Here is a 72,089-nt window from a genome sequence, read left to right as displayed (position 1 = left end):
CTCGCCGCCTTCTCTTCCATCTCTTCCATCGGGTTTGTAGTATCACGTGTACACCACGCAGTTATCAAGCCGCTATAACGCCGCTGAGTCGCCAACGCACGCCGCTGACGACGTAGTTTGAATGCGTTAAAGATATAAGGCGCGTCACTATCACTGATATCACCATCGCGTCCGTGGCTTGGTCGGTAGAGCGTCGCGCTGCGGCCGCAAAGTCCTCGGATCGAAACCTGGCGCCGAATGCTGTTTCTTTTTTAAATATAGAGGAGCACTGCGGACGCCGACGCCGGCGGTGGATGGTTTGGGGTCGCTTATAAAGTGCATTCGCACTTAAAAAACTGTTGCAACACAATTACCGCACTGTAGACAATCATTGGCGGATTATATCTACGTACAAAAACAATGCGCAACCATGTGCACGTCGTAGAACACAGAACACAAATCGAACGCACCCGTCTTTTCTTTTAATGGCACGTGAATTAACAGTCTGCTTACCGGGGGTGGGAGGGAAGGCAAGGGGGGGAGGGAGAAGACACCCAGAAAGAAAAAGCTTTCCTGTATTGTAAGCCGCAGATATCGGCCAGGTTGTAACAAGCTACCCTCTAGCTCGTGTCTGGGCAGCGCCTCTTATCTCATCCTGTCCGATACGGCATGACCATTCTAACTTCGGAAATATGGAACAGGAAACCCACTCGATAAGGTGACAAGACGCGCGCGCGCAGTTTAGATTGAACAGCAAAGCCGGCAATGCTACTTGGTTTTATTTATTTATTTTTAATGAGCGAAACGCTTGCAATGGCGGCTGCAGACAACGCATGTATTTCGGTTTTGCCTTCCACTGCTTCATGTGAAAATCGATTCGCATTAAACACCGCGGTGTTACGTCAGATTTTTCGGAGCACTGAAGCAACGCTTGGCAGTAGTTTCACCGCAAATATACGTTTTGGAGCAAGACGGCGGAGGAAAAAATGCTTAGGGCGCAGCACCTCCACGCCACCAATCGCTGTGGTAGTAGGAACGCCGTGAAAGGCAAGAAGCGCGTACAGTTGAGCTTGCCTTCTTTGTGAGCAGGTGCGTCGTGATGACATTGGATGGACTGAGGAGAGTCACCGGAGCAAACGTCCAATGAAGTGGCAAACCGTCCTCGACTTGGGTCCCAATCCGAGACTCATACCTACTGCACGAAACAACAAAAAATACCTTGATAAGTATACTGAATCGACGTTCCAGCAGTTAATAAGGCAATCAAAAAACGGCAATGCCACCACAAATTGATCTTGCGAGCAAGAGTGTGTGTGCCAAAGACGCGGTTACTTCTACTAAAACTTTGCGTACCTGCACAGCTGGGATATATTTGCACTTAGTTTCCACTCCAACTCCAAGACGAGTGGCATGTCTCATTAACTTCACATTACATGCACGAAATATTTTGAAAACAGAAGAGTGCAATCGGTCGGCTTTTAAGGAATTCACTATAACTTGTACAGAGCTAATTTGCTTACCTGTCGTCTTTGGAGAAGGCGAGAAACTTGGCCGAACTGTACCTCCCTGTGTTGCTGCACCACAGAGCTGCGAAGGACTCGTAACGCTCCTTCCTCCGCTGCCCCATATTTACAATACATTCGAATGTATTTTGTAATGCAGCGAAACATTCAGCCAGTGGAGGCGTTTAGTCAACCCGCGCAACCCTTCGCACGCCGGCTCGCTGACGAACGTACCGAACTGGCCCGCCGTGCGCGCCGAGAGAAAGAAAAACAAATATTGGCGCCGGTCAGCTGGTGCGCATGCGTGAGGAGGCGCAGAAGCGTTGACGGTGTGGAAAGAAAGAAACGCTGAGGGAAAGGGAAGGGCCACGCCGCAGCACCGTGCCGCTAGGATCGCCACAATTTCGGAAACCGAAACTAGCCAAAGTCGCCGACCAGTGACTCGGCGGCAGCCGTCCTCGTCTCGCTTCGGTGCCGGCGTTCGGTGGGCGCAGTCGTTCCTAGGACGGCGTGGGCGCCGCGCGTCCTGACGTTTCTTCGATGGCTGCCTCTTTGTAGCCTTCTGCAGCTGAAGGTCCCAGGTAGTCTGGGCATGAACGTAGCCTTTCGGGGCCGTCGGAATGAAGGTCGCTAGGATGCGGCAGACGAGGCGAAGTCAGCCCGCTCCCGCCCAGGTTTGGTAGGCATGGTCGAGTCCCTGTGGCTTGTTCCTTAAAGCTCACGTGCTCCTTCCGCCTCCTGGTTTCTTTCCTCCCCTTTTCTTCTTGTGCGCCCCGCTGTTAACCTTTCTCGGCTCTACGGCAGCGCACTCTCATTGGCTCCTTCCCTTTTCGTGCCCATATTTGGTTATCACGCGACTTGCCTCCTGCGCGGTGTTCTCTGATTGGGTGACCACTGCGCTACCATATTTTACCATGATACCTCGCCGTTTATGCGCGGCGTTCGTTCATTGGTGCGCTCCTGGAGCGCACTTTAGGTGGCCGTTCCTTTGTTACTTTTTCTTTCCTTTTTTGGGGATTTGGTTGCTTTCCCTCTCCCGGGGTGCCCTTGACGCATGACAGAAGTATCCACAAATCTATAAGGGTGAAGCTGTTTGGTGAGAAGATCACAAATTACGTTCACTCTGGTAAAATCAGAACCTCAATCCTCTTACACGCAACCTGGATACGTACAAGCATATGATCACGGGAGAACAACCCAAACATTACCTATTCCACTTCTATCAATACATGGGAGGCAGATTCGATCATCTCGTTACCTCAAAATCAGCGTGAGCTGATGACTGTGCAAAGGAAGGAACTGCTGCATCTGGTGCCCTCGACTTCATTTTTCACCCTTAAGCGGCCTGCCATCTCTTTAACCGCTGTTCCTGAAGCTCAACTGTATCTTCGGTAGCAAACATCTTCATTTATTTATTTAATATTACTAATTAGTAATACCCTCAGTGCCAATGGGATTATAGAGGGGAGTGGTTACATTCATAAGTATAACAAAAAAGCAGCGAAAGAAATACATATCAAACAAATATCTTATTCAAAACAACAATTAGGCAAAACAACATTTCAAGAAACGCAGCAAGCAAGCATAACTGCACACAACAAAGCGTGAAATACACAATGTTTACTACGGCATTTTTGAAAAGCGTGTGATTTAGAATGGCTGCTGTAAGAGATTTTAGGCGAATCCATTTTAATGACGTACGGGGAATAAACGACTGAGAAAAAGCGTTCGTTTGGCTTAATGCTATACCAACTTTGTGAGCATCATCAAGACGAGAAGAAAGGTACAATGGAGGCCAAATGAGTTGTTCATGCAGATGTTGGTGATGAAATATTTTGTGGAACAACGAAAGTCGGGAAATGTTACGTCGAACTGCTTGGGATTGAATGTTAATTTTTACGCGGGCGGTTCGGTTATAGTTAGACAGGATAAAACATGCAGAATTGTTCTGTTCTATTTTCAGTGAGTTTACGAGATTGTTAAAAGAAGGATCCAAAACAGAAGAGGCGTATTCTTATTTATACCGGATAAGTTTTTTGTACAACAGTAGTTTAAGGGAAAATTGTGCCTTAGCAAAATTACTCCTGAGGTAACCCAGCATCCCATTTGCATTGCTGATAATATGTTCCATGTGAACGTTCCAGGTTAGGTTGCTTGTGATGCTAACACCGAGATATTTACAAGAAGACAGAGAGTCTAGGGCGATGCTATCAAGTTAGTAAACAGGTAATGTGTTATTTTTTCTGGATACATACGTAAATTTACGCTTGCTAACATTGAGTTCCATGCGCCACTTTAATAACCAAGCCGTTAAAGAATTAAGGTCAGTTTGAAGGGTGTTAAGGTCATCGTCACTAATTATTTGTCGGAACAATACGCAATTGTCAGCCAATAAATGTACATTAGATGAGACGCACGACGTTAAATCTGTAATATATTTTGGGAAAAGCAGAGGGCCGAGAATACAACATTGTGGCACACCGGATTCAACAAAGGTATTATTATATTTTGGTTGTTAATCGAAACAAACTGCGAGTGGTGAGTAGTTAGAAAAATCTCAAGCCTTGCAAGATGTTTCGGTTCAATGTTAAGCTGACGTACCTTGTGTAGTAGTAGTTTATTGCACACTTTGTGAAATGCTTTCGAAAAGTCTAGATATATGCAATCAGCAGATGATGATCGATCAAGTATGGCATGAAGCTTATGTGTGAAAGTTACCAAATGTGTTTTACATGTGTAACTTTTGCGAAAACCATGCTGTGATCGCGTAAAAAATCAATTTCTTTCTAAGAAATTAACAAGGTGTGAAAAAAGAACATGGTCGAGTATTTCACGAGGAATCCTAGTAAGAGAAATGGGTCGATAATTAAGCGGCGAGTTTTTGTTTCCTGATTTATGAAGCGGAATCACCTTCCCCACCGTCCAGTCGACACGCACACAACCGTAGTCAAGTGATTGCTGAAAAATCTTTGTTAAAATAATGGATGAATAGGCGCAAGTGCTCTGCAAGAATTCAGGCCTGATGTCGCACAACCAGGAGCGGAAGAAACTTTGAGTCATATAATTCCTTTAGCAACGCCACTTGGTTCAGTAAATATTGGAAACATATCAATGTAGTCAGATGTTTCGAAAGGTGGCAAGCAAACGTTTCCCCAAAAAATTATGCACAAAGGTTTCATTAAAAGTCTTAGCGCCCTCCTCCGGAGGAATTGCAGCACCATCGGTGTCGGTTAGATGAACGATATTGCTATTACAAGGATTCATGGTGCGCCAAAACTTTTTAGTATCAGTAACTAGCATACTGGGAATTTGGTACGAAAAACGTTATTTTAGGGGCGAAGCTCCTAAAGCCATGGGTCTGTCCATCCCTTATGTCTCGAGGTACGTGACCGCCGCATGCTTTCGGAGATGTCGCAAAGTCGGCTGCGTTGCACGCGCAAGAACCGGCTGCAACCGGCAGCGCAAACTCGGCTCCAGGAGCGCGAGCTTGTCTGTGTTCGCCAACGGAGGCGCGAGCGCACGTGCACTGCGAGGGGGAGATCACGCAAGAGATCACGCCACGAACGCAGGCAGTCGTTCTCGGAGATCGAACGAGACGCAAGGACCTTTGCTCGTTTCCTCTCGTCTTGTTCGGGCACAAGTTCGCCCTAAATAAAAGATCTTTCTTTACCGTTGTGTCCCATCCTACGTGACAAATTGTGGTGGAGATGCGGGGTAGTCCTCGATGGCGCGGGGTCTTTCACCAGGTCTGGGCCTGGGAGCATTGACTCCGAAAATAAAAGTTGATTTGTACAATGTACGCAAACAGTCTTACGTATTTCTTAATGATGTAATGGGCGAACTTTCACGGCAGAGGTACGGTTACCGATGATCTCCCCCTCTCGAGCTTCGCCCCACTTATCATCATTCATTCCGTGGATATGGCGTGTTTTGTTTTGGCTGATCTTATTCGTACAACATAGCTATCATTAGCCAGTTTGTAAGCCGCCGAACGCGCATCATTCCATGAAAGTTTTGCTGATTGGTACAGGCGTTTTTTCTTGTTAGATAAGGTTTAGGTTACCTGTATGCTTTGGAGCATTACGGCTCGAAGAGATAGAGTGAACAAAAATGTATTTTTTCGTGAACTCACTAACGTTTTTAGTAAACGTGTTCCAGTTATTTCGCACAGTTCGATTATCAAAATTGTCTAAAAAAGTGTCAAGAAATTCGCCTACCTAATTATTATTTGCTTGGAAATTAGCACGTTTATAGTTGCGAACAGGTTGACTTAGTTGTATTGTTTTTGGACGCAATAAAGTTAGACTAAACGTGAGTAAAGAGTGATCGCTCAGACCTGGTACATGTACGAGGTTATAAACAAAATCAGGCATGGTTGTAAGTAGTAGATGAAGAGTGTTAGCTGTGCAGTTCGTTATTCTTGTCGGTTTCTTGACTAACTTAGTGAAAAAATAGAGCATAGGTCTAGGAATTCTTGGGCAAAAGTTGTAAAGAGAAAAATGGTAGGATGTTCATCAGCCCATTCTATATTCGGGAAAATAAAATCACCCAATAAAAACAGGGGGACGTGGGATAACGAGAAACAGGCATGTTTAACAAATCGTGTAGCTCACTTACAAAATTATACGAGTCAGTAGGGGGGCGATAACAGGCTCAAATTTCAACTTACGGGACCCTATTTCAACAAGGGCTCATATAACCTCGAGGTTACTGATAACATGCATGCGCTGGAATGACAAGTCTTTCGAGATACGGAACAAAACGCCAACGCCTCGCCGTATCGTGCGGTCACATCGGTAGAACAAAAAACGACTATGGTGTGGAATTTCTTGATCTTGCATGTTTGAGTGCAAGCACGTTTCAATTAGTACGATGATGTCAGAGTTACAACTGTCAATGACACATGTTAAAGCATCCCGTTTGTTAATAATTCTCCGAACATTCTTGAAAATCACGAATACATTAGACGATTTAGTTCCACTTCCCCTCGTGCGTCCCTATGTTAAAGCACGTGTTGGTGTTGTAGGGGATAGCACTTTGTTATCTTTTTGCTGCAGCTTTAGTTCGTTTATGCTATCAGTGAAAGGGCGTACGTGTAGTGCTTTTTGTCTATTATTAGCTTGGTATGGTGGAGCTTGAATTGCGGTGATCCGGGTTGGCTTTTGGCAAAGGTCACGAGCTCTTCCCGTGCCTGACGCGTACCTGGAGAAAAATCTTCGGTTACGGCGACGTTTAGTTCTTTTAATTTTGTACTAGCCGATATAATTTTGTCTTTTGTTTTTAGTTTGAAAACTTAACTATAAGTCGGGATTTGCTTTCTGTGTAAGCACCTAAGCGATGGGCGCGCTCGTTGTCGTGATCTGCTAGGTTAATAGCTGCATTAGACAGTACTTGTGTGATACGCTGTTCAGATTGTTCCAACCATTCTTTTGTGTCTGACCCGCCACGGTGGCTCAGCGGCTAAGGCGTTCCGCTGCAGAGCACGAGGTCACGCGTTCGCTTCCCGGCCGCGGCGGTCGCTTTTCTGATGGAGGCGAAAAGCAAAAACGCCCGTGCTAACGAGATTTAGGCGCACGTTAAATATCCGCAGGTGGTCAAAATTAATCCGGAGCCCTTCACTGCGCCGCGATTCATCGCCTGCGTTGCATCGGCGCGTTAAACCCCACAATCAATCAATCAATCAATCAATCAATCTTTTCTGTCTGATAGACCATGAAATATTAGGTTGTTGCGTCGGGACCGATCCTCAAGTTCATCGAGACGAGTTTGTAATAATTCGTAATAGGTGCCCAGTGTTTCCACTGAAGCTTGGATAGTCGTCATATCCTGCTAAACGTTATCAACTGTTTTTTTTCTTCTAGTGTGTCTAAGCGTTTGTCCATTGAGCCAATCTTCTGCTCAATTTTTTTTAGTCGTTTTGATTTACTTAAGGTCGGCGGCTAGATCAGCCTGGATTTTCAATGACTCAGCGAAGCGCACCTTGATATCTTCGAGGATGTAAAAGCTGCTTGCATTTGCTCGAAAGGATCTGCCAGCAAGGACTCAGGAACCAGCCAGCTGCTGAAACGAGTGTTAGGTCCTAAATTACTTTCAGTATCCCCGGCGCGCAAAAGCAAGGACAGCATTGAAACACAATAACTTGCGATGTCACAAAGAACTCCGGGGCATGGGAGCAGAAATAGGCAACGATTGTCACTTTTTCTTCTGAAGAGCGAAAACTCGTTACGAACCTGTAACGAGCAAATGCGCGACATGTCAGATGAGCTGTCGAAGCTGCTCCTATGCCTACTGAAGCCGGTAACCGCCCTGACGGGGTCTTAAGTCCAACTCAGCAACCGACGTGACCGATGACGTCGATGCGGCAACTGTGGCTGGCGCAACCCCAGGCAACAACGCAGGCTTGTTGTAGATGACTGGCTGGTTGATGTCCGGCTTCCTCGGTTATCAGTTCTGCTGGCTTGACAGTAGCTTGCGCTGGGGGCCGTAGAACGCACAGCGAAAGGAAAGCCTGTACAGGGCAAAGGCGCGACATGTCAAACGAGCTGTCGAAGCTGCTCCCATGCCCACTCTCTGTGGGCATGGGAGCAGCTTGGAGGGAGGGGGGAGGATTTCGATGCTACAGTGAATTTCTTGTGGGATAGAAGACTTGGATGCTGTGATGATGGGCGCTTTGAGTTGGAGGAATTGAACCAGATGCTGTCCCTGAAGTTGTTTAGTTAGTCGAATAAGTTGTTCAATACAGTGCGCTTCTATGAGCTCTTGTGCCACGTTGTAGGCACCGCTGGCCTCAAGCCCGGAAGTGGAAGTGCCCGGTGGGAGTTGTAAGGCAACCTTTTAGATTTTCCGTATAAGACAATTTATTTCGGTAACTCCGTCTAAGTTGGGAGGAGGTACGGAGGAAGTAATCAACATGCCGGATGATGAATGCTTTGAATAATCGTAGTTGATCAGCTTCTTAAACGCCGAATTAACCCGGATCGTTCGGGTGACATGAGAAGAAAGTTATTTTATAACATTTGTAGTATTTTTGGAGCGATTTATAGTGAGTCCGAAAATTTTGATTTTTGAGACATTCGGTATAGGGTTTGACTCAATGTAAACATGGATATTTGGATTCCAATGAAGTCTTTTTCTTGGGGGTAGAAGCAATAGCTCTGATTTTGTAGGGGAGCGTTGCAGACCATCGGGGGAGCGCGTTCTACTCCAGCTGCCGCACCAGCTTGAAGTATTTCTTCTATTTAGGCATCACTGCCCTCCTGGGTCCAAAGTGTAATATCATCCGCATAGAGACAATGCTGAAGATTTGGTATTGCGGACTGCTCCTTCTGGTGTTCCTAGTGATGATAGGCCAAATTCTTTTGTTTCTAGGGGGCCACGGAGCAGGGAGGACAGTTGCTGTTCATGAGGCGAGGAAGGCTTTATGTAGTTGTCTGTTTTATGCCGGGGGAGATGGTAGGAAGGTGTTGTAAAATTGCCTAATGCCTGCTTATATGAAAGGCCTTCGCAAGGCCTAAGGCGAGAATTGCAGCTGTGTCATTCCGTGGGGGTGTGGCTAGGATGTGATGATGAAGTTGAAGATGAATGTCATTAGTTGAGAGCCGAGCACGAAAGCCAAACCTTCTGGATTGGAGAGAGTTTGTTTGATTTATGAGCTTGAGGAGGCGACAATGTATATGCTTTAAACGTTTCCATGTGCAAGATGTGGGTGATATTGGTCTCAGCTGATCAATGCTCAATGGTTTCAGGCTTAGGAATTAAAGAGATGTTTCCGTGAGTCTACGCTTGAGGCAGGCTGCCTGCATCGCAATGTTCGTTTAAGAAGTAAGTTAACGTGGTAACAGAGTTTTCGTCTAGATTAAGCAACATTTTGATGGTTAGCCCATCTTTACCCGGGGCTCAGCTAGTTTTCAGAATAGCAAGTGCTGGCCTGACTTCCGCCTCCGTGATATCTGCATCTAGGTTCTCATTAGGAACTCCCTCATAATGTGGAAAGGGGCGCTGTTCACCACTGGGAATCTATTTCTCATTGAGAGTGATAACGAGCTCTTGTTGTGTACCAGTGTAACTATTTATTCACGGTGTCATGCGATTAGTTTGTGCTGTTTTGGACTGAGACGGGCGGAGTACCACGACACGCAGACCATTTCAAGCGAAACAAATCCACAGCAGGGTAAAGGCCTCCTTATACCCTTCCTGGACCCATTCAGCTAGTCCCCTGGACCTTCCCTGCAGGGCCATTGTTTCTGAACGACGGTCTTGCCAGCGGGTTCTGTCGGGGTCCTCACAGCGAACCTGTCTAGCCTAACCATGATTGACCCCTTTAAGGTGGCAATTCAGGCATAATTGTGGAATTCTTGAAGCTAGACAATCGAAGGGACCGCGGATCGCTCAGTTTTGGCGAAGACCTTTTTCATTCCCTGCCATATGTTGAGCTATTCAAAAGCGTCAAGATGTACATAGTCGAAACTAATAATGATCAGGTCTTGACCAGCCAGTCTGGAGTTTCTGCGGAGTCTCCTTTGGAACACCTCGGTTTTTACCAGCAGTCTTCCTTTGTACATTAGTGGGGTCACTGTTTGTGCAAAGATGTGGTGTTTGTATTGAGTCGTGTGTTGCGCCAGTTCTGAGCAACATTTTTCTTAGCAGGGTTGACTGCCATTGAGTGAAACCTGTGTGGTGTTGCCAGTAACATGTTTAAATATCTTGATGATTACCTTGCCTTTGTGAACTCTGTTTAATTATCACGATTGGCCATTGATCTCCTAAAAGTGTTCCACGAACGTGGTTTCGGTTTGAAGTTTACTGCCGAGCTTCAAACAAAAACAGGTGGTGAAGTTCCTGTAGCCGTTTTTAAAATTTGAGGGATATCATGTCTGTTGGTTGTACTTGCCCCACTCTAAAAAAACCCTACTAAGTTATGTATTAGGCCATTCAAAATTAGTGAAGAATTGAGTGGGTTTATCTTTCTTGCGCACAGCCTTAACCACTTTTGCTATCATACTGTGGATGAGAGCTTCAAAGGTCAGCTATTGAGGCTAGAGGCGGCAGGTTACCCTAGAAGAGGGCTGTGGAATTGTGGCAATAAGTGTTCAGGAATGTCAAGTATCGTGGGGACCACGATAAGAAACGGAGAAAAAACCGAAATGAAATAGGCTGGCCGTGAATCCCTGTGCACGCCGTACATCGCATGGTTTGGAGAATGTTGCCAGTCGGTATGGTGTCACGGTGTTTTTTTTCTGACCCGCGTTAACTGGAGGGTATGCACGCTGCCGTACAAAGACAGGCTTCGTTGAAAAGAAGGGTAGCTGAATCAGGGAGTGGTACAAAGCAAGAGCACAGATATGTAGACTGCCAAACCGGCGTCGTACACCAAATTCCTCTATTGTGTGGCGCGTCATGCATAGGGCAGACGGGCAGGTGTGCGAATGTTAGGTTGCTTGAGCCTGCCCTCTTCTTCAAAACACGTCGACGTTGGCATTTGCCCTCACAATGCAACATGTACGGCTGCCTCCCCATGTTTGAGCAAGTTGATGTTCTTAACAAACAGCCGAATAAGTTACACTTAGAGATAGTTGAAGCCTATCATATTAGTAAGAGAGTTGAAAAGTGCATGAGACACCCTTCAGTGGTGCTTACTGATAAAGAGGTTCAGTTCATGGAAAAAGACAAATAAGTAATGTTTTTTTTTCAGGTTTTTTCTTTTTCCCTTCTTGATTCTTTTTTTCTTTCTTTAATTTTTTATCTGTTTTTGTATGTAACTTTGACACGTGTGCGGTGTTTGCATTCGGTGTAAATTTGTGTACGGGGTTGTTAATGAATTCAGTTGAGAGCCAGCGCTTGTCCTGTGGTTATTCTTGTGTCTGTCTCGTCTTTCACACTGTGATTAGTGATGAAAACCTGCCAACACGTCCAACTTGCAACTGGTGTCGCAGGCTGGGTGTAGGGTAAGTACTAGCAAGATAAGTTCAAATGTGAACAATGGAGCGCGTGGCTTTTAGCGTTTCCTGGGCACCGGCCGCGCATGAGGAACCCAAATAAAACACAATTGGTTGAGTCGAAATTTGGTATAAAGGCACTGTCGTTGGGCATGCGAATATTTTAGGCCACATCCCTTTGGCGTACGTCCCTGGCCTCCGCCCCGTCGGCGTCGTGACCGAGTGAACATTGAGTAAATGGAGCTTTCAATAGCTCCCCGGTACCACCGAAGTACAACCGGTTTAGTACCCAATTGCAACAGTACGTGAACAGGCCAATCGACAAAAGAATTTTGTGCACCCGAAGGTGGAGAGAAATTAACAGGGAGAGCTACCTTGCGACCAACCGCCAGGGGGACGAGCCCGGCAGGACCCCCCTTGTCCACCCTAGGAAATAATTGGAAGACCGACGAGTGAAAGAGCGCATGACGAAAGAAAACAAAGGAGAATGTGGTCGCGCTATTGTGAGGGGAGGGGGGTCCGCCGTGGCGGACGGTGCCAACGTTCTCCGAAAGTGTGCGGTGGGGGAGGGGGCAGTAAGCGGTACCCGCACAAGGCACGCGACGGCGCGATGCTTGGCGAAAACGTGAGAGGGGCATGCGCTAGAATATGATGTGCATCCGCTTAATACAAAGTTCGCACTCCCTTTTTGAAACACCCTTCGCGCCGCCGGCGCTTAGTGTCATCATTGCTGCCGTTGAGAGAACGCACAAGTAAGTGCTGCCTCTGCGCACTGCAGCCATCAGGAGTGCGTGCTGGACTACGAGTGAGGCAACCGGTTGTGCGTTTCGTCAGCCGCTGCAGCTGAAGAGCTGCCACAGCGGAGGTCCAGTACCACGGACGGCAGACCCCCGGGTCAGTGCTGAAGAATCAGTGAGGCAACCAGTTCATGTGCTTCGTCAGCCACTGCTTACACAAGTTTTCTGTAACCATACAAATATATCTGTCTGTTTTTCTTTGCTTCAGAATATTTTGCACGGTCAAAACAGCTGAACAGCTGCGCCAAAATATTGCATTAGGGAGTTTCTTAACCGCCAGCCAATTTTTAATGCGGCAACGCTGCGTTTAGCAGCCATTTACGCGGCTGTTATTGACATTGCCGCCATATGGACGTTTCTCACCATATTTTCGTTTCGTAAACCCGGGAAAAGGGACCTGCAGAGGTGAGCCACGCCGAACGGATTTCGCTGCTCTTGTACGGCCTTCTGACCTCTGGAAATAGAGAAATTAAGGCGGAAATCGAACGAGCCTAATAGGTGAAGATAAAAGAGGCATGAAAAAAAAAAGAATAAATGAGCCCCTTTGTAAGACATATCTGACCGATACAGCACAAAATGTCTCTGTATTGAGTCAATACTGATGGGTAGACGTTGCAGGCTCCTGCCCTGTAAGGCCAGTAGCCAGCCCTCATGAGATTAGCGACGCTGGACGGGACCATTTATGGCCTGCTAAGAAGGTTGCGCATCGCACGAATAGACATCACACTGGTTCATTGTTTGGCGGTGAGCATGTGAAAGAGACTGTCTATATTACTTTGCGTCAGCGTCGTTTGAAAAGTTGAGAGCGGTGGTTTTGTCAGTTCATTTCGGGTTTGGATCCTACAATACGGCCGGCTGGCCTTATGTCCTATGTAGACACCTTAAAACATCGATAAAGAGTTTGGTACCGACGCAAGAAAGTTCACCGAATACGTAAATCAGGCAGACTAAAACGGGTAAGTTTAACAGTGGAGCGTTAGTTTGGCTGTTTAAAAGTGTGACTCGGCAATGAGAAAGGTCACGGGGTGCCTTTAGTAACGTCGTCGCGGACACGTATCTCCTTGGTTATATTACGTTAAAACGAAGAAAGCCAAACCTTGGTATTTTGAATTCCTCCACACGCACCTCCAGTCGAGGAGATCTTGAAATTAATTTGTGCTTGTAAAAGCATTGTGGTAACCTCCACCCAGCTGAGTTCAGGGAAAGCGTGGAGTACAGCACAGACTGAGGATACGGCTATACGAGTTTCTCGGGCGGGCACTCTAAGCACCCTTCGCAACGGTCCGCACTCGTTGGAGCTTCCAGGTGAGGGTTTACTAGGGTTAATAAGGGGGCGATGCGGCTGTTGTGCCCGTTTCATCATTATACGGGGTGGACAAAAATATACGATTCAAAGCATTCAACATAGCTTGGCCTTCACGCACGTTTGCATCATTGATGCGTTGGTAACACTTCTTTTGATCAAAGCCATTTTTTATGAAATACGTTTGCAACCAGTATTTGGGAAAAAACCATTGCAGCTACCACACGAATTTTATTTCGGCATCCTTTTGACATTTAAAGGCTATCTAAAAAATGCTGCAGCTTGCACTAGTGGTGCAAGCCTGGAGAGAGAGATAATCAACTTTTATTGAGCCCATTTAAATGGTTAGTGAACGCATTCTCCAGACGGAGTGGAGCCTTCTTTGCGACTCTCATATGTAACGCAAAAGCAAAAGCAAACAATTAGGGCAGTTATCCATTTATAATAGAGAGTTTTAGCATATCGCTGCCGTGTTTGCATCACTGTTTACCGTGTAACCAGGAGCCGAAGTTTCCGTTTGCCGCTGAAAACGGTAGGACACGTTTTAGCACACCGTTTGCGGTTTGCGTGTTCCGGCCGCTACGGTGCAAGTAGGCACATCTGATGAATTAGTCTCAAAGCAAATCACGCATAATTTTGTTGCTCATATGCATTTACTTTCTTTTAAAGTAGCTGGCATATTTCACTTTTCGTGCGAAGCGTTCAGAATAACTGTATACTGTTTTGAGAATACTGTAGCCATCACCTTTAGAGTTTTGAAAGTAAAACGTGTCGGTGGTGCCATCTACCGAGTAGAGGTAGAGACAAGGTAAAATAGAATTTGCCTCCGCACTAAATATTTATGCAAGAAATTGGTAAAATATGTTGTCGGCATTACTCTGTAACCTACAGTACCTTGCCCGGCACTATTGAGGACGCCTAAAAGCGAACTGCGAGCTCAGAAACGTATCTGAACTATTTGAGGCGGCGTTTTATGAGCGGATCGAAACGGGAAGGGTGTTTTGAGAAAGTGTTGAAACAAAAACGGTCAAACTGGAAGGGTGTTTTGGGAACGGGCGCACGTAGGACGGGCCATACATGAAGGGCGTCCCGGGAATGGGTTCAGGTGGGACGGGTTGAAACGGGAACGGGTGGTTTCGGTATATCACGTCCAGCAGCTACTGGCCCCTGACTGCCAGCACGAGCTGGGTCGTCAGGTCGGGGCTGGACAACAACGTCTCCCTTCGCTCTCGGGGGTTGGGGTTGGGAAGTTGAAGAGAAGGGGTGGTGGAAGGTTCTTGAGGTGAGTGCACTCGGCTATGGCGTTTGCCAGGGTGCCTTCCTGGTTCTTGATATTGTGCTCCTCCGGGTACATTCTGTGTAAGAGGATGGGATGCACTAGCGACCCCGCCACTATTCTGTGTACGATCGTATGTTGGTTCCGGTTCGTTCACCGGCCAGTTCGTGGGAACTTACACGTGCCTTCGCTGTATAGCTCTGTAATGTCTCTGCAGCTCGTTACGGGACGTAGTAGTCCCGGCTCGTCATCGGCCCGGTTGGTCCGTTTTCGGGCGGACTGATTGGTGAGTTCGTTGCCTTTCACCTGCGAGTAAGCCGGCACCCGCCATAGGTCGGAAAAGTGGAGAGAACTCACTCAATCACACTTTTTTTCATTCACGCCCTACACAATCAAATGCAGATTCAAAAAGCTCATCTGTTCTCAAAGGCCCTCGTAGTCACTCATAACTCATCACATACTCATTTGTAGTCGTGCTCAGTGTGTACTGAAACTCATTTTTCTTCACAAGTATTCGTACACAATATGTACTCATGAGTACTCAATCAGTACTCACGAGCACTCAATCAGTACTCATGAGTACTTAATCGTCTGTACTCATACGTTCTCAATCTGTACTAATGAGTGGTCAATTTGTATTACTCACGAATACTCAAATTATCTGTACTGTTAGCAAGGTTCTGGCTCGAATGAAAGGCTGCATAGAAAAAAAATAAAAGATTCGATTGATTTGAAAAACTGTGACTCTCACATGAAGAGGAGCAGCGCTGCCATAATAGAAAAGGTAAAGGGGGATAAGCGTGTAAAGGTGGGGTGTTTCCCAGGTCAAACGATGCAGACGGTGACGACTGCAGCGAAGGGGCAGCTGGCCTTGTCTAGTAAAGCTAGAAAACTTGTGGTGATTGCCGCGGAGCTTAACGATGTTCTAAAGGGAGAGGAGGGAAAAATTGGCCAGGAGGTAGTGAAGGGGGTAAAGGACCTGCGGGCGACGGCCACAAACGTGCTCATTGCAGTCTGCCCCGTGCCGGAGGTGATGAAGCGGGGCGTGCAGAGCGAACGGGCAGTACTCGCTGCTAACAGCGAGATCGTGAGGTGCGGCAGGGAACTTGGGCTTGAAGTGATAGACGTCAATAGGGTAGTGGGCAGCATCAGACATAGGCAAGCTCTTCAGTTGGATGGGATTCACTTCAGCCCCAGGCTAGGAAACAAGGTGGGGTGGCGCTTAGGTGGGAGAGCAGTAGCTTTTTTATGGTACCCGCGCAGCTGAGGAAGACAAACTAGGAGACAAAGGGGAAGCAAGGGACACGTGCACACTCAACGCTGGGAGGCAGCCAGGCCTAGAGCTAAACGGAGAACCTGCAGACGTAAATGAGAACGTCGACAGAAGCGATTTAAGTGGGAAAAAATGGAGCAAAGAATTTTGTAAAAGACAAAAAAAGACCCCTTGAGCGGAAAGAGAAAAACAAATGCAATACATATTTAATCAGCTACATAAATATGCAGGGGGTTAGAAAGCCTGATAAGTGGGTGGAAATTCAAAAGCAACTTGAACGGGAAGGAATAGACGTGTACGCGTTAGTCGAGACTCACCTCCGAGACCTAGAAGCCCCACCTGGCATAGACAATTCTGCCTGGGAAGGTTTCAACAGGACCACAGGAATAAGGAAAGGGGGAGGTTTTGGCATGCTGATTAAACAAGGAACCGGCTGGCAGAGAGTGCATAAAAGCTCTAAAGAGCATATAGGGTTAGAGGCACCATAGAGGGGAAAAATACTGGTTAGGAGTGTTGCTGTGGACCTTCAGTAGTGCTAGGGAGAAAAATGAGGAAATGGTAAACTGCTTGAGAAGAAATATAAACGAGTTCAAAGATTGGGGCGAAATAGCCATAGTTGGAGATATGAGTGCCCATATAGAAGGTGTGGATGGATACACAGACGACAACGGTTATCTAGTGATAGATCTATGTCAGGAAAACCAGCTTGTCATAGTAAACACGGAAAGCAAGTGTGACGGATAAATAACGTGGGAAAGCGGTAAAAGACAATCCAGCATAGAATACAGTTTAGTATCTGAGAGAGTATACGGAAGGCTGCGGGAAATGAGGATAGATGAAAATGGAACAGACAGCTTAGGGAGCGACCAAAAGAGGCTTAGCTTGCACTTTGGAGGCGCAACCCAGACAAATGTAGAAATAGGTGCAATAAGAGGAACTAATTTGAACAATGAGCAGGTAAAGATCATCTCTGATGAATTGGAAGAAGAAATCAATAAATACCCAGACAAAAATTGGGATCACGACGAAATGATTGCGTTCATAAAGGGTAAGATGAATGAAGCAAAGCAACGAAATCGATGGAAAGGGAAGAGAAAGCCGAGAAGCTGGTGGAATATGGAAATAAAAGAGGCTATAGACCAGCGAAGAAAGGCGTCGAGAGAACATAGACAAGCAAAAAGAACTGGTATGGAACCGGAGGTAGTGATGAAGAAATGGGATATCTACCGTGGGGAAAATCTAGAAGTGAACAAAATGGTGCAAGCGAAGATCAAGCAGAAAAGCGAACAATGAATGGCAGAAGTACGGAAGAAGGACAAAAGCGCACCCAAGAAGTTTTGCAAACATGTAAAATTATTAAGCTCAAAACACGATAACCATAAAAAATTTCTGATTGATGACGAGGAGAAACATTTAGAAGGAGAGCACGCGTTGGCGCATATTCATCGAATGATTAGTAAAAAGTTTAGGGCAATAGTGGTACGGAAACATGCGCCGAGAAGACTGCCAAAAGGGAAATAGGTTGGAGCAACCGTGAATAGAAAACAGCAGAGCAAAAGGTTTCCACCCAGACAGCAGTGGGCCCGGACGGAATATCAGTGCAACTGATTAACCTGCTTGGAACTAAAAGTAAGGAATCGTTTATGAGGACAATAGATAAGGTGATAGAAACCAAACAATGACCAGGGGACTGGATAGAAAGTAGGATGAATTTAATATATTGTCACGAAGACAAGGACGAAGCAGTTGTCTTGAATGAGAAAAAAGTTTATTGGAGCGAACTTGTGCTCCCCTAACAACTCAAAGAATACAGAGGCGGCGAAGCAGCGGTCAACAAAGTGACTTGCACAGGCGAGTGTCGTCGAATCGAATGCCCCGGCGTCCGCACTGCAGGCTTTTTATCTTTCGGCGCGCGTGGTTCTCGAAACGTCGATTCGCATCGAGATCATAGTAGATCCAAGAAGATTATTCTGGGCTGTTCACGTTAGATCGGAATGCTCTCCCTATCACAACAGATAACACATGCTGCACAGAAAGAAAGAATGGAACACGCGCTTCCCTTGGCGCAGAGATAAAGCAGACCGGCGCAGCCGGGCGGTAAAAGCAAAACACAAAAAAACAAACCCAATGTATGGTTCGCCGCATTACCCCCCCTCTAAGAGTGCATCGACCCGATGCTAACATAAGCGACAGTCCGAACAAATGAAAATAAAAGTTCGTCATCGTCCGTAGAAAGGTTTTAGGTGAACCACGTGGACGACTTCAGGCCGCCTGCGTTGTCGTGATGTGCCGGAGTCACCATCAGGGATCACTTCGTAGGTAAGTTGGCCAACACGTCGTAGAATCTGGTAGGGTCCGAAATAGCGTCCGCCTCGTCGGATGGGAGTCCAAACCCACACACGATCCCCTGGTTGGTACTCAGCGTCTCGGCGTCGGAGCACCACCTGCTGGTCTGTTATACGAACTCGAGCGAGCTGGCGGGCCTCCTCCGCACGTTGAAGATATCCGTGGACGTCGGCGTTGAGGTCGTCGTCTTCTACGTGCGGAAGCATGGCGTCGAGCATCGTAGTCGGCCTTCTACCGTAGACAAGCTCGAACGGCGTCAGCTGCGTCGTCTCCTGGATAGCCGTGTTGTACGCAAACGTGACCTACGGGAGCACTTCGTCCCACGTGTTATGTTCAACGTCAACGTACATTGACAGCATATCTGCGATTGTCTTGTTCAGACGTTCTGTTAGTCCGTTCATAAGGGGTGGTACGCCGTCGTTCTTTGGTGATCCGTGTTGCTGTAGCGTAATACTCCTTGCATCAGCTCCGCAGTAAATGCCGTTCCGCGGTCTGTGATTAGGACATCCGGGGCTCCATGTCGCAGCACAACTTGGCTTATAAACAACTTCGCCACTTCTTGTGGAGTCCTCCTAGGAAGAGCGGCGGTCTCAGCGTAGCGCGTCATGTAGTCTGTCGCTACGACAATCCACTTGTTCTGTGATCGTGATGTAGGGAACGGGCCTAAAAGTTGCATTCCAATCTGTTGAAATGGTCTCGAAGGGACGGCGATCGGTTGTAGAAGTCCGGCGGGTCTTGTCGGCGGCGTTTTTCGTCGCTGGCAGTCACGGCAGCTCCGGACGTAGTGGGTGACGTCAGAGGTAAGGCCGGGCCAGTAGTACCTCGCCTTGATTTTTCCAATAGTGCGGGCTGTGCCGAGATGTCCGGAAGACTCTTGTTCCGGGGCTGAAATTCTTCTTCACGAGGACGGAGTTTCTCAGGCTGAATGCTGGTAAGCTGCGTTTGAAGGTCCTAGGAACGGCAACGTTGCATCCCTCGAGGTACTCGATTATGACGCGTAAGTCGGGGTCGGCACGCTGCTGGGCGGCTAGGTCGCTCTCCGTCACGATCCCGAAGAACGCGCTGTCTTCATCAGAGTGTTGTGGTGGTGGTTCGACGGGGGCGCGGGACAGGCAGTCGGCGTCGGAGTGTTTCCTGCCGGATTTATAAACGACTGTAACGTTGAACTCCTGCAGGCGCAAGCTCCACCGCCCAAGACGGCCAGAGGGGTCCTTCAAATTGGCGAGCCAACACAGGGCATGGTGGTCTGTTACAACCTTGAATGGCCTTCCATACACGTATGGGCGAAATTTTGAAATCGCCGATATAATAGCCAGGCACTCTTTCTCAGAGGCAGAATAGTTTTTCTCCTCCTTCGACAGACCACGGCTGGCATAGGCGATTACCCTTTCGCAGCCGCTTTGCTTTTGGACAAGGACGGCACCCAAGCCTATATCACTGGCGTCCGTGTGAATTTCCGTTTCGGCATTTTCGTCGAAATGAGCGAGCACGGGCGGGCTTTGCAGGCGTTTTTGCAGCTCGCAGAATGCTTTTTTTTTGTCGTTTTCCCGGCTGAAAGGGGTACTGTCTTTCGTCAAGCGCGTGAGTGGCTCTGCAATGCGTGCGAAGTTTGCGACGAAGCGCCGGTAGTATGCGCACAGCCCGAGAAATCTTCGCACGCCCTTCTTGTCTTTCGGCCTAGGGAAGTTCGCGATAGCTGAAGTTTTTGCCGGGTCAGCTAGGACTCCCGCGGCGTTGACGACGTGGCCCAAGAACTTGAGTTCCTCGTATGCGAAACGGCACTTTTCAGGCTTCAGCGTCAACCCCGACGTACGAATGGCCTCGAGTACAGACTCCAACCTTGCAAGGTGTTCGTGGAAAGTCCGCGCGAATACCACTACGTCGTCGAGGTATACGAGGCAGGTGTGCCACTTAAGGCCAGCTAGCAAAGTGTCCATGACTCTTTGAAACGTCGCTGGTGCTGTGCACAGCCCAAACGGCATCACCTTGAACTGTTATAGGCCGTCTGGGGTTATAAATGCAGTCTTCTCTCGGTCTCTCTCGTCCACTTCAATTTGCCAGTAGCCGGTCTTCAGGTCCATCGATGAGAAGTACTTCGCGTGGCAGAGGTGGTCGAGGGCGTCGTCGATTCGGGGGAGGGGGTACACGTCCTTTTTCGTGATTTTGTTCAGTCGTCGGTAGTCAACACAAAACCTTAATGTGCCGTCTTTTTTCTTTACGAGTACGACGGGCGCAGCCCAGGGGCTTTTCGATGGCTGTATAATGTCGTCGCTGAGCATGTCGTCGACTTGAGTCCGAATGGCTTCTCGTTCGTGTGAAGAGACGCGGTACGGTGACTGTCGGGTAGGTCGGGCTCCATCTTCGGTTATTATTCGGTGCTTCGCTAGAGGGGTCTGACGTAGTTTTGCGCTCGACAAACAACATTCGCTATAGCGACGCAGCAAAGCCAATAATTTGTTCCGTTGTTCTTGCGGTAGCGCCGGATTCTCGTCGAAGGGCTGCGGGAGCTTGAAGGTTTCTACGGGGGTGCGTTCAAAGTCGGCGACCGCGATCACGTGACTTGCTTCTTGCGTTTCTTCGAGGAATGCAATTGCCGCGCCCTTGTTTAAATGCTGGTACTCCTCGGTGAAATTAGTAACCAAAATGGGGGATTGGTGTTCCTTGAAGCGCGCAATGCCTCTTGCGACAGACACACCGCGGTCGAGAAGCAACCTTTGGTCACTCTCCACGATAGCGTCAACGTCAGGAGCAGCACCTTCACAGTAGACGGTGATCATCAAACTTGCGCGGGGTGGCAGGGTGACATCATCATCAGCTATCCTTACAGCTGCACGGTGTTCGGGGTTCGGTTCCGGCGTCATGGAGTGATCGGAGGAAAAAGTTATCGACTTGGTCTGCAGATCAATTATTGCGCCGTAGTCCGTCAAAAAGTCCATTCCGAGAATTACGTCGCGGGAGCAGTTAGGCAAGATGATGAACGCGCCAGGGTACGTCGTGCCGTCTATGGTGACGCGCGATGTGCACGTTCCACTTGGCGTCACGAGGTGGCCTCCTGCTGTGCGTATATGCGGACCGTCCCATCTGGTCATAACTTTCTTCAATTTAGACGCAAATGGTCCGCTCATTACCGAATAGTCAGCTCCCGTGTCTACGAGGGCGACTACGTCAAAGCCGTCAATGGACACCTTGACGTCAGATGCAGTCTTCCTCGAGTTCCGGGTTCGTCGGGGCGTCGTATCTCTGCTTGTACGTGTTGACGGTCGGGCACTGTGCATCGTCGTTGTCGTCGTCTTCTCAACGGACGTCTCGGTCAGGTCGGGTACGCGTCGCGCCGTGTAGCTGTCGTCGTGTTCAGGAGTCTCGTCAGGGCTGGGTCGGGTCGTCGGATGAGGGCATGTCGTGAAGCACTGTCTTCGGTGCGTCCTTGCGTCGTTGGAGGGTTTCCAGTATTTCGCCGTAGAGAAACTTCACCTCCAGAAGTTGCTGCTTTTAGTTTCCCCCGCGTGGGCTGGGGGACCTTCCAAGTGTGAAATCAGCATTTCTACGGTGGTTAGGCGACTGGTATGGGTAGGGCGATGGCGATCGGTGTGAGCGGGCTGGTCCTCGGTTGGTGTTGGACAGGTATTCGTCGATCTCAGTAGGGCGCTGGCCGGGTCGGGGGCGTGGGGCGTCGACGGAGAACCCTCGCAAACCGAGCCTTTTGTAGGGAGAGCGACGGTAGATGTGGTCGGCCTCTCCGCAGTGGTAGCACAGCGAGCGATTATCGGGAGTTCGCCATACGTCTGTCTTCCTCGGTGTCTGGTTTCGGGCTACCGGGGGTCGGGCGGGTGACAGTGGGCGGCGGTACGGCGGGGCCTCTTGATGGCGTGTTGGAGCAGGGCGGGGTCGACGAACAGCAGCGGAGTATGTCATAGCTTGTGGCTCTCGGGGTACCTCGGATGGCGTAGAAGTTCCCAACGCTTGTTGCACTTCTTCTCTAATCACGTCGGTGAGGGAAGTGACTTGGGGCTGCGGCGGCGTTGGGAGAAGTTTCCGCAGCTCCCCTCTCACTATTTCGCGGATAGTCTCGCATAGGCTGTCGGCCGGGATCCGCGTGCTGCCGAAGGCGTTCGCATTGGTCGCGCCAACAAAGTTGCGGTCACACTGCTTAGCACGCATTTCAAGGGCTTTCTCAATGGTGCTGGCTTCGGTCACGAATTCGGCGACGGTTTTGGGCGGATTTCGGACAAGTCCAGGAAACAGTTCCTCCTTCACTCCGCGCATTAGGAAGCGCAACTTCTTTTCTTCCGTCAATTCTGGGTCCGCGCGGCGAAATAGCTGCTTCATCTACTCAACGAAGATCACGACGCCCTCGTTGGGGTGTTGCGTGCGCGTTTCCAACAAAAGGGCGGCTCTTTCTTTCCGCAAGACGGTAGTGAAGGTCTTAGTGAACTCGGTTTTGAACTGAGCCCAGTTTGTCAAGGAGCTCTTGTGGTTCTCGAACCAAGTGCGAGCCGAATCGTCCAAGTAAAAGAAAACATGTCGGAACGTTTCTGCGTCGTCCCACCTGTTGAATTTCCGGACGCGCTCCAGTTTCTCCAACCATTCTTCTGGGTCTTCTGCGGGGGCTCCTCGGAATGATAGCAGTTCCCGTGGCTGCTGCAGAACGACAGGAGGATTGGCTTGGTTGAGCATGGTGCTGGTTGCGACGTCTTTCTTCTTCGTCTTCTCCGGTAGTAGACCGAAATCGGGTGGTAAATCTTGCACGCCGAGGCTGGCTCTTGTTGGACTGGCTTGGCGGCTTCCAGAGGTTGTAGTGGGCATGAAGGGTGCGTACCCCGCACCTCCACCAGATGTCACGAAAACAAGGACGAAGCAGTTGTCTTGAATGAGAAATACGTTTATTGGAGCGAACTTGTGCTCCCCTAACAACTCAAAAGAATACAGAGGCGGCGAAGCAGCGGTCAACAAAGTGACTTGCACAGGCGAGTGTCGTCGAATCGAATGCCCCGGCGTCCGCACTGCAGGCTTTTTATCTTTCGGCGAGCGTGGTTCTCGAAACGTCGATTCGCATCGAGAACATAGTAGATCCAAGAAGATTATTCTGGGCTGTTCTCGTTAGATCGGAATGCTCTCCCTATCACAACAGATAACACATACGGCACAGAAAGAAAGAATGGAACACGCGCTTCCCTTGGCGCAGAGATAAAGCAGACCGGCGCAGCCGGGCGGTAAAAGCAAAACACAAATAAACAAACCCAATGTATGGTTCGCGGCAATATAAAGGCAGAGGAGACAAAGCAGTATTGATTCATACAGAGCACTCACAGTAATGTGAGTGTGGTATAGATTCGCAATGCAGGCGATAAAACCAGACATTCAAGCATGGATGGAAGAAAATGAAATACCTGGGGGACTGCAGAATGGATTTAGACAATACAGGCGACTGGAAGACAATTTGTTCGTGAAAACGCAATGCATTGAAATTGCGAAAGCACAGAATAGACCACTATGGATTACGTTCTTGGACATTAAAGCGGCATATGACAACGTAAACAGAGAACGGCTTTGGAGAATGCTGAAACTCCAGGGATTAGATGACGAGTTATTACAGTTCCTTCTGGCGATCTATAAAGACAATATAGTACACCTTACATGGGAAGGACAGAAATGCACCCAGAAGGTCAACATCCATCGGGTACTGAAACAGGGATGCCCTTTGAGCCCAATACTGTACATCCTTTTCATGGCAGGGCTGGAAAAGAAACTGGAAGAAAGTCAAGTAGGGTTTAGCCTAACCCATATGCTGCAAGGCGAAGTGGTACAACAACATATTCGGGGAATGTTATACGCAAACGACATTTTTCTTTTTGCTGACAACCAAACCGATATGCAGCGGCTAATAAATATTAGCGGCCAGGAAGCCCCTGACCTTGGGTTAAATTTAAGTGCAGAAAAATCAGGAATAATGATTTTCAATGGCGCTACCACTGACGTAGTGTCTATCCAGCACGGCGAATTACCTCGAGTGAAGGAATATAAATATTACAGAGTGTGGATAAACGAAAGGGATAACTACTTAAGAACTCACGAGGTGCAACCTAAAGTTAAGGGAAAGCGAAACGCAGCTATAATTCAGCATAGAGCTCTGTGGGGGTATAGCAAATATGAAGTAGTAAGAGGAATGTGAAAGGAGTAATATTTGCGGGTCTCACATTTGCGAATGCTGTAGTCTGCTTAAAATCAGACGTTCTATTAGGCCTTGAAGTGAACCAGATAATGGTAGGACGTTTGGCATTAGGCGCGCATGGAAAAACAACAAACTAAGCAGTTCAGGGAGATATAGGCTGGGCGTCGTTTGAAGTTAAAGAAGCTCAGAGTCAAATATGATTTAAGATGAGGTTGAGTGCAATGGATCAAGGAAGGTGGGCAGCTAAAGTTTATAGGTACCTATACTTCAAAATCGTGGACACGCAGTGGTTAAGAAAGACTAGAAGGCTAACGATGAAATACGGAAAGAACAGTGGAGAATCCAAAACAGCTACGTAACAAAAAAGAGGCAAGGCAGATTGAAAAGAAAAAATTTAGGGGAAAAATGGAAGATAAAACGTCGTTAGAGATGTACAGGGCTGAGAAATTGAACATCAGAAAGGAAAATTTGTACTCTAATTCCTAAGACAGTGCTTTGCTTTTTCAGGCTAGAGCAGGTTGCCTGCGAACTAAGAGTTTTGTGGGAAAGTATTCACAAAATGATGGGGTATGCGTGGTCTGCGGAAAAGAAACAGAAACTATGCGGCACATAGTGTTATGTGAGGGTTTCCATCCAAATCTACATGAAGGGAATATTGGGCTTCCAGAAGCCCTAGGATTTAAGGGTATCACAGAGGAAGTTAACTTCAAGGCTGTCGAGGGGACGAGAAGAAGATTAGAATGCTGGTGGACGAAAAGCAGAGAAGGGAATATTGCCTAGGACTGTTACCACCTGTAACAGTAAAAAAAGTATTTTGCGCCTCATAAGATTTTGTGCCTGCCCTAAGCAGCGCTAGTATTAAACCAAGAGTGTAAAACATGGGTATATTAGTCCTTTTTGTTAAGACAACATGTTCACCCAGCTACAAAGAGAAAACTAATAGCAATCATCATCATCATCATCTTCATCATTATTATCACTGAAGTTGCATACAGATCACGGGAAGAGAACATCTGACGTGGTGGGGCGTCATAGGACGACTTAGTCAGCGAAGGCACGTATTTGCGAGAGAGCGAAACAGAACGTAAGCACTCGCGTTGCGTCTGGCATCTCATCTTGTTCTCAGGAAAACAACGAAGCCTAGGCAGCGTCAGACTAACGGGGAGCTCGGGGCTTCGCGGTGCGGCCGTGGCCGTAAATTTCTGTTTTTTGCGTATCTTCCGGTGGCAGCTTTCGTTGTCCGTTTTTTTTCCGAGCGCGCTTATATTCTCCTAATCGTGCTAAGAATCCGAATTGCCCTGTCACCATGCACAATTAAGTGTTCGCGTAGATTGAAACCCGTTCGTATTCATATAACTGCCAGCTTATTCACACTTCGTGCCCTGCACTATGTTACTTCATGAGATTTTATTACTTCCTATTTAGAAACAAGTATTATTTTGAATTTGCCATAACAACAAAGCCTCGTGAATGACGAAGCCTGGATGTTAATTTAGTTGCGGTGTTTGAAATTGAAATTAGCTACACTTGGGATATCACTCATTTGGTTAAACATAATCGCCAGCATCCTAGCAAACACGGCTTTCGTCGGGTTTATCTTGCGCAACGGAGCTTGTTGAGTTCACGCATGATTTGGCTCTAGCAATAGATAAGCTTAAATTAGCTGATTATTTTCTTTTGCGGCAAAAAAGCATTTGACGGTATTTAATATTCTCTTCTCGATAGTACATTGCGGGAAATAAACTGAATGAATCGGTTATTGCATAAATAGCCGAGTATATTTCTCTAAGACAGCAGTTGGTCGCTCTCATTGGTTGTTCGTCCGGATACGGATAGGTTCCCGCGACCTCAGGAGTTCCGCAAGGCTCAGTTGCGGGCCCTCTTTTGTTTGTATGGCCTCAAATCTTTGTTAAAAATGTTCGCGAATGTCTGTGTAATTTACAGGACTATAGCGAATGAACGTGATTCCGTATACTTGTAGCCTAATTCAAATATTTAACATCCCGGTGTGCTGATTCAAAAAAGTCGTTGAATCTTAAAAAGTGTGTTAACGTGAACTGTACAAGAAAACCTTCATTCCAATTGAATGCGTATACACTAAATTACACTGCTTTAAGAACGGCCTGGGAATATAAATAACGAGGAGTTTATTCAACGAGTTGTTAGAGAAATAGGCACGTTCACAACATAAAAGTTACAGCTGCACGTGTTTTTGGCTCTCCGAGACAAAATTTCAGCGAACCTCCACCTAAATTAAAATAACAACCGTATTTCACTCATGTGCGCTCAATGTAGGAGTACGCATGTATTTTCTGGCATGCCTACAGCAAAGAGGTGGTTGATACGCTCGAAAACATACAGAATAGGGCAGTGCGATTCGTATTAGGTATTGGCACTGTCAACTTAGGATGAGGGAAAGTGAAAGTAAACTTAAATGGTAAGACGGGAAAGATCATAGACGAAACCTGAGGTTGTTAATTTTTTCGTAATATTTATCATTCGAAAACTGGAATAGAAGGGGAGAAGTATATCCAAGCGCCATTCTACATATCCCAAAGTGGTAACGCTAGCTTGAAGCAAATTATTAACTTTCCTGTAAGGTGACGCCTTGCGCGATTCATTTTATTTAAGATCAAGATGAGAGTGTAATTATCTTCCACGGATGATTTTATCCACTGTTTATGATGACGATTTTCACCGCGCTTTGTAGAATATTTTGTTATTTGGTCTCATATTTGATGCTTAGTGGTATGTATCTCCCGGCTGTAATGCATGCAAGGGCAAGCAGGTATCAAATAAATAAATAAATACATAACTGAATAAATAAATAAATAAATAAATAAATAAATAAATAAATAAATAAATAAATAAATAAATAAATAAATAAATGAATAAATAAACTTTCGGAGCCGCAAGTTCGCCTCCGACGTGTTGAGAACCCTAGGCATTCAAGCCTGACCAACGAAATATTAATTGTTTTATTCGTTGCAGTATGCAAGGTTTGCTGTATGAATACTACAATTGCTAAGTTATTTGTTTGGAAGAAAATATGAAACTCTTGTCTTACGCCTTTCCTTGCGTGAACACAGAGGGATACAACTGCAGCCATCTGAAGAAGGGTGTCATTCGCAACAGGTCTAGAATTTTCTTAACGAAGTGCGACTTAAGAGGAAAATTAAGTTCGTTTGGACTATTAGGGAGTGTGCACGTAGCTCATGAAAACAACATAAAAAATATATTGAAACTGAAAGTACTCCTTTGATCACTTCTAGGATCAGCCCTGTGAAAGATCATCAGAAAAGTTGATCGAGTAGAAAATTTCTCTGCAAGAAAACTGGTCAAATACTGGACATACTTTTTGTGTGAAGTAAATTATATTGAATGCTGCTGAGTGTTTTTGTGGAGTACAGAACCGCTTAGTAAAGGCATTCGCACCGGTTTTGTATAGAAAAAAACTGGTCAAGCAGCTGTTGTAAAAATAGTGGATTTAGTCAGAGCATGAAAGTATTGTCTTAAAACAAATTGCCCAAAAGCGGCACTTTCATCTTTGTGAAATTCAACCCACTAAAGTATGCACCTTCCCCCGCCCCTCCCCCCTATTCTTCCTTGTTTATTACAGGTAAGCCTCCCCACAGAAGATATCAGGACCTGGACAATACATATATTCCAGCTCTTCAAAGAAATGAATATTTGCTGTATTCCACAGTAAAAGAGGCACAGCAATTAAAGGAACGACCATTTCTGAGCACTGTTGAATAAATTCATTTTGGTGTAGACGTTTGCTGATAATTAAGCCAGGCTGCGCTGAAGGCTCGACGTCTGGTGGTTGCGCGCGGGCTCACTTTGATGTGGGTGCAGTGGACCCACAATGGTGGCTTTGTGCTGCTGGACAGTGCGATTGAGTCAGCTGCTTGCGCTGCATGCAGTGGTCGTCCACCGGATTCAGTACAGTTAACGTACTGTGGCTGAACTACAATACCCGTAGCACGGCCGAGTTTCAGGCAGCTTTATTCCCGCTGGAGTCCGACGACCGCATCTCGGCTGTCCTCCGGTGGCCGTACTTCGGCCGCACACGGGTGGCTTGGGATGCCAGGAGCCCTACTGCTGGAATCTGGCCGTATGAATGTAAGCCGGTCGACTGGCCGACGGACACTGGCCGTTGGACAGTGATGGGAGTACGGCCGTATACAGCCACAAGGCCCACATTTGGACACGGGCCGAACATGGTTGCCAGAAAAAGGCCGGGAAGAAAATCACCAGCCAAAGTTAACCGGCTTGAGTAAGGCCGAACAGTCCTGTGCTGCCTGGGATCAAGTGTTTTGTCAAAAGGCGACCTCGATGTGCGTTCGCTACAGCGGCGCAGTACGGCGACGACACAGGCGCTTTGCCAGCACTCACGATGTTTCAGAATGCAGAAGAGCACTAACACGTAATATTACGGCAGGGGGAGCATGTAGAAATTCACGTAACACTGGCAAATTGAAAACAAACCACCAAAACCACGAACAACGAACCAGCCACGTCTTTTCTTACACAGCGTACCTATGACAATAACTGCAGATATGCTAGCGTAGACTAGACTTATTACTACAGTTGGCTATAAAGCAGTCATAGAGGTTTACAGGTACTTAGTTACTTCATGATCACCCCTAAAGCGAACAAGGCAAACGCCATTTTAGTATTTTGTTAAAGTTGTTCTTTGAAAACATATATATAATGACAGTATATTTGCCTGATGTGAGCAACTACTTCTGTTGTCGTAAGTTGTTGCTACTCAAAAGCAAATAAAAATGTATTAACAAACACCGTTATTATCATCGTAATCTATATCATGATTGACTGCTTCGTGTTCTCTTCAGCGTCCAAGCATTCAGTTCTTTACTTTTCACAAACAGAACGGGCGGATAAAAAAATTATTCCCCGCAGACATACACAAACACACGCGCACACGCACACACACACACACACACACACACACACACACACACACACACACACACACACACACACACACACACACACACACACACACACACACACACACACACACACACACACACACACACACAAACACACACACACACACACACACACACACGCATGCACGCAAGCACGCACGCACACAAAAGCACCATGCGTCAAATTCACGCAGGCAAACAATTCACTCAAATGGAGGCTTAGCAAGATTAGGCAAGCTCAAATATTTAGACCTACGTTTAGTAAACCGTCGCATTTTGCTTTGGTGGTTTGGAGGTTGAGTACTCGCCTACTGATCCAAAGGGCGGAGGTTCGAAATCAGCTGGTTGATTTTTTTTTAACCGTGTTTATTTGAAGTTTTTCTGCCTTCGGGTACATTTTAACACTGTTGATGCTCTTGTTGCTCTCGTGTGGCTGTGCCCCTTTTTTGTCTGTCGCAATATATTTTTACCGCAAGCTCATACCACAATAAACAGTACACCGCTTCAGCATTTAGTTGCAAGGATAAGCCATTTTACAACGACCCTGAAGGAAAACCCAGACTAGGACAAAGGGAAGCCACTTTTTAGGTTGTTTTTGTTTCCATTGCTTTGTTTTCTATTCGGCTTCTTGTTTTCTTTTTACTTTTTCTGGTCTGTATATTCTTCTCCCTCCCACTTTCTTTCGTAAGGGGAGAAAGGAGGCACTTCGAACAGCCTCGTTCAATATGTATCCTTCTTACGCCACTGTTTGATACAAACGTACGAGTTCGTAGTAATAATTCTGCGAATTTATCAGACCTCACTAGCACGAAATAACGTATACAGTGCTGCAGAATTTCCACAAACCATCGCCATTGTTTTTTACCATCTCTTGCCAAGCCAAAAAACTTAACCTTTCGAGTATAATTATGGCTTACATGCTCGACTTCATGTTTACTTGAAGAGGCACAGCAGGGTTGTTTAGTTTACTGCTCTTCAGAAAAATAATCTAACCTAAAAAATAGTTAAATTTTCCACCCAATGTCCTAGAGGCAACACAAAGGACATTAGTCAGTCTTTTGACTTCATTTTACCTTCAGTACATACATAAGTAACAGCATTACGGCACACAGAAAAAGAATAAGGATGATTCAGGTTCTATCTTCCACCCCATGCCTCAGAGGCAACACAGGGGAAATAGGCCAAATTCTTTTGACTTCATTTTGCCTTGAGTACACACATGGCAATAGCATTGCGGAACTCAGAAAGAGAAGAAAGCACGTCAGTTTTAATTTTTATACTTCTCATCCGAAATAAAATCTTCGTATAGAAATTTAAACTTCGTTTTTACTATAGTACATATAAATGTAAAACATCATGGCTGTTTGTACGGCAGTCTATCAAAAGTAAGGAAAAATTCATTTTCGTATTGGTGCAACTTGGCGGGCAAGGCACCGCCGAGTCTGCTCTCCCTTTTCCATCGCGACGGCTGGAACGAATGCCTGCGCTTCGCCTCCATTCACCGGATTTAAACTGCGGCCAGTGGTAGTCCTGATTAAAGGGATTAGAACTGGACGTGGCTGCAACGGAACGCCGTGGGTATAAAACCAGCACGGTAGCAGCGGTGGGGCGGCGACATTTCATAAGAGGCACTAAATTGGGCAGAGTGAACACCTTCGTGTGAGCTATGTATCGCTCTTGCTGCCACAGACTTGTATTTTACTTCAACAGGCTTGGACTGGCTTGTATTTGTTCGAAGTAGACGGTCAAGCGGCAGCCGTGCGGTATGGTCGCCACTTCTACGGCTTCTGCACTTGTTTTTCATGGTATGGGGGTCGATCGTCATGCTGAAATGACCGAACGCGTCAGCATAAGATTGTGAATAAGACTTCTCGGAGCAATCTTAGTCACAGTCTAATTGCGTCCTTATTTCGGGTCTTATTGGCTATCTTAAAAGTTTCAGGAAAGCGTCATATATCTCAGGGAACATAAGAACCCGAATAAGACTGCGAAGAAGAATTGACTGCGAATAAGACTGTCTTTTGAGCTTCGAGCAAGCGGGCCCTGGACTTACAAAGCCGAATGTGCTTGGCGGCCAGACGAATATTTGGACGAAGATAGACAGCCATGTGCGTAGTGGTCAGTAAGAATTTCGATAGGGTGGCGCTGGAAAACGGGCGGGAAAGTGCAAGCTTCCAAACAATTGGAGGGGTTCTTCTCTCTGTTATGAAGTACTTTGTCTCAGCATGAGTTGATGTGCGGCTCGTGTAGGAGACAATTTACTTGTCGTATCCTGCATGAATCCTCTCGCATCGGTGTGATTATCGGTATGGGCGTAAGGATCCAAACGGCGCAGGATTGGCGGAGATGTGAGGAAATGGTGGAGGTTGTTAAATCCGTCATAGTGCGCTGCTGACCACTCAGAGAGGCCGCCTTTGTTGCAGAGAAACTGTGTCAGAGGAGTGATGAAAGATTAGAAGTTTTACGGTGCTTGTATAAAAACCTTTCTAAGGTGGATATCATCAGTGTGTGTAATAGCGACAATGCTAAACATGACAGAAAGGACCTTTTTCTTAGATTATTTACACAACTGCTGAGCAGCACGTTGCAACAAACCCATCAAACCAAGAACGGGTATAGGTAAATTTTAGACTTAAATATTCTGGAGTAATAAAGTATTTCGTCTCCCCTTGACAAGGTGCAATTATTCTGGAATAGGTTCGTTTGAAATACAGTTTAATAGAGACGGGATCACGAATGGCTTTTTTTAAAACAGAGTACAAGAAATATTAAATAAAAGTGTTTGCTTGTAGTAGTTGGAAATATTTAGTTGCAAATGTAAAGGATTCGCCACTTATTTTGAAAACGCGTCGCTATGACTTGTAAAATAATTAGGCGTAATATAAATGAATTCGCAAAAAAAGATAGAAATACGCGTAACAAATGTAGCAAATATACGGCAGTGTAACAGAAAAAAGGAGATGACGTGAAACCTCGTTTTTGTCAGCGGAGGGACGTTTTTTATGCCGAGAACAATAAATAAAGCGAAGCAAATCTAGAGAATAAACATCAATCATAGAGTACCTCAAGGGTGCTCTATGTACAACGGGGCATGATGGACTGCTTCAGCGCAAGTACTGGCGTCTCCTTTGGTTTTGGAATCCGTCGCTTGAAGGTCGGCATAAGATATGGCTCATAAATGTATAGTGCTACTTACCTTCTTTGTAGGAAATGGTGAGTGGAAGCACAATTTTGTTTATAAACTGGCGGTGATCAGTGCGCAACCTTGTGAGCAAACGCGAATACAAATTATTTAAATCTTTCTCCAAATACGTTCCTGAATGCAGCTACAATTGCGTGGTTTTGTGCTAATAACCACATCAGCAAAAAAACCACTTCGTGCCCAACAAAATGTTCAGTATTGGCTCACTACCTGTATACAGGAATCGAGTTCAAAGTGTTTACACCTCGAGATCATCTACTGAACTTTGGCGGATAGATATGCGTTAGGGATGCGTGATGCTATAATATTATGTCTTTACAAATTACAAAACGCATGTTTGAAAACTGCGCTTGAGATTACTAAGGACACACTTCAAAGGAATACAAACGGACGACGTGGACAGCATGAGCGCACGTTGGGCTCGTGCTGTCCACGTGGTCCGTTTGTATTCCTTTCAAGTGTGTCCTTAGTAACCTGAAGCGCAGTTTTCAAACATGCCGAACCAACTAGCCCAATTTATCACCTTACTGACGTTTATACAAAAAGCAAACAGGACAGCTAAATACAAGATCTGAATGACATACATTATAGAACTGCCTCTGAATTGTGTCGTGTATTTGGCCTGAGCTATTTAATCAAACCTTTCCCTTGTTTAGGTAAACCATGTGTTCCACGTTTTTTGGTGGGATTAAAAGTAGCCGTTCTGTTATGTATAAATGTAGCCTAGGGTAATTTATTACAAAAAAATTTCTGCGAAGTTTAAAGCCGAATGCACCCCTTGTACCTTTAACACCAAATAGACTTTTTCAGATAAAAATTTTGTATTTATCGAAAATTTCACTTGCCTAAATGGTAAAAAGGTTTGACACTTGTGCTCATCAACCCGATATATTGTTCGGTTATAAGGACGCCTTTTCTAGTATTCCTAGAAGGCTGTGTCCAGAGTACTGACGTACTGAGCATAACCACCCCACTAAAAGGACGTCCACCGGGGTTTTTAAAAAATGCCCCATCTGGCACTACTTCGCTCTGCCTAGCCTAACCTAACGTTACTTAACCTAACATAACAAAAAGAAAGCAACCATTAAACATAGCGAGTACTCATGCAATTCATAAAAACGTTATTTAAACCTAACGATGTAAAAATACAGGAGGTAAGATATGAACACCGTCCGCAGTTATTTGTATCAGGAAGATAAGACAGATCATCTGCGCCAGATAAACAGACGCTCTGCCCAGTTCCAGCTTAGTATGAATAATTTTAAAGTCGTGGCGTAAGCTCTTAGTTACAGCGCTGTCCTGGGGAACTCTCGACTCTGAATTCTTAGAAGAATTGCAACAGGGATATAAAAAAACGTCCATACCAAACAAAGTTGGATGCCTAACTTTTGGTAAAGGATTGTGAAAAATACACTTTGAAAAAAATTGTGTTGGAGCAGTGTATGATATACGGGAAAACAATTCGACATGGAGAACAAAGCGACAGGGAGAAATTTATTAACTACCGTTGTAAGCCTACTCACTTTAGATCATTTTGTTTTGTTTACTTCGTTTTGCAGTGTAAAACTTGGGATAGATGTGATAATAAATATTGAGTGAAACAATTTTTATCAAGTTGATGTTCTTGATTGCTGATGATACTGCCGAAAGTTTACTATATGCACAGTAGACATAGAATTTGCTTTGGGAGCGGGCGACTACAAGTGTTCATTTTTTTTTACTAACCTTTTTTGGACTCGGGGCTGCAAGTTGGTCTTCTGTATTAGTATTTTTGTACATTGTGCCTGCACGCTATTGCCAAGCGGAGCAGGGCCTACTTTCAGGCTTTCCATATAAAAGAACCAAAAGTACAGAAAAATATTGAAGAAAAATACATCGTCGGAAAAGTAAAAGGGGTGCCAAATGCACGCGTATTCATACTGTATCAAAACGCATCACTTCGGCTTCACCAGAAATTGTAATTTATGACAGTTAGATAAGAAATTATGAAAGACATACACACCTTCATTTGATTTGCTTTGGAATCTGCAAGTTCAAGTTTTATCTTTAACTGCAGACTTTTACCATGGAGAAGCATCACCTAATATCAAGGCACTTTCTCTGGGCCCTTGGTATTGTTATCGTCTGGTTCCTGCATTCATAGTAAGTGCGTCTTAACGCATCCTGCTTGGAAATACTGTGAGAATGACAGAAGCATTAGCGAAGACTTTAGTGAAACGTTTGCCGAAGTAATACGCATTGTAAGAAGGCGCGGGCCAAATACACGCACACTGTAGGTCCTTGATGTAATGTAATAGGATAAAACCCCGTTAACAGTTTAAATTCTTGATGGATTAGGTGATCACAAAATTTAACATTGAAATCTGTTTTTACCTGATTTTGCAAGACTTAAACCGCGAAGTGGTAACACTTGTTTTACCTATAATTATTTAAGAGACGGACCTAAAATATGGCGCTATTCCTCAGCGTTACTCCGAACACTATTCCTACGATGGGCCCTTGGGCGTTCTTAAGTTTACTTTCTAGTTGTTTAGTAAGATGGCAAGTTTGAGCACCGTATGTCATCAGTCATGACCCTTTATGCACAGGTTGTAGATTTTTTTTTCTGACTGATAGAGGTAGCTTACTTTTCATTATTTGGGAGTCCTTACCGAGTGCTCCCAAACCTATACATATTGAACGCTAGATTTTTATTTTGTGGTTAAGGGAAGGAACAACCAACCCTCGGCGGTAGTTACATTCCTTTACTCCTTTAAGCGTTTCGGTTCCTAAGCTGAAGTGAATGTTTTTCGCATACTTTTCCTCATTACATTATATATATTTATATTTAGCCCCACAGCCGCGAATTTAGATTGTATTTCCTCAAGGATTATTTGCATGTGTTCTGCAGTCCCACTTGGTGTGACTACGCCACCCGAAACCTAAAATGGCTCAAGTACTACCCGTTTATCCTTACATGTATGTTTCCCGATTCATTCTTTCTAAACACGCCTCAAGGCAGGCAGTGAATAGTTTGAGAGAGATGGTAGCTCCCTGACCTGCTTCATTCCGGATAGGAAATTTATTGTTTTGCTTGCGGGGGGTTATCCTACCCGCCCGTTCCTTATATACGTTTTCTAAAAATATTATGTAGGTTTCCTCAATTCAATGGTCTTATAGTGCTTCTAGCACAGCTGCGGTGTGTACAAAGTCAAATGCTGTCTCATCATTTGTAAATTTATTGTAATGGGGTTCAATCAAATCTACGGGTTTTCTGTAACTTGATTGATGACATGGTATGTCATCCACGGTTCAGTACCCATTTCTAAACCCAGCCTGCTTGCTATGTTTTTATGAATACAGGCTGTCACCTCTGCTGCAAATTCTAACTTTGGTAAACAGCTTGTAAACAGCCGAGATTAGCCTTATGGGTGAATAATTCTTGAGGTCCTTGGGATCTTCATTCCTATGAATCAGAATAACGTGTGCGTTTTAATAGGCTGATGGCGCCGTTAACAGCAAAGCTGTGTAGCAGGTCTTAATTTTTTGTGTCGGCCGTTAAAAATGCCAAGAAATTGACAGGGTACAAAACCAATGAAATGCCTAGCGGTCACGCGACGTGCCTCGCGACGGCCGCCCATCGTCCTCTGCGCACGTTCGTCAAGCAGCATACCGAAATATCGAGATTGTGAAGATTGCAGCGACCACCCGGCAGCTAAAAAAACAGAAAATGCCGAGCGCTCGTGTGCGCCTGCCTCGCCACGATCGCCCGGCGTCCCCGGCGCACGTTTGTGAAGCAGAGCAAACCCCGTAGACAGATTTCTCAAAATTGCCCACAAGAACACCAACGTGCGATGTGATCGTGGCAACACTCGCTCCGCTCAAGAAAAACACGCCGTAGTCTACACCCCTTGAATTTGGTGTCCAATGATTATAATTTCGAAAGAAATGAAGGAAGTACGCACTTATATCAAGAGTGATGGTGTAACGGTTTTTGAGGCCGGGAAGAAGCAACTCCGCTAAAGTCGTGGACTTAAACCGTTGTGATGGTCTTGAAGGGTGCGTACAGATTCGCTACCCTCAAGTCTTTTGCGTTATGGTTTGTTATGATCAGTTTCTTTGTCTTCAAGAATTCCGCAAATAGAACAGCAAGATTTTGCAGTACAATAGCACCGCCCTCATTCTAAAGATCTACGGTTGTGGCGTCGTCACCTGCAGCGTTTCCTATTTTTATGCTTTCTAGAGCATTTTCAACTTCCTCTTTAGTTACTAGTGGGACATCGCAAGTTGAGCAGCGCTCCCAGCAGTAATTCCTGGTCTAACATTGCTGCATGCAGCTGGGTGTAGAATCGCTCTGCTACACTTTTTATCTCGTCCAAATTGTCCGTTATGGTACCCTGCTCGTCTCTGAATGCGTGCACCATGCCCTTTCCGTTAACTAGCTTATTCTTAGTTGCTTTCAAGCGTTCCCTCTTTTTTCAGCGTTTCTTCGATTACTGCCATGTTAAATGCACAAACGTCGTTTGTTTTACATCTGTTCAGTCTCGAAAGCTCGCCGAATTGAATCCAGTCTGCCGTGCTTCAATCTTCCACGTTTTTACGTTTGGCAATAATTTCGTTCGTTTTCTTAGTACGTTTTCCAGTTTATTCACCACATGTTGCTTCTCCCACAGCTGCTGCTGCTTCACTGAGTGGGATTACCTTGTCTACACTAACCTAGTTCTGCTTGTTAAAAAGCAAGAATTTGTTTTGATCACTTATTTTAAACTCCTGTGATCTCGCTCTCATATCCTTCATGCGGGGGTTCGTAGTTTTCACGTTTGCTTCTTCTTCTTTTGGGATTAAGCCTTATCTTGCATGCAACCATCCTATGATCGCTGGTCCGAATCTTAGAACGTCTACGGCTTGCACAACACCCGGGTTGTTACTTAGGATAAAGTCAATTTTCTTTTTTGTTATACCATCGACACTTTTCCAGGTCTATTTTGTATTCTTTCCTTTCTATAGGCATGTGTTCATAAAGCGCAGGCTTTTTCTCACTAGAACTTCTACGACTGCATCTCCTCGACATTTGACATTGCTATTCCGAAGCTTCCCACTGTCTTTCTCCCATTTGCTTCGCTTCCACCTTTACGTTAAAGGCTCCCATCACAATATTGAACTGCGTTGTTGCCTTTTCCATTGCTTATTCGAAGTCCTCGTAGAAGGTGTCTACGGTTTCGTCCCGATAGCTAGTTGTTGGTGCATCAGCCTGCAGTGTCTTCAACCTGTATGGCTTGCTGAGCTTCGTCACCACAGCCGTGATTTTCTCGCTAATGCTGAAACGCTGTTCAACATTTCCTGATAATCATCGGTGGATTAAAGATCCCACCCCCTGTTCGTTTTTCTCTTGGGGTCCAGTGTAGCACCGAATACGCCCGATATTGAGACCCAGGAAGCAATCTCGTGTCCTTGTGACTTCGCTTAACCCAAATATATCCAACTCATTGCCCGACAGTTCCTCTATCATTGCGCCTAAGGTTTTCTGTGCAGACAAGTTGGTTGCGTTCAACGTTTCCAAAGGCGGCAAACCCGGGCCCAGGTATTCTTAGCACCCTCTACTGTGTGGCTGTTCTGACCACCGTCGTGTGCCGGTGCTCTACAGCTTCTGGGGACTGAGGGCCGAAAGTTGAGTTGAGCACTCATGGGAGGTGGCGGCAAACTACTACACCAGGACTTCCACATCTTTTTCTTCTGAGGGAGTGCTGTTTATGTCTCTAAGAGCCTTCCAAACATGGTTGAACCTTAGGGATGAGCAAAAGCAACGCCAGTATGTGCTCTCTAAAGTCCGGAAACCTTGGGACCACGACAAGGGGTAAAGACTGTATTTTCGTAGTGTCTACATAAAAACCATTTACATAACTAGATGGGCCTTGCTCGGGCTGTCACGGCAGGTGGTTGCACCTTCCTATGAGCCAAATGGGTTCGGAGTTACTCAAATTCAAGCGATGCTATCTGTGTCATCCATGGCACGGGAGTCGTATTCCTATTCTGGTAAGGGTGCGGCGTTTCTGACTTAGCGGTGGACTTATTTAGCGTTTTTCTCTTTCGTAACTTAGTGTCGGATCCTGCGGAATGTGGTATTTTATTTTTCCATTAATATTGGCCCCGGCCAGCGAGTAATTTTCTTCTTTAAAATTATCCCGCTGGCTTGGCCGGTTAAGGTCGTGGTTACTGCGGGGTCTTTATATCGCCCTTGGACTAGCGCTGTTAATATACGCTCTTTTCTTGTTTCTAACTCTCTCTGCGATGTAGCGGAAAAGTCTTTTTAACCTATTCCAACTCTTCAAAGGCTCCGGCGGGTGAATTGATTGCTTTTTTTGGATTTTTTACAGGCGACTTCACCGAATAGGGCTATGGTGACTGTTTTGTTTACATTTGGGATTTTCGCAGTAACTTTACCAAAATTGCGCCTAGCGAGCTGTTAACTTTTAAAAATATCGGAATAGTTGTTGCGATAACGCAAATATAGTCTTTAGGAGGCCACCCTGTGGTAAAGGTTCGTTTTACTTGCCTTGACACCAGGTGTCACTCAACGCGGCCACGCCCGTGCTGGAAATAAGAAAACCTTTATACCTGCGAAAATTGGTGTTAGAAGTTTTAAATTTGGTAAAGGTGCTTTAGCACTTGATGAAAGATAAGTGCAAAAAAATTAGAACTTACAAGCCACATTTTCTTTCCGAAATTTGAAAATTTGCGCACCTCCGTGTACGCACGTCCATCAGGGCGCGAAGCTTCTCGCAGCTTCCCCGTCATGGCGGACGTGTTTACAGGACAGAAAAACAAGGACGAATAGCTAAAACGGACAAACACGACCGATGACTTTCAGAGCTTTCGTTGGGGGAAACACGTCTAGCTGTTATGGGCGAAGATTCGCAATAACAGGAAAACACCGATTAAGCACGACCGCGCGGAACTTCCTAAGTTGTAAATACTGCCCAGATGGTCATTAACAACGAAAGGAATATTCGCGAAAAAAATTGCGTTCTGCGCACTAAGATAGATTTGATAGATTTGATATTTCCGCAGCTTTTGTTGTCTCGCATATGTTATTCTGATTGTTTGTACAGCTGAGATACTGGTACTTGTAAACAGACAATTTCCTGGAAATAAACCCCAAGGTGTCCACTTGCAGGTCTGATGCTGTTGGGGTCACGCTGACGCAGTATGTTATAGGAGCGTCGGTCTGCCTGGCCAACGAACCTGGTTTCAATGATTTTAACGCGCCCTTTTTTGATAAACCTTACCTTTCATTTGTGTGCGTGTTACAGTCGTACTCAAAATAGAAGGCTGCTTCAAAGCAACCAGAACATTGCGACAGACACCCCCTCCTACCAAAATCCAACTCAATCCAGTCAAAAACAATACAGCGACATCGCATGAGTAAATTTTGGGACACCCATTCCTCACTGGGCATACCTTACCGAGCTGCTTCATGTCTTTCTGCTGCTGCAATTGTCCCCTACTTTGGGTCGCTATCCCAGGCGGCACAGAAAGTGTGCCCCAAGACCGGCCCGTCTATGGCCGCTCTCTGGCATGTCCGGCCAGCATCCAGGTTCTGGCAGCCACTGATCATGCGTTGAACGGCCAACAATCGGCAACCAGCGCTTCGATATTTTTCCGTCCGCCCGTGTCCGGACGCACAACGGCAGCTAACCGGCTGCCAGATATTCAGTTCTCTTACGGCTGCCGATGTTGAGAAAGAGAACGGCCGAAGCACGGCCTTAGGGCATCCGTTTTTTCTTCGGGAAGCGGTAACAGGCCGAAGCACGGCTAGCGACCGGCCATAGAATATGCGTATTCTTGCGGCAGCTGGTGTTCCAAAGGAGACCGGCCGGAGAGCGGCTGCCGTGCATTCGTTGTTTCAACGGTGAACCGCGCGTCCGGCGGTAGAATATTCGTTTTCTTCGTGCAACCAGTGTTATGAAGGATACCGGCCGACGTACGGCCCCAGAATATACGTTTTTCATTCGGTTAGCTGTCCTCGGCCGAATTACGGCAAGCGAATGGCCACCGAATATTTGGCAACCGGTGTTCAAGAGGAGACCGGCCTACGTAAGGTATCTGGTTATACGTCATTTTTTCGGCAAACGGCATACAGCCGAACAACGGCACGCGCCTGGGCGCCGAGAATTCATGCACAGACGTGTTTGGAAGGAGGCCGACCGGTTTTTTCCTGGGGGCCGAAAAAGCCGTTAGGGAGCCGAACGACGGGGACGCGTTTTTCATCTGCTCCGTGTGTCTACGTTTTAAATGAACTAACATCGTATTTCAAACAGTAATGAGTGTTCTCGGTGAACGGGCAAGGTGCAAGGAATCACTGGACATTAGCAGGGAACCTTTTAGGCCATCGAAATGTCATTTATTGCCACAAGAAGACTGTGCCACACCGACGGGTGAGGTAAGCCTCGCCAGTCATCGCCGCTACGACGCCTCTTCCGCCGGCTTCGTCGACGCATGAGCTCGAGGCTATTCGCCCCCTCAAGAAATAGAGAGCATTGGAGACATCGACCCGGCCGAGATGTCCGATCCGAGATGGAGATGGTTCACCAGAATAACTGGCCTTCAAGCGCGTCGAGCAAGCGGCCACCACGCAGGAGCTAAAACGCCACCATGTTAAGGACTCCCCACCAAAGAAAGGCAAGTGCGAGCAAAAGCGCAAGTTATTCTGCGTACAATTAAACTGCGACAAACCATGTTGCACTATGTTGTTGGTGATAAACGTAGAAGAGACTCGCTCGCGCATTGGTAGGATCAACTTCATGACCTGCACTATGCTACTTCATAGAAATTTACGACTGCCTATTTAGAAAAAAAAACTATTTTAAATTTGCGATAACAACAGACCCTTGTCAATAACGAAGCCTAGCTGTTAATTTAGTTCCGATGTTTGAAGGTGAGCTTAGCTACTCTTGGGATATGACTCATTTGGTTAAACGTAATCGCCAGTATCCTAGCAAACACGGATTTTGTCAGGATTTTCTTGCTCAACGCAGATTGTTGAGTTCACGCACGATTTGGCTCTTGCAATAGATAAGCTTAAAGTGGTTGACTGTATATTCTTGGACTGCAAAAAAGCAAATGGTGGTGTTCCATATCCCCTTTTGCGTAGTACATTTCAACCTATGAACTGAATGAATCGGTTTTTGCATTGTTATTACTATTGGCCCTATAGCTTTGTTCCAAAGTATTGTGTAGTTTACCGGACTATAGCGAATGAACGTGATTCCGTATACCTGCAGCTTTATTCGAATTTAATAACATCCTGTTGTGCTGATTCAGAAAAGGTTTTGGATGTTAAACAGTGTGTTAACGTGGCACCTTTACAAGAAAACCTCCATTCCAATTGAATACGTATACCGTAAATTATGCTGCTGTGACAACGGCCGAGGAATATAAATACCTAGGAGTTTATTTAGGGAGTGGGTAGAGGTTAAATAGGCAGGTTGACACCATAAAAGTTACGGCTGCATATGTTTTTGGCTTTCTGAGACGAAATTTCAGTGAACCTCCATCTAACTGAAAAGAACAACCGTATTTCACTCATGTGCGCTCAATCTTGGAGTACGCATGTGTTTTCGTGGATCCCTACACCAAAGAGCTGGTTGATACGCTCGAAAACATACAGAATATGTCAGTGCGATTCGTATTAGGTAATTGTCATTCTCAACTTAGCACGAGAGAAAGTAAAAGTAAACTGAAATGGCAGGACGTGAAAGATCACAGACGAAACCACAGGTTGAACTTTTTTCGTAATATCTATCATTCGAAAACTGGAGTAGAAGGAGAGAAATATGTTCAAGCGCCATTCTACATATCGCAAAGTGGGACCGCTAGCTTAAAGCAAATTATTAACTTTCCTTTAAAGGTGACGCATTGCGCGATTCATTTTATTTTACATCAATACTGCAGCGTAATTATCTTCCACGTATGATTGCATTAACTGTTTATATTGACGATTTTCACTGTGCTTTGTAGAATTATTTTGTTACTTTGTCTCATATTTGATGCTTAGTGTTATGTATCTCCCTTCTGTAATGCATGCAAAGGCAAGCAGGCATCAAATAAATAAATAAATAAATAAATAAATAAATAAATAAATAAATAAACTTCCAGAGGCGCGAGTTTGCCTCCGACGGGTTGAGAACACTACGGATTTAACCTTTACCAATAAAATATTTATTGCCCTATTCGTTGCAGTATGCAAGGTTTCCTGTATGCATGCTACCATTGCTATGTTATTGGTTTGAAACAAATTATGTAACTCTAATTTTACGCCTTTCCTTACGTGAACACAGAGGGATACAACTGCAGCCACCTGAAGCAGGGCGCCATTCGCAACGCGTCTAGAATTTTTCGTACGTAGTATGACATTAGAAGTACATTAAGTTTTTTTGGACTATTAAGTGGTGTGGACCTATACTCATGAAAACAACATTAAAGTAGATTGAAAATGAAAGTACATGTTCGCTCTTTCTTAGGATCAGCCCTGCGCAAGATCATCAGAAAAGTTGATCGAGTAGAAAATGTCTTTGCAAGAAAAATGGGCAAAAACTGGACATACTTTTTTGTGAAGGAGTTATAATAAATGTTCCTGAGTGTTTTGTTGAGAACCAAAACGCTTCGTAAAGGCATTCACGCCAGTTTTATATACAGCAAAATTGGTCAAGCAACTGTTATAAAAATAGTTTATGTAGTCATAGAATGAAAGTGTTCCGGAATATTGCCCTAAAAGAAATTGGCTAAAAGCGGCGCAATTTATCTCTCTGAAATTCAACCCACTAAAGTATGCGCCCTCCGCCGCTCCCCCCCCCCCCCCCTCTTCTTTCCCCGATTATTACAGGTAAGCCGCCCAACAGAGGATATCAGGACCTGGACAATACATCTATTCAAGCTCTACAAAGAACAGAATCTTTTCTGTGTTCGGCAGTAAAGGAGGCAGAGCAATTAAAGGAACGAGAATATGTGAGAACTACCCACCGCGGTGGCTCAGTGGCTAAGGCGTTGCGCTGCTGAGCACGAGGTCGCGGGTTCGATTCCCGGCCGCGGCGGCCGCTTTTCTGATGGAGGCGAAAAGCAAAATGCCCGTGTCTACAGATTTCGGTGTACGTTAAAGATGCCCAGGTGGTCAAAATTAATCCGGAGCCTTCCACCACGCGCGCCTCATCCCCTGCATTGCGTCGGCGCGTTAAACCCTACAATCAAACAGTACTTGCGTGCCTTTGCCACTGGTGTGGACTCGGACGCGGAGTTTTCTTTGGCCCTAGTATGACTCCAAAGAAGTATGATTAAAAATCGTGCATCATCATGCACACTGGCCGTTCTAGAGACACAAGTGCGCACTGGGCGTAAAGCCGCACCATAATTTTATGCACGCATTCCCCAGCTCCTAGCTCGGACTTATACGAGAGGCTAAAGACTTAAAACATGAATTTCAAAATTAGCAGCAAACAAGAAACGACCCGCGAGCAGAATCTGGATAATCAAATTTATAAAGCACAAACGATTTTGGCTGCAACAGGTACCTGCTTCAAATAAACCGTCTTTTGCCAGGTACGTGGTGTTCTGCGTTTTAGATTTATGGTATTTTGATTTTTGCATAGATTTAGATTTTTGGTACTTTTTACACAAAAACGTTTCTGTCCGTCCAAAACGGGGGCTCAATTAAATCGCAAAAATAGGGAACTTTTATTGAAGGTTACGGGTATTTAGTAAACCTTGCGTTGACGTCATTTAACAGAGTGGCTTATTGCTTTTTGGAACAAATTGAAAGCTCACTCATGCCTTCATGAGTATTAAAAAACACCACGTTTACATTTCTACGGCATCTGAACCTTTTGAAGTATGGCGACATTTTATTGATGTATGGTATGACGATTACCATGCCCTTGCTGTCTTCAATGGTGTTTCATTCAAGCCATTCATTGGCTAAACGCGTTTTCAAGCGCTCGGTGATGAACACGACCAGATGGGCCGGGTACCCCACTACCGCCAGACGGTGTACATGAACATTAGGTCTTGAATGCAAGGAATGGTAGCTTTTTTACATTTCATTACCCGAAACCGAGGTTGGCGATACCTCTTTTGACGAGATTCGAGTATGAAGACCAGCACGTTAGCAGCGGTTTGCTTCCTCTGGGTTAAAATTTCTAACAGGTGAGGTCTTTGAAAATATAAGCCTCAGACACGAGAGCTTGGAAAAGCCGTCCTCTCGAACTTGCGGGTGCACTCGAATGGTTCGAGTCTACAATGAAAGTTGGCGAGCACCTAGGAAACCGCATTCTATGGACAGCATTGACCGGTGTCTCAACGAAACAGGAAATCATCAACGAAAGAGAACAGTTACTAAACAGACGTTCCTTCCAGGGAGAATTCAATAAAAAAGTCTTTTGGCGCTCAAAACAAGTCGCTGACGACTGGTGCAAGACATGACTCCACGCAAGCAACCAATTTTCAGAAGGTAGATGTTTGCTTCATAACAATGCACGAGAGGACCACAAGCATAAGGACCGCAGGTTAAGAACGCCCTTGGCAGACACACCACACGTGGTGTGGAATGCGACTGCCCCAAAAGCGTGCATACTGTTTTAAACGAGCAGCACCCACTTATGTTTACGCATAGAATAGTGTACGTTACATCAAAAGAATCTCCCACAAAATCGGAAATATAATACTCTAGCAAAAACTGGGACACTTCATCTGAGCACTCCACCACGAAAGTATCGCCAACTTTTAGCAGAGTTGGTTTTTCTCGTCTTACAGTTGGTGCCATGCTCTGGCGCGCTATTCAAGAAGGCCCAAGAAAGCTCTCTCCCGAGTTTCCAGCTTCTCGAGTTAACAAGGTAGTTACCATGAAGCATCCGATAAACCTCGAGCTAAACCGGCGTAATCGCTCGGAGCACGCTTGGCACTATCAGCGCGCCCGGTTCAGGCCGATAACGTTGAAAAAGCACGGCTTCTGCAAGAGTCCGCAAGCAGCGCCGTCTGGAATCGAAATTTCATAATGCTCTCCGATGCATAAACTAGATAAATCCCATATTTGTTTGATTACACCAGCCTGGCTCAAGTCTGGTTTCAAAGCTCCGCATTCTAAAAGCGGCGCGGGGCGGCTGCGATTTCCTCGGTTTTCTATTCTTCCACTGAAATGCGTTTGCTACGTAGTTTGAGAGTTGCTCCAGTGCAGCTCAGAGCAAGCACAAACCAAGTAACTGAATGAGTTCGCTGTACCGAGGAAAACGGTCCCTTCTCCCGACTCTGTCAAACCTGGTCGATTATGTTTACGTGCGCACTGCGCCCGTAGTATCACAAATCGCCCCAATTCAGAGCGTCGTGAGCGCGTTTGAAGAACGATGAGTGAGTTTTAGTCTTGTCATCTGCCTTGGGTTGTGTTTTCACTGTGTGTGAAGACGGCTACCATGTGAAGACCTTGTCATCTTGGCCGCTTCTATCGTTAAGGCTAGAGAGAAATCTTTGCTCGGGCCGAACAGCCCCGCTACTGTGGCAGCATTGACTGACGGTGGCCTGGTGACTTCGTTAATTTTTTGCTGCTAAGATTTGTTATTGGAGCGACAAATGCAAGTGACTCTGCAAGAGAGTTCTTCCAAATGCAAAAACTTGCGCGCCTGGTCGACGGCGCGATACAAAGGCCGCCTTTGCGCGCCATTGTTGAAAAGCGGAAACCCGGGAAAATATCGTTGGCACATACGATCTTTGTAGAAGTGGTCTTGATGTTTCCATGCGGATTTCTAAATCCACCAACATGTTTTCCCAGGCACTTAAGACGGGTGGTACCCTTGAAACGCAGCTAGCAGTTTCTCCGTAAGAAACATCCTTCGGGCGGAGAACGATATGACTCCGGCACAGCATGTTGGTATTAGTTATAATGTCAACTAGGCCTGTTAAATTTCGTGTGAAATGAAAAAGCGCCCGAAAAACAAGAATCATCACCGGGGACTCTAGAATTTACATGTACCCGTATCGTACCTAGGTATCATAAAAAGGAGGCATTGTAGGTTTTAAAATGTACGGTCAGGAGCAGGTTACAAAAACAGTGCACAGTGAGCCGGCCCGGTCTCTCTCAAAAAAGGCACCAAACTTTTCGAGCGCACCATCATCCACGATCGCCATCTCAGCACCGCCTTGCCACTGAAAGGAGTGCCGCATGTGTCTGCGGCATTTCCTTGTGGGTGCGACGTCACTGTGTTTTGTGTTTTCTTATGAAACTAGAAGCATATAACCTCCACGTGTTTCCAGAATAAAAGTTTAATGCCAAACCGAAGCCAGGGTTGTTCTGTTCTGTCTTTTTGTTCCTGTTTTTCTGCGCTGCAAACGTTTTCAAGTAAAGACAAACCAGAAGAATATTTAAAACTCAGTTTAAGCATGCTCACCAGCCACCCCACATATTTTTATTTCAAGAAAACCCAGTATTGTTTCATGTTGAACTTTATTATTCATGTCAATCTTTCATCGAAGCCTTTTGAGGGACAAAAACAGTTCTATTGCTAACACAACGCCAGAGCTAGTGACATAGAAAATAGAACCACGAAATGGTACCACAACAAGCCGAAGTTGTCTCATGCGTCGTCGCCTTCCGGAGCTGGCTTTGGACCATTTTCCTGTTGTCGTTTGTGGGGCCGAGGTCGCACCATAGATAACTACCGAGGGATTAAAAATAATTCCTCGTATAGCCTTGAGACATGAATAACTGTCTTGTACAATTTTCTGATGTAAAAGAATACACGTTCAAAGTAAGATCGTAATTCGCTTTTTTTTTCAATATTTATAAAATCGGAACACTTTGACGTAAATGTATGAGAACTGTTTTGTGCCTAAAAGACAAGTACATTGAATTTGCAATAGAAATAAATTGGAGTTTGTTATATTTTATTTTATCTGCTGGCAAATAAATTTGACAGCGCCAGAAAAAAAAAATACAGAACGTTAATATTTTTGCCTAATTCAGCGCCGCATTACGTTTTGCATATTCCATGGCAAAACCTCATATTCTGCCATCCCAATGTGGGCACATGGCGTTCGGAACAGTCATTATTGATGATAGCTCAAGTCCTACTGCGTAGGTGCTCTTTATTACACTTTACTTAAGTATATTAATATAATAACAAGTTACTCCTATAAAATTTCAGACTTCTGCAGTGACTCCATGCACATATCCATGTCTTTTACTGTCGCCTCATGAGCATCCACACATTGTCGTGCATCCTGAACCAAATGGAACTCCATGCCCGGTAAGTGCGAAAACGGCATGCTATATGCAAAATATAGACCATGCAAGAATGAGTGGGGAATAATAAGTCCTAAAACATTATATGATCGGACATATCACATTTTTAATGTGGTACCTCAAAATAATCCGGCCCATTTAAAATACTTACGCATAAATTTAGCTTCTTTCAAATACAGTGAGCAGGCAGCGACAAGAAGATTTTCATTTGAAGATATTGCGGGCGAACCAAAAGAGCAAAATTAACAATTTTCTTGTGGGCAGAGAAATGTTCACATAGCCAGTTATTGACAGCTCCTTTGACAAGCAACTGTGCACTCACTCCCACGATCCCGTACTTGGACTAGATTAAATTTTTAATAGGTGGTCCTAATTGCTGCACCACCAAGTGGTTGTTATGTTCTCGTACCATCTGGAAAGGCAGTAGTTTGAGATATTTAAGCCCGTAATTTTGACGATTAAGGCCATCGCAATGCACGTCGGTCTTTTCAGAACTGAGTGTTCAGGCGAGCTTGCCTAACAGGTTGGGTAATCCTTTTAGGTTATATAGAGGCGGGCGAAAAAAGGTTTTTTGACATAAATATAGCCACATGCAGCCTTTCCTTGAGGAAAATAGCAAATAGGTCGTACAAGACGTGCATTCAGTCTTTAAAAAGCATTTTTCGCAGATTAGAAGGAGCCTTCCACTTCACAGGTAGGACTACGTAAAATAACCACGCCGCAATGTAATGCCAGAGTGGAGGTAAATGCCTGAGATATTACCAAACAACCCCCTCTCCCCTGCGGCTGCAGGGCCCAGAATATTGAGAAGGACAAAGGTTTCAGTTAAAAAAAATCGAGAATACAAGTATGAGTCACAATATGACGATGTGTTCTACAATATCTAACATGGTGCTCAGAACCCGTTATCACCAAGTTAGAAGCGCATTACTCGAGACACAGCGTGATAACAGCATTTTCAAAAATGTATGGAATAGAATTGAATGGGTATGAAAACAAAGTGGTGTATGTGTGAAAGAAAGTTTGACATCGTTTTTTTTTTTTTTTTTTCAACTGCGAAGTTTCTGAGAAAGCTGTATAGCTTTCCTTTGTAGCCGTATGGCTGCATTTAGGTGGATGTCAAACTTTCTTTCACAGAAACTTACTCCACCTTGGGGATTTCCCCTAAATGTGGTCGATTAAAGTGGTGTATGATAAGCATGCCGGAATATGTCTGGCTTAATAGGGCAATAAAGCTTCTATCACAACGCCAGGCCTCATTAATTACCATCAATTGCTATTGTGCTTGTTCATGAAGACGTTTTCCTTTAGTGTACCCGGCGGGTTGGCTCAGTGGCTAAGGTGCTGTTCTGCAGAACCCATGGACGCGAGTTTGTTCTTTCCCGTGGTGGCTACTGCTGAGATTGAGGAGAAAAGCAAGAACGCTAATGTGTCGATATTTTCATGCTTGCTAAGCATCTTCAGGTGGGCAAAATTAATCCAGAGCCCTCCACGGCGGCGTGCCTCATTCCCCAGAAGTAGCTTCAGCGCGTTCTAGACAAGAAGGTGAAGAACTTCAACTTAGTAAATAATGTGAATACCGCGCAAAAAACAAGAGTTACGCGACACATTCTTCTCTGCGTATTTCCCGCTGGGCTCTTCCTTAGGATTCGATACCCTAAATACGGCAGTAAAATGCATACATCTGAAACTACACGTTCACATTTCAGCGCGTTTCGCTGTGAAATTGCCATGTGTGTCCATTAAACCCCTTAGAACGGCTCGACATTCGGAGTATTAACGACCGAGTGATTAATAAAAGCGCTGTAGGCATGTTACTCGGAAACAGCTAGTAAACAACTTTTATTGACACATATACGGATAACTAAGGAGAGGAAAAATTCCCTAGCTTGTTGCCATTAGAATAGTAGATATACGTCCAGCCAGTGCGCAATTTTGAGCTCTACATAACATACAGTATTTAATGACACCATTACGTAAGCCAGCTCGGATTTAAATGCAACAATTGTGAATCCAGTTTTCAGGAAAGGGCCCATTCCGTATCACTTGCAAAAACTTTATTCGTAAAAGTGTGATGCATAATATTTTCTTGTCTAAGTGGGGGAACACAATTAGGCGCAGTCCCTCACTTGCTTGAATTGAATTGAAGTTATCAAAACAAAACCCACTTTCAGAGCAGAGCCCTTCTTAATCTTGGTTCGTGAGCCCGTCTAGAAGGGAAAGCAATGACCGGTAAAACAGCCCTCTGTATGGAAAGCCAACTGCCTTTTAAAGCTTTCATATTTTACTTTTAGGAGCTACATGGTACCTCATTTTATACAAACAATTAACCGCGGGAACAGCGTACTTCACCCATACTGCAACAATGAGTATCGCGAAGCCACAACACATTTTTCTAAGCATAAAACAAAGCAAAATATAGGGCGTGATATCGGAAATGCAGAGGAACCCATGCAAAATCTTGCGTTTATGGCTACGTTAACATAACAAATACTGCGTCGGGGAAGAACAAATAGTTATTAAACGCTGCGTCATTGCCTAAATGATTTTCCAGCCGGCTGCATATTATTGGGAAAGGGCACATATTACTTCGTCATACAGAGACGCGTCCCAGCATGGCGCTGTATTACATTATCCAGCGCACCTTGGCCTTTCCAACGAGATGGTTTGCGAGAAACTTTGGTGAAAGATGTTAATTGCATTAATTAGTGCGGAAAGTTGGGAAGTTGGTACTGGGATAATTGAGGCATGATCCCTAGCAAAGAAAAGACAAACTCCAGAAAAAAGTCTGTCCCGTCCTCAATCTTCTCTGGAGTTCGTGTGACTTTGCGCTGAGCGAAATGCCTGTGTTTATTAGGGTCGAAGCACCTTGGGGCCTCAGGCTGTTGGCGTCTCATGTCGTCGTCCTCTCATGTCGCCATATTCTCATGTATTCACAGTACTAAAACAACCCCCGTGTTTTACACTCCCAAAGCCTCGCGCTAGTTTTTGGTGCACTTCTTAGCTTGCTGTGGCGTGCGACACGAAGACAACTTACGTCCAGTCTGTTTCTCCCCTAATTGCCTAAATCCGGTAGAGCAATACAGGGCGCCACCGACTCAACAAGCTTGTGATAACTTTTCTCACCGGCCCTTCTCCGCCGCCCAATCAGCGCGCGCCGTGTGGCAAGAAAGAGACTTAGGGCTGTACTGTGAGCCCCTCCGCCACTATATTTGCTCCATCCACTCGGCTGAGGAAATGATTGTGCAATGCTTATGTATGGAGAAATTCATTTCTGGGATCGTCTCAACCGGAGGCTCGAGTGGAGGAATGCATAAGAATACCAGGGTTAAACTCTTTGAACACACACACTGCACTTATTTATTTATTACAAGTACCTACCTCGCCCATTGGGCATTGTTGTATGGGGGTTACAGCACAAAATAGAATACAAAGAGCAAATTATAGCCAAAATAAAATCATACATAACAGAATACAAGATAAATCTAACCACTTGCAGCAGTGCATTGTAATGAAGCACAAAACTCAGGAGTACAAGGAAAGCAGTAATTGTACCTACCCAAAATACGCAACCAATGAAGTAAAAAGCAAAGGTTAAATATATGGGTCACTTCATCAACTACAAATGCTGTTTTATGGCTGATAGGAAGTTAGAATCGGGGAATATTGGTATTTTGAGCGCGTTCCGGTCGCTAATGGAGTTTCGCAAAAAGTCTATTTAGACATATTCAGTCGACAGGTATATTCTTTAATTTTATATACGTGATTATTCTGTTCGTACATATAACTAGGCGTCTTTAAATACCGTGCTTTATTTATTCCAGTCTTACTATAGTATATATTATAACAAAATTTCAGTATTTGAACTTTCCGTCGTCCACAAAGGGGTTTCCATCCCAAGGCCTGAAAAATTTCAGAACTACTCATTCTAAAATCATAATTACCTGTTACAAGACTGGCAGCCGTTTTTTGCACCCTCTCTAACTTTTATTTCAGTACATTAGTGAAACGGTCTTTACAAACACAACCATACTATATAATTCGGTGTACATTTGTAATATATAGGGTTTCCTTGAGTGCGTGCGGCGCTTCGTTGAAATGATTTTGGAAAAAACAGCGCCGTACCACCCTGCGAATGCGGTTGGAAAGCAAAGCTGTGTATGACACCCACAACGATTGCGGCACCAATGCGATGTCACTTAAATTCACTCATGTCGCTCAACAAATAGTGAAACCAGAGAGAAGTGAAATACGCGTAACCGCACCCTTTATTACTTCAGAGATATTCTTTGTAATGTAATCAATGTTTGTAATCAATGCATAATGCATGAACGGTGGTTGGTTGAGTTGTATAGGTGTAGCACTTGAGTCGAAACTCTATTTTTATAAAATTAAAGGAAGCTCAAACACGGTGTTAGACGATCTCCCTTCTGCGTCTCTGTCGCCGCGGACGGAGGCGACGAGGTTGGAGGCAGAGACGGGGGAGCAGAAGGAGGAGGAGCACTAGCAGGAGAGTCAATCCCGGATATATCGAACCGAGATGTATCGAATTATTTGCATATATTGAACTGTCCAAAATCCTCTTGGCAATCCTATGCGAAAGCAAATATTTTATATATCGAATTATCGATATATCGAACTTATTTGCGATCCCCTTGGAGTTCAATATATCCGGCATCAACTGTACTTACATTCAGATTTCTGAACGGCGCAGAGTGCGGCCCAAGGGAGTGGTTCCTTCTTCCCTAGAGCCCATATGCAGTCCGCCTGTGCTCTGGCCAGCCGCTGAAGCTGGGTAGGCAGAGAGGGGATAGACAACAGCACCTCACGTTGATCTTGTTGGGTAGTTGACTGAAAGAGCGGAGGGTGCTCAAGAATAAAGTCGCACGCACCGATTATGTGGCGGAGTGTTTTGACTGCCGAGCAAAATAGACATTCAGCGTCATGGAGATTCGGGTCCATTAGGTGAAGACGCGTCGGGATAGGGAAGGAGCCGGATTGTATGAGTCCAAGGGTAGTTTGTTGTTCTCTGGAAAGGTCAGGGTAGGACGAAGGTAGGGTCTGTCTCTGAAGGCGATAAAGCTGGGTTATCTGCGTTAACGTGACATGCGGGTGAATTCCTCGTGCAGCTGCATAGCACGGGGGTAAACGCGCAAGCTTGTTGGTGGGCGTATTCATTGTCCTCCATGATAGCGTGAGTGGGTGTCCATTTGAGCTGAATGGAAGTCTTTGTGGAGTGTTTTTTTAGCCCACGCAGTGCAGGTCGGGAGATCCAACCCGACTGGTAAATCTGGCAGGCTTGTTGGGAATCGTTGACTACCTTCCAATTCCCTTGTTGAGTGAGAGCCAAGGCGATGGCTGCCTTATCTGCTGCTGCCATGTCTTGGGTCTTGAGGGAGGAATAGGCAAGGAGGTTGGTCTTCGAAGTAGCCACAATGATGGCGTATTGGTGCCCCTGATGTAGCGAGGCATCTGTGTATTTAACGGCATGATCCAAACTCAGGGTGGTGTTGAGCGGTTAAGCCCGTGCTTGTCGGTGACCCTCGTCGTGGGAGGGGTTTCTATTTTTAAGCAAAGGGAGCATCATTAGTTCTTGTCGCCAAGCGTCCGGCAGTACAACAAGCGGAGTACCAGTCTGTGCTGCCCAGCCAATGTGGTGAAGGATGGAGCGAACCCCCGCAGTTCTGCTCAATCGGAGCTTCTGGATAGAAAGATGGCCCTCTGTCAGGTCTGTGCTAATCAGAGTTTCTGTGGACGCACTTATGGGAAGAGAAATGGCCTGCTCAAACGCCTTTCTAATTATTATATACAGCATCTTTATGTCCTCTTTGCCGAGAAGACAGGTGTTTGACGTAAGTGATTCTCGAGAGGACAAAAGCTTGAATTATTCGAAAGGTATCAGATTCCTTGGGGCCTCGCTTCTTGGTGGCAACTCGCCTGATCATGTTATGATTTAATTGATGATATGTTTGATGCCCTGCAAGGATACGCCACTCTTAATGTTGGCCTGGAGACGTAGGCCCAGCATCTTCATGCTGGGGCTGGGAGTGATGGCCTGGCCATCAAGAAGTATTTGAATGTGTCCCTTTATGTGTAGTTTGACGTGAGGGCGGACGACAAGGAGCTGTGATTTTCTACGTGAACACTAGAGGCCCCAGGCTCTAGCACAATGGCGTACTGGAAGTGAGATGCCATGCGTTGGTGCGAGCTTCCTTTAATATTTGTAACTCCTAGCACACGCGGAAGGCGCGCACAGGGCCGCAAGACGTGCCATGGGCGTAGCGCACAGTGGCGCGAGAGGTCATGTGAGGCTATCACGTTGCATTCAACGAGAATGCAGGTGGTAAAACCGTAGATGTACTTGGTAACTGCACCATCGGTCTTCACCGTCTCCGTGTGGGCTCGTAGCTACATCGGTAAGACAGCGGACTCTCGCTTTGTTACGTTATTAGTTCAGGTTCGATTGCTGCTGGTGCCAGGAAATTCTTTTATTTGTTCGCGGGAGTTTTCTGTTGACACCAACGGCCGCGAAAGTACCCTTGCGGGGTAGAGGTAGAAAGCTTTGCTTTAAAAGCGAATTAAGCGTAAAGCCTTGGCTGTGATTAAATCTACGTGACTGGTCTAATCTAGTATTGCCATGAATGATACCCCAAGATACTATTAACGTGATGTACCTTTTGTACTGGAATAATAATGTACCTAAATACTACCTTTTTGTTATCAAATTTTACACGAAAACATTAAGTTAGGTTGTAACTCATTTGCCACTGATCACACCAAGATACAGTCTAATCGAGGTCAGAGCGCGGTACTTAGGTGTCAGCAACGCACATGACTGAGTAATACAAAATATAATAATCTGCATAAAGTTACAATGTAGGTTTCAAACCCAATAGAAAATCATTGATAAAAGTAAAAAAAGAAGCGGACCCACAACCGCCCCCTGTGGCCCCCCGGACAGTACATCAGCTCGTGATGAAGACACCCCATTTATCACATCTTGTTTACGGCCGCTTTGTCTATGAGGGTTGTAGGAACATCAAGAAATGACACCTTATGCAGCAAGAGACTGTGGTAAACACCAATAAATGCTTTTTTAAAATCCAAAAATACAGCGTCTAATTGAACGCCTTCACCGAATGATAAAGCGATGCCACGTACAAATTCGCTTAGCTGTGTAAACCCCCACTGCGCGAAAGCCATGTTCAGACGAGAATATTATCTTCAAGGTGTTTTATAACGCAACAATAAAATTGGTGTTTCAGTGTGTTGCAACAAATGGGGGTTAGTGATACCGATCTATAGATATATACTTTATCGCGGCCGCAGAATTTGTGCAAAGGCGTGATATTGGCTAGCTTCCACTCTCGCAGCAGCTTTCCACACCTCATCGACACATCATACAATGCGGCTAGAGATGGAGCGATATGATAAGCCTAGCGTTTTAGGATGTGGTTTTAAATTAAATACCATCGGGACCATGCGCAGACTGTAATCCGGCTTATTCAGAAGGTTTCTTATACCTGATTCAGTTATTATGATGTCATGCAATGCTGGAAGCGACCTGAGTGTCGTAACTGGTAATATCGGGCTTGGCGGAGAAAAAAACGGATTGAAAATACGAATTCATGCATTCTGCTCTACCCTTATCATCTTTAAAAATTTCGTCATTGTGTATAATAAAAGGAATTGCACTGACGTCTTTTTTGTTACTTTTAATGTAACGCTAGATTTACTTTGGATTGGTTTTTATTTTCCTGTTAAGGAACGATCATTAATCACGCTGCGCCAGCTTTATCTGCTTCTTCAAGCTGGAACCTGATGCTTTAACCTTTCTAAGCAAATCAGCATTTCGCTTGCGAGAATATTCTTTGTACACCTTATCCTTCCGTTTGGTTGAAGCACGTATATCTTTAGTAATCCAAGGTTTACCACCACGACGATTGCATTCACAATTTTTGATGGGGCGTAAATGTTTACCAAAGACAACAGTTTTCCTTTAAACAACACCCACAAACTTTCAATGTCATTCGGCTTAGAGCTTTGGTTGAACGCCGGAAGGTATGTATCAAGTTCACAATTCATGGCAAGTAAACGCGGTGGTAGCAGCAACGTTATTGTGATCAGTTAAAACAAGCATCTTTATTAAATTATTACGAATCATAAAAAGGAGCTCGTATGGTGGACGGTGGGAACGCTCGATTACGGAGGCGGACACCATTACAGTTTTCTGCACACAAATCAATCACTTTCTTATCCGATTCATCCCACGTTTCCTTACCCATATCAGACAGGCTAAGGAAGAAAAGATTGTTTCTACGCTAACGGTTTTTTATGTCATCCTGATTCAATAAAATCTTTCTCATGCTGTCAACGAGATGGCTGCGGTGAATGAATAACTCCGTGCTTCCCTCGCTTGATTCAGTGGGCCAATCTCCTGATAACCTTCGAGTTTGCTAACGGGGGTTTGAAATTTTTCCTTCAGTTCTTGCTGCGCGGTCTCTAATTTCTCAAGTTGATTCATGAGCTTGTCTTGTGCCTCGAACATCTGTTGTAGAGAAAGCACAGCCTTTACTAGTTCTTGCTACAATTCATTGTTTATTGGCACTGGGTTTTTCTTCACAGCACGACAAAAGCAGCCTAGCCCTCACAACAGCAAGAGCAATACACTCATTAGTGCTAAACACAGCACAAAGCAATATTTGCACTAAAGACGGGGGGGGGGGGGGGGGGGGCTCTGGTACCGACTTTGGAACAGTGCCAACACCCTTATAGAGATAAAATTCCCCAACCTGCGAAAAAGCAGCCGTAAGTGTGCGGTTCGCGTGTCGGCAACGGACCTCCAAGGGCCCAGTATGAGCAGCAGCTTAAAAATTCGACAAGATCCTGTGGTGCTGGTTGAAGCCCTCGTCAGTCACATGAGGAACCCATGACGCATCGATATAGAGCCGCAGGCACGTGCCAATGAGAGCAACAGGACAAGCTGTGACACCTATCCTAGTGCTGCTGCAAGCAGTCTCCGCACACTGGGAAGTTGTGCTGAGCAAGAACTGTTGGTTCGTCGTCCATCACAGGAAGTCAGAACTTCGCCGATGCTGGTAGCTGAACACATCTTGACGTCGCTTTTGTGTCCATGTGGTCATGACTCAAAACCGGCACCGCACGCTGCTACCGCAGCCTGCAAAAAGGGCAGCCGTAAGTGTACGGTTCGCATGTCGGCACCGGAACCCCATGTTTCTCTCCTTCTCAGGTTTCACGTTCGTGGAGATGGCACAGAATAATTTGCACGTTCATGCCTCGCGATATTTCAAAGGTTATGAATGTACCCCAGGCCATTCACAAACCGTGGTGTGTTGCACACGGAACAAGCACTTCCGAATCATAAATGCTTGTTTAGTGAACTCCTAACAAATTTGTGAGCTTACACATTTGTGATATCACAACCTATTGGCGCCTGCTTTGCTTCGCTGTATTTTACACTTCCAGAATACGTTTCCCTTCTTTTGATCTCGACGCCTACGGGAACCTTTTCCGATGCAATCATGATGCATTGATTGTGATGTTTAACCATCCAAGAACTTCTCCGTAGTAACTTTGACAACCACATTTTCTTTAACGTACGCCGATATCTCCACATACGCTGCTTTTGCATTTCGCCTCCGCCAGAAATGCAACCATCAAGGCCGGGGCGGGGTCAAAGAAGCACCCCTGGACTCAGCAGCTATACACATTAACCCCTAAGCCACCGCGTCGGGTGGACACAAGCTTCACTGCTATAAGCCGCCTGCTGCCTTGGCAGGCTCTCCATTCGGGGCAAGCGAATCAAAATTCCAATCACGCGCGCTGTTTTTTTTTTACTTTCTCCTTTTTATGCGAGATGTGTTTACGTGCCTTACACGTTTAATTTGCCTACCTATAGGGTGCTGGCCCCAATAGCTTGCTATATAACGTTCCACTGTAAAGTTTCGAACTATAGCATGCACAAACCACATTGAGCTTATGAGAGGCATGTAATGGAAGGTTTCAGGTGTAGTTAGACCACCTGCAAATTGATGATGATTGTACGGTTTAACGCGCCTATGCAACGCAGGCGATGAGGCGCGCCGTAATGGAGGGCTGCGGATTAATTTTGACCACCTGGGGATCTTTATCGTGCGCCGGAATCTCGTACACACGGGCGTTTTTGCTTTTCGCCTCCATCAGAAAAGCGGCCGCCGCGGCCGGGAATCGAACCCGCGACCTCGTGCTCAGCAGCGCAACGCCTCAGCCACTGAGCCCCCGCGGCGGTTACCTGCAAACTATAAATGTGGGATGTTAATGTGGGACGTCACCACAGGGGCGTTAAAAACTATTGATTCCATTGTTGGGTACCACACACCGACGCAACTCAGGCGACGCGACGAGGCGCGTGTGGTGGAGGGCTCCGGAATAATTTTGACCACCTGGGCATCTTTAACGTGTACAGAAATCTCATACACACGGGCGATTTTGCTTTTTACGTCCATCAGAAAAGCGGCCGCAGCGGCCGGGAATTGAGCCCGCGTCCTCGTGCTCAGCAGCGCTACGCCGTAGCCACTGACCACCACGGCGGGAACGTTCAAAACCGTAATTTAAGTTAACGTATCGGTTTTACCGAGAAAGCAAGCCAGTAGTGCGTGGAGGTGAGAGATGTGCTGTCGAGGCATTGTTCTGTATTCAGTTCATTGTACTACTGTAGTGTAATATCAAAGACGGGTGAAAATCCTGTCTCAGAGATTGGCTCCCACTGCTGCAGACAAATATCTTAGTTTGAGATTACTATATGGTATCTACTGGGGTGCCGCAGAAGTGAACAGCTAACTTAAAAACCTTCCTCCGCGCAGTCGTGCTTTACTTAGATAATGACACTAAAAGAATACAAAATACCTGAACGACTTCCCCAGCCGAAGCCCAAAGTGGTTGACAAATATTGTAATAACACCGTGTATTGCAAATAGTATAAACGAACTCGCACATTTCCCTGACGCTTATCCTTGGTACAGCGTGAGTGTTTGAAATCATTTTTGTGGATTCTAAAGTATTTTCATCAAGACGCGCTCTAGGTCCTTATGCGAAGGCAAAAAAGCTCAAATTACCAATCTTTGACACATGTTTCCGCTATTCGGGGTTAATTGTGTCAGGTACTTTCTGCCGGTGAACTGTAATGATTGTTCAGCTTTGAGTAACGTCCTCCAGGGTAAGTACCCACGTGAGCAGTGATAAAACCACGCCCTATTCTTGTTGGCAGTGATATATACAAGGTGGGTAAACAGTACTTCAAAAATATAGATGCACGTGGCCTAATATTTGCCAGCCGCGTCAGACAGGCCCTGACACATCAAACTATAGTTGGTCCAAGAAATTAAGCTTTTTTTCATTACTGGGGGAAAGAATTCGGCAGTGTTAGCTTTTTATGCCCCCGAAAGCTGGCAACACATTGAGATTCACCACAGGAGAAACACTTCATGCCCCCATAAGACCACTCCAACTTAAGAACGCAGCAAGCAGAAAAATTCTCCCAAATTTTATTTCACACCCAACAAGGTGCACCATGTGACATTCGGTGTTTTGCGTGTCTGTCTCTTTCTCAATCTTTCCTTTTAGTGCTTTTTATTTAAACGTTCCTGAGCGATGTTTTAGTGAGCTAGTTTTATTCTGCAGGTTGTCATTGCAAGTGCAATGCTTGTGTTTGGCACGTGCTGTTATACTCACATTTTACACATACCAGCTTCGTGGTCTTCCAGAGCGATCGTAGTGCACTTGCAATTCAATAGATAATTAAAATAAACTTTCACTCGAAAAAACGAAGCGGTCTTTTTTCCACAACGATATGCAGCAATATCTGCGAGACAAAAGACGGTTGTTCCTGACCATGAGTTTAAAAAATTCGTTTCAATACAGCTTCATATGTTGCGACACCAGACAGCTAAGAGACTGCAGTGCTTCCCTGTTGATTTTTCACGGAAATTCCTTTTAGGTTACTATTTAGATTTCTTTTAAAGCTTTGCTTTGCTAATATCGTCACGCGCTTTCACCTTCGTGGAGCATTTGGCCTTCATTTTACCACAGCTCCGCCTTACCCTTGTAAAAGCATCACGTGACTCGTAGGGAGGAGCTCTACCCTAGGCGGCGTTAGCTAGTCGCTCGGCACCATTGCAGGGTGCAGGCTTGTCACATGCCCTCTCCGCAGCTGGTTCACCGCCTGTACACGGGGAATCGCCGCTTGAATTCGAGCTTGGCTATGGATGAGAGCGGTGCCGGGCCGTTAGGTCTTCTCAAAGCACTGCGCGGTAGCTGGAGCCTTTGAGCCGTCGTCGGCCAGCGCTGTCCCACCACCCTTCAGATATCGCCCGCGAGCTGCTTCACTGGAGAAATACCAAACACGCGAAGCTGGCGTCGGGGTCGGAGGAAGAGCAAGCTGTTCAAATTGGAAAACGCCAGGAACGAACCATAATCGTACACAATTGTAGGACTTGGAAGAATAGTATAATATGTACTGCAGAATCAAAGGTAAAACAAGTGAAACCAAGACTTAACCAGACTAAGCTAAGCCTTCGCTTTGCATATCCAGGGTTAGCTAGCTAAGCCAGACCCATTTATCTGGAGACGATCGCCAAGCAAACTTTATCACAATGTACAAAAGCTTTATTATTTATTTTGGTTCATACCAAAGATCAACCCCTATTAGAAGAAAACATTTGTAGTGTTGGTTTCTTAAGGACATGTCTGCAGAAGTATCCGCTTTTACAGTGCGCTGGATTAAACTTTGCATTCTAGGCACACAGAAGAAACCGACACTCAAGTTGCGTACTTGAAATGCTTCTTATCCATTTTGTTTTCTCTCTAATTGCGTGCTGTATTCCTGCTGCCCTTCAACTTTATCCTCGCTTTTCCTGGTATACGTTTCGTTGTGCCTATGATATCCCGCCAGGTCTCTTTTTACAGAAGGCCGAAAGTACTAATGAGGACGCGGTGTTTATTGCGCCTCTAAAAATACATAATTGTCCTGAGTTTCACGCCGGCCGTGCTCACTATCCTATCACAATGTTGGAGCTTTACAGCATACATGTCTTTCGCATTTTATTAGACGAAGTCATAGGTATAAGGATTTCACGGAAGTCATCGCTTTATCGCAAATTTAAACACCGAGACCGGGAGGGGTGAAATCACCACCGACTCTTTTTTGCCATTCAGCTCTTTTAACCGTCGAATGTGTCGGTTTCCCTTTTCAGTGGAGTGCGATTCGTTTTTCGATGTAGGCAAGCTTGTCTTCAGTCGTAGGCACATTGCAAGTTTTATGGCCGTGATCAGGCCACACACGTCTGGAAGTCGCCTTCGCACGCTGTGCAATATGAACGTGTGTTCGTCACGGGGACGTCGGGCAAATTCAGTCACTTCATGTCGGATCCGGGTACGGGTATTTTGCTCGCCCTTATTTCATATTTCAGTAGTGTGGCATGCGGGATAGACCTCTGCGGAACAAGTTTTCCTGAGTTATTTGATAAGCCGGTTGCGAATCAGATAGGTAGAGAACCGGTGCATGGAAGATTCTTTTGCCTGTCTCTTGTTTCTGCGGCTGTTTATTCGCTCACTCTTCGCTCCGAAAGCCACCAGCCGAAAATATAAAATCTGCTGCTTACGTACACGGGAGCGGAGGATGCATCTTTCGGCGGAACTGATATGGTTTTCGATCAAAGCCCTATTCGTTTTCAAGACAGCGTCATTGACGGAATAAAAACAAAGGACGTAAGAACAAGTATTTTTTAATGGGCTGATGGAATATGTACCCACAATGCGCCGCAATCTGGAAACAAGAAAAAATATGGCGTTGATCAAAAACATCAAATGCGTTGCATTGGATGACATCAAATGGTCTGCAACACAAACCTCAGATAGTCAGTTGACCTTCTTGGAGAAAAACAAGCAAACGTTATACCTTTTGATCCAGCAAACCAATTTTCACAGCGTTACAACAAAGGCGTACGGAACGGCCCACGTCTGCTGGAGGTAGCGGCTTGGCTGAAGGCTTGCAGGAGAGTCGCCAGAAGTTGGAAGTGCCGAGAGACCAATTTACTGTGTATTACATGGCAACTAGATGAAAACGACGTCACAGTAGCGCACTGATGTACCAAAGAATTCCGGTTCAAAAGGGCAGAGTTCCATTCTTCAGCTCTCCCAAACGCAATGACACGACTGGCTGATGGGAGAGCACATATATCCAGAATTGCTGACGGCCAAGACACTTGACGCGTGTTGCGCACTCAGCAAAAATGTGAAAATACAAGAGACTTTCTAGCTCCTTAGGAAGATAAACTAACTGCTACTTTGTAGGGAAGAGTACTTCAACGATGTATCTTGAGGTGACATGAACAATTGGTGTGTTTTCGCGGAACTGCACGCTGTGGGAAAGAAGCTTCACTGGACACAAGGAATCTGAAATCTAGGTTTGACAAATTGCCCCAAAAATATAAAGATTTGCAGTATCAGCTTCATTTTTGTGGGTAGGCTCAGGTTTTTGTATGTTTCAAAGGAAAGAAGAAAAGGTTTTTCTACTGAGATAAAAAATTATAATTTTCTAGTGGCCTAATTAATTGTCATGCCTGTATATAGGTATATACTTGCACTATCAGCTTAATTTTTCGTTTGTTCCTTTTTTATTTTAGAAATGTGCGAAAACACAAAGAGAACCATTTTTTCATATAAATATTTCAGGCCTCAAACGGTCATTGCAGCAAGGCTGTGCTCTTCAATAATTGTCATGAGAACCAAGCGGCGTATATGCAGTTAACGAAGTGATGTGCACACACCAGCGTAAGCGAATCTAATTCCATTAGATTTCGAACCCCCAAATTAGATCGAGAACACTTGCCCTGAATAAAAACATTGCAGTACAATGATGTCAGGGCGAAACATTACCGCTACCAAATAAGATGGCCTGTGCGGCATACAAAGAAAAGGCAACATATGCGTCCCTTCGAAGAGAGATAATACGGCCTGGCGCAGCGAGACGCTGGCTACAACACACGGAAGCAAACAATACAGAAGGAATGGTTTGTGGCATGATGATAATACATGCTTTTATTAAACGACAATTTTGTCTTTCCTTATGTAAGCAACGTAACTTTAAAATGCGGCGTATTTTTAAATGAATAAAACAACTTCTTGACTCCAGTTTTAGGGAGAGAGTGGAAGCACTAATCATTAACAAGCGTTGGATTTCTTTCCTACCCTTTCCTACCAACGCAACAAAGTTTTTTTAACGCCCTTCAGGAAAGTTCACTTATGTACAGCTAGCTTGGTTTTAGGCAGGGGAATATTCGACAGTTCGTAAGACACATCAAAATATTTCTGCACATAGTAACAGTTACCTTGCACTCCTCGTATTCGTAATCGTTGAATATTTTAGATAAGATATTTCTACAACCCTTTCATTTATATCTTCCACTATAGACAACAATTTTACCGGGCCACTTTGGGGGGTTGATTTTTACTGATTTCGCTAACGCATTCGCCAATATCAATCTCGAGATCTTGTTTTCAAAACCTTATCATATGTCGTTAACAGGTGGCCGCTCCAGCGATTGCGTAATTTTTTGTTAAACGACGAGAAAATTCTTACTACATCTGATAAACTTTCACTGGATGATTGCGTATACTTTCCTTTTTCAGGTAAACTGCCATTATATATTCTCGAAAAAAACTGCTCGTAGATTCACTAGCGACAGAAGTGCGGTCTTCGAATCACGCTATAACGATAGGACTAATCTCAACGCAACAATAATTTTGTTGCAACAAATCTTCTATTTTCATAAAGCTCAAACTGATAGAGTAAGAGACAAATGTGTTTACTTGCAGTATATTGTGGAATAAATTTCCCCAGTCGAGCACGTTTTTCCTATTAATGTTTAATCACGTATTTTTTCGTCTTCGGCAATTCCTTCTTTAAAAAAGCCGCTCTCTATGCGTCGAATCACAAGATTTCGTTCTTTCTTTCCTCCCTATCTCTCCTTCTCGCTTCCTTTTTTTCTTGTACTTTTGCCATGCATTCTTGCCATTTTTGTGTTCAACCAAATATTTCAGTGCAGCGTGTGAAGAAATTTACGTGGTATATGTTTATATGCGTAATTTCGCTATTAGTCTGTTATTGCACAATATAGTGGACGCCAAACCGCAGCGGCCAGGTCTAGCTAGCCCTTCTATATCCTTATTTTTCACCCATTCTACAGGCACATCATGGAAAAATTACGTAAAATAACCTACAGCTTAAGAAACGAGCAAAATGGTATTGCTTGGGCATCTTCAGTAGCAACAAAAATGCCCCAATTTTGTAGAGCGTAAGAAATAACAAAAAAAAATGTTTGAGTGATTTTGTATTCATCGGAGGCGCGGACTGCTTTACCTTAGCTAACCTAACTTAACCAAATTTAACCTTATGGGGAAGAAAAGCTGTATCCGTGCGCTCATTGACAATGGTCTGAAACAGCTTCAGAGGATCACTTTTGCAGCTGTTGAAACTGTTGCAAATGTTGCAACGGTAGCAGTAACCTCTATAAAGAATACGAAACTTTTTACATAAATTTGTAACTACGCAAGATTTGCTTAAGTACATGTTAGCATTACTGCATTAGTGTGTATTTCTTAATAATGAAAATATGATGCCTCACGTCAGCACACAGGGCGCAAAATCGGGCGATGTAACTCGCCAACTGTTTTGACTGTCGCGCTATTTTTATTACAGGGGGGCACGTGTCGCGGCAGTGTTTGCCGCACTACTTCGCCCAATGCCATTCTGAAGAGGAAGAAGCGGTTCATTGGCCTGTACTCAATTATAAAGCTGATTAAGGAAAAGAAAAGTTTAAAAGAATTGAAGAAAGAGATGTTAAGATTGCGAAACAACATAGCCGCAAGCAGTCCTGCCGCTGTCGACAATGTGGGCGGGCGAGGCATTGGAGCAAGCGGAATAATCCGTAGTGGTGCAGGCCGTGTCGGCTTGAACATTGGTAACCAGGGAAATCAATTTGGTGGGAACCACTTTGCTGCAACTGGACGTCGTGGCAGTCAAGGAAATAGTAGAACAATCATAATTAATCTAGGAGATTTGCTCAGAGATAACCGAGGAATCGGAGGCAATTCCCCTTCCATAATGTCGCGTAGTCGCAGTGGTCCAGTTGGTTTAATAGGTAGGTTTAACCGCCCTCGCGGGGATGGGAGTGGAATCAGCACCGCTACTTTCGGCGGCAATGGTTTGCTGAGTACTGGTCCAAGAAGAAGGGATGGGAGGAATGGCATAACAGGTAGAGTGGCCGGAGGTAGGCTTGTTAGAATAGGAGATGCATCCTTCGCCAACAGGGTTGGAGGAATCACAGCTGGTTCTGAGATCAATTCCGTGAATCCTCTTGGCAATGATTTTGTATCACGAAGCAATGGTCTCCGGCCTGGTGGTAACGCCATAAGCGGTAGTGTTACCAATATCCCGCTTCTAGAAACGAGTTCTAGCCGAAACGCTGGTAACATAGGTGGTAGTATCCTGAGTGTCCCGGGTGTTGGCGACAGCAGTAGAGGACCACTTTTGCCCGCTTTTCCCGGTAGCTCTAATGTTGCAAGCCCGAACATAAGAGATGTTGGCCGGGATGACAGTGGCACAGGTCTTAGGGCCAATCGGGCTGGAGCTATACACGGTCTCGGCAGCAGTGTTTCCAGGCCCGGAAATGCAGGTGGAAATATAGGCAATCCAGTCATAAGCACCGGAAGTATTGGTGGTAGAAGTAGTAGTGCCGGTAGAGCAAGTTACGGTGATGGAGTCACGAATGCCTTACGAACTGGGGCAAGTGGCATCGGTGCATTGGGGTTCGGTACAACTGGTGGGCCCAATTTTCCGAACTCGGTGGTCCGTCCGACAGCTGTTGGTGATGCTCGAGGAGACAGTACTGTAATATCTGGTTTTTCGCGAAACAGTAACGCTAATGTTGGTAACAGCGCTGCAAATGACGCTGTTTCAGCTACGTCTGTTTTCAGTACACCCGGAGGAAGCTTACGGCTGCGAACGGACGGCAACCTCGTTAACCACCGCACGGCTTCCACTACTAGTGATACGCGGGAAAATGAAAACGTAGGAAGTTCTACACGTTCTGCTAGCCTTTTTGAAGTTGATAATGTCTAGAGTAACGACATAGGTGGTAGCACGGGGAATTAAAAATGTTAGCTGGCGCAGTTTGTAACTGCGCAGTTAGTAAACCAAGCTTTAAAGCAACCTGCTGCAATGTAAGTTTTATATAATGTTGTCCAGTAGGCAGCCGAACTATAAAGCAAAATAGGTTTCTTCAATGTGCTACTTATCTTTACAGTGAATATTACTTGGCCGGCGCTAAGGATTTTACTACCTCCAGTAACATCCTATAACGTGTGTGTTTTCCGCCACGAAGGTATCAGAAAATACAGAATATCCGCGTTTTAAAGGTACGCGGTTTCAAAAATTGCTTTAAAACAGTCCGTTATGAATGCAGTAGAAGGGATAATTGTACAATAAAAGTTCCGCGAAATCCTGCCCTGTTTGCTAAGTTTTCCAGCGACCAGACGACTGCCCAACTTCAACAGCATTTCTCAATAAAGAAAGGTGGACAAAAAGAAAAAAAAAAGGCCCGTCTTAGTTTCAGACGTCTAATCATTTTCAAATGCTGTTCGTCTCAGTCATTTTGGAAATAGATTTAATGATTGTTTTAAAGATAACTACTTTGACATACAAGTGGCAAGCAGCCATCAAAGTAGAAAGGCCCGCGCGCGATGTTTCTGTGGTGCGCCATGGTTCCATTAACACGTTGGCGTGAAGAACAAAAACTCGCAAAAATGAGCCCTCGCTCACACTCACTATCCCGTGTGCCGCGTTCCCGTAAAAGCCACAGCTAGGCCCATAAAGAACCTCTGGGAATTCTGCAATTCCGCGCTAATAATTGTGCAACACTTTTTCAAGATATTACGTGAAATCGAAAAAACTAATACATTAAACTTTCTTGTGGCTTGGCTAAAGTGGCGCCGTGGCTAACGCATCAGGCTCGAAGAGGCCGCTTAACCACCGTACACGGTGGTGATCGGCTGTGTTAGACCCAATGCGTAGGTTTGCAGATTAGTGGTCGCTGATTAGAATTCCCTCAGGCAAAAATATTTTGAGATTTTGTCGCGTGCCGCGCACTCTTTGTTTGTTGTATTACAACAGAGCTGTATATGTCGCCCCGAGCATTTTGTTTGTCGTGTATCGGCTGAAAGCTCCATGCCATCTGAAGAAGCTAGAGCGAGAACGTAAAGTTTTTGCTGACAACTGAAACAGCAACAAGGAAACGGGCGATGAGTAGCAGAGAAAACGATTTTGCGATCGGCTGTGCGTAAGCCGTGACCTCGATATGAAGGTGGGTGCCGTTATGCGGAGTATGCAGGTAAGCAGTGCCGGGACAACGTCAGTAAATTGTGCAAATACAATACTGCGTATGTGAAATAGCAGAGGGAATTTTCTGAAAGATATTCCTGATTACTTTGGGCGGTGTTCGACAGACTCAGGCTTGAGATGATTTCGCTGAGATTATAACGCTTGTCAGAAAGAGTGAAAGTGCAATGGACGCATCACAGCGTACTTTTCGTCACAGAGCTAATGTTGCGACATGCAATGTGGGCTAACCTGTAAGGCTGCTTACGGCGCATTGCTGTACCATGCCGTTGTATTACAAATGCGTGGGCGTATGCCTACAGGCTATACAGCTCATCTGTTCATCTTCATTTGCGGACGGAATATTGGCTGTCAGTGTTTTTGTTCCGTTTTTTTTCAATACTCACAGTCTGCGAATAGATTTGGCATCGTGAAAACCATTACAAACAGGTTCAGCAGCCGTAACGAATAATACCGTTGTCTTACCTATCAGTTGCACATCAAAAGGATGACTTGGTATCCTAAGCCGCCTCTCCCAGTATAAATGGTTTGGGATACTGCAACGGTCCGTGCCCGTGGGAGTACAAACCCGACATTTCCTGCGCAATGCAGAGCGTTACTTAAACGTAGTTAAAAGCTGAGCCGCGTACCTAAACCAACCCACAAGACAAGAAATCACGGTTATTCACACAAAGAACGCACACTTATGTTGGAAAGTTTTTAGAAAACGGAATACTAAACCGTTTTGTGAGCAGTTGAGGCTAGAACCCAGGCTGTCATCATCAGAGCTCAAAACCCTGCCTTGAACACGGAGAGGCATGACGGCAGTCTTTCTTTACCACTTTCTTAAAGAAGAGGAGACTGCTAAAAGCGAACTAATAGGTTCTCTAATGCATACCGGACGCGCTTGGAGTTTACACGCAGTGGAACGGAATATCGCGGGAAAATCACTGCACTATCATCATGATAAGAACCAATCAATAATCTCTTCAAACGTCACATGCGGAATAAAACTACGTTCCTGTACGCAAGCGTGAAAAAGTACCTGCATTATAGTACAGATATAAAGGCCACGCCTCAGCCCTACTTGGTTCATCAAGTAGACTCCTAGTGTTGGGAATGAGACATGTTATGTCAGGTCCACCAAACCTCGCTGTGAAATTGCGGCACTGATTGCGCTCATTCCTAGTGCTGAAAAAAGCCGTCGTTGTTGCAGTCGTAATTGTTTTCAATCACAAGAAACGGTCCCCGCTGAAATAAATAAAACGAACACCTTGCAGTTGCTCTGAGGTTTTAAACCGGGTCTCGAAAGTTGGAGGCAAATGGGCTACCGCTGCGCTATTTCTACACGATGGCAGAGGTGGAACAAGCGTTAAATGAGTGCGTGACACGTGAAGAGCGGAAGTGACAACGTGCGGATGCGGATACAACTGGTGGAACCCATGTAAGCATCACCCGGGTACTGTAGAAACTGGCGGGTGCTACCAATCTGTTTTTTAAAGTCTTTCCAGCCAAAAATAAAAGAAACAAAAGTGAATAAAAAGTACAGAACATAATGCACCGCTCAAGAATCTCCTGAAAGTAATCCCCACCAAACCAACAAAGAAAAAATTGAAGAAAGAGAAACACTATATAGCATGTAGTATGTTGCTCATGGGTATCGTGAGGCTTTGGCCTTCAAACTACGTGGGCAAACGTAACTGCCTCCAGAAATGTTTCTCTTGTAGAGCTTGCTAACGGGCTACATTTTTCAGAAAGACAAGTAAATTTTTATGATAATCTAATGGAAATAGAACGAAATCACGCGTTTCGCTGCTGAGCACGAGGTCGCGGGTTCGATTCCCGACCGCGGCGGCCACTTTTCTGATGGAGGCGAAAAGCAAAAACGCCCGTGTGTACGAGATTTCGGCGCACGTTAAAGATCCCCAGGTGGTCAAAATTAATCCGGAGCCCTCCACTACGGCGCGCCTCATCGCCTGCGTTGCGTCGGCGCGTTAAACCCTACAATCAATCAATCAGAATGAAATTACGCGATAGACTACAATAGGATGAATAAAAAAATTTGTAGTACGTTAAGCTGCCCCATAGAACAGGGACGCTGCGGCGTTATCGGGCCCCTGTCACATCTCATAAAAGCATTCTTTTCATTCTTTTAGTGTTTGCCCTCAATCTGTTATGGCGACGTGTTGCAGAACTGAGGTCTGAACACACGACCTCGGTATGTGGAGCCGCGTTTTGAGAGGAAAATCTACTCCTGTGTTCGCTCTTTGGATACCGCGCGCTTCATGCCGCTGACATACGTTTCAGCCAAAAAGATGCGCCATCAGCTCGTGAGGGTGAAGGAACGCTTCGCAAGGACCGTTTCCCGGGTGTTGTACGCAAGATTCCGCGCGCATTTTTAAGGGCGTTTATATCAGGGAGTCAGGGATTTAGAAGAATGGTATGCAGCAGCACGCTCGTGACGTAAAGAATAACAGCGCATGCAACAAAGCTTTAGCCCAACACGCCGTCATGAGTGACCACACGATTGCGCGGAACAACGCAAGTATCGTCGCAACAGACACAAATGACAGCATCACGGCTGTAACTAGATCCCTAATCATTCAAATGACATCTTACAGAGTCAAATGTAACGACAGAAAATAAACCTTATCTACGCACTCTTTCCAGCGATTACTCAAACCCACTTAAACGGCGCACTTCTGGTGATACATTTATTGTGAAGAAGGCTTCCCCTCTGAAAGTGGAAACGTCAGTACGTTTTTCTGATTCATTCATTCAACCGTCAGGACATCGGTCCGCAGGCGGGGAAAACTACAACGGCTGTTGCAGCTTAGAGAACCAATGTCCCTAACTGCTTCTGTGGGGATGAACAAGCCATCGCATCTTCAGGACGCTACCCTATGAAGCACTATATCCCTAACAAAGCAAATACTGTGGCCTGAAAAACTTTGTTCTGGCAGGAAAGCACGGGTTGATTTGTGATTTTGCAATTTACAAAGGCAAAGAGATGTTTCCAGACTTTGGCCTTGCCATATCGGGCAACTCAGTCTTGAAGCTGGTTGAGACAGTGCCTACGTGCTCCACGCTTTACTTTTACCGTTGGTTTTCTTCGGAAGGTTTCATAGATGAGCTCATAAAGAAGGACGTTTTTGGCACCGGCAGTCTGATGAAGAACGAATTCCAAAAGAGGCGCATTTTACAAGTGACAAGGATTTGTTGTAGAAATCTCGGGGCACTTCGGAGCAGCGACTGCGACAAGACAGTCGACAGTCGACAAGACTGCGACAAGACGCTTTCATGCACAAAATGGGTCGACAAAAAGCGAGTCGTGATTCTCTCGGCTGCCTTTGGGGTGGAGCCTGAAGATAAGTGCAAAAGATGGTGAAAGAAAGACAAGAAGTTTCTGGGTGTCCCGCGCCCATCCGTCATCAGAAAGTACAATGCAAATATGGGTGGTGTTGATTAGCTGACAGAATGCTCGCCCTGTATGCTCAAATGAGCCGCACAAACAGGTGGACACTGCGTACTTTTCTTCACATGTCTGATCTTGCTTGCGTAAACAGCTGGCCTCAGTACAGAGCAGACAAAAAGGCAGAGGGCGTCCAAAGGGAAAGCATTCTGGGCTACCTTGATTTCAAGGTTTCCGTGGCAGAAGCATTGATATGGCAGAAATTGATCGCAACTCGTCAAGATGAGGGGGATGACGTAGAGATCCCGCCAATGAAGAGGCCAAAAGCTCTGCCATCAGAAAATGTCCGCAAAACAGACGCACTTCATTTGCCAATGAAGGACGACCTGCCAAATTGACCAAGGTGCCGAAACGCTGGCTGCAGCATGAAGACACGCCACATATGTGCTCGGTGCGACGTGTACCTTTGCATAGAAGTTGGCAGAAACTGCTTCTATGAATTCCATTCATGCGTTCTGTCGCAAAGGAATTGCGCTGATAGCTTGACTCACTAATGTATGGACTTAAGAACACCCCAAAAGTGCTATTGTTGTGCTTTAAATGTGCCAAAAGAACTAATAAAACCAATTTGATCTCCCGTTCTTTAAAGTTGATCCTCAAAACAGTTATTTGCGGCCCTTTCCAATTATGCAAAAATGTATACGTATTTCCAGCCATGCATAAGGATAGACCCAGTGTCCCTGCAGGGGGACAAGCAATTACTTGTTCTGAGGCTCTGCGCACATTCAAAATAATTTTTTGTGGTTTCCAGGCAACACAAAAGTATGCATAAGAACTCAGTGAAAGTTATTTTTTCGTGCCATTATTCTCGGGTCTGAGGAGGCTAAAGATCAGCGTCCGAACGACCTGAGTATCTTTTACCACAAAAGAGCAGGGCTTCGTTCGGGGTCTGCATGACGTAGACGGATGAGGAACCAGTGTGGGCCTGTACACAGCTTAACAACATAGTTAATATTATTTTAGTGTTCTTTCTGTACCCGATTTCAGTATCATTTGGAAAGTACATTTCCCTGAAGGTTAACGCCCGTACTGTTTCTCTATTTCCGTATCCTAATTTTTTGTTGATAATTTTGGTGTTGATTTTTGCTCTTTATTGTTTGGGTCTTCTTGTAAGTGTTTGGCTTGTTGGAAGTTTTGACCATCGAGTACCGCCGACCTCCAAACCATCAATTGTTATGTCATAGAT

General features: G+C 45.4%; 1 protein-coding gene across 1 annotated transcript; it reads left to right on the top strand.

The window, feature by feature from the left end:
* Window positions 1-32,630: 32,630 nt before the first annotated feature.
* LOC144165119 (uncharacterized) lies at window positions 32,631-66,647 on the top strand. The gene is made up of 4 exons (XM_077695231.1): window positions 32,631-32,751; window positions 34,797-34,882; window positions 47,902-48,003; window positions 64,756-66,647. Exons 1-4 carry the CDS (start codon window positions 32,706-32,708, stop codon window positions 66,175-66,177), a joined length of 1,656 nt encoding a protein of 551 aa, XP_077551357.1. The 5' UTR covers window positions 32,631-32,705; the 3' UTR covers window positions 66,178-66,647.
* The last annotated feature ends 5,442 nt before the right edge of the window (window positions 66,648-72,089 follow it).

The sequence above is a fragment of the Haemaphysalis longicornis genome, unplaced genomic scaffold (assembly GCF_048455015.1).
Source record: "Haemaphysalis longicornis isolate Haplotype H1 unplaced genomic scaffold, Haemaphysalis longicornis Haplotype H1 scaffold_14, whole genome shotgun sequence".
NCBI classification, from domain to species: domain Eukaryota; kingdom Metazoa; phylum Arthropoda; class Arachnida; order Ixodida; family Ixodidae; genus Haemaphysalis; species Haemaphysalis longicornis.
The sequence above is the reverse complement of the archived record's forward strand: the minus strand, read 5'-3'. Positions and strand labels throughout refer to the sequence as shown.

Bases quoted from the DNA above. Each gene is read 5' to 3' on its own strand.
- LOC144165119 (XM_077695231.1), top strand. From the start codon at position 32,706: ATGGCTCATAAATGTATAGTGCTACTTACCTTCTTTGTAGGAAATG. The intron at 34,883-47,901 runs GTAAGTGCGTCT...ATAAAATTTCAG, and splicing joins GTCTGGTTCCTGCATTCATA to ACTTCTGCAGTGACTCCATG. The intron at 48,004-64,755 runs GTAAGTGCGAAA...TTTTTATTACAG, and splicing joins CAAATGGAACTCCATGCCCG to GGGGGCACGTGTCGCGGCAG.